The sequence below is a fragment of the Aythya ferina genome (genome assembly GCF_964211825.1).
Source record: "Aythya ferina genome assembly, chromosome: 1".
Classification (NCBI taxonomy): domain Eukaryota; kingdom Metazoa; phylum Chordata; class Aves; order Anseriformes; family Anatidae; genus Aythya; species Aythya ferina.
The window spans coordinates 35,426,500-35,498,588 of NC_140296.1; positions in this window are offsets into that span (position 1 = coordinate 35,426,500).

Consider the following 72,089-nt stretch of genomic DNA (forward strand, 5'->3'; position numbering starts at 1 on the left):
TATAAACATACAAGCATTCTTTCAGGGACATTGCTAACGAGAGTACAGTGTAAAATTGCAATTTCTCATCTATTTTTATGTTCATATTACAGATTAATTTTGATATATTAATATCAAATATGAATTTAAATGTATGTTTTACAGTTGATTTTTTTCCCACAATTTCTATACTGACTAAAGGATGGAATGCTAAGGTCCAGCAGGAATAATGATGTAACTATGTCCTATTTTTAATATGGAGGAAAAGGTTTGGGAGTGAATAGAAGAAATAAAAAATTTGTTTTCTATATTTTTTTATTAAATGGGAGACAGAAAACAAAAAATTGCATTTTTATCATTGTTGCAATAACAATGGGCTTTGTATTTTCCCAAATGGTCCAAATGGTCCAGCATGTAAACCAAAGCTCTCAAAAGCAGCTTTAATACTGCATGCCACAGACTATCCTGTGAGTGTTGAAGAACGTCTTACTAACATTTGGACTAACCTGTTCAAATGTAATACCTGTTTGCACTGTTTGCACTGACTGAACTGTCATTTTGTGAAAAATCAGAATTAAGAACAATATTCTAGGGGGCAGAAGTAGAAAAAGGTTTGATTTTAAAAGGACATTGTCTGGCAGACAATTGAGGGGAGGGAAGATGACAGAAAGAAACCTTTCCTTTGTCATGGGAAATTGATGAATATCTCAGAAATTTCAAGGCAATCAACAATAAGAACCAGAAGTGAAAAGCTATGCAAAGGCCAGCTTTGCATGCATCTCAGGTACAAGCAGGAATATTTACACCTAGTGATACTGCATGCACCCCAGAAACTGAACCAGCACTTCCAACAGAGACTATGTTCTGCATGCAAGACACAACGTTCCTTTGTACAAGGTCAGTTCTTCTTTCTAATTGTTATTATTGTCATAACAGCAGTCCAGCTTACTGATACAGTGAAAAAAGTAATGTCAGATGATTGTCAAATGTCTCACCTGCAGGAAGTTAGCTGATAAGCTTCTTAAGCAGTGAGCTCTGCTAAGCAGGAAGCACTGGAGCCAGCTCAGGGAAGTTAGCCTTAAAATTGTTTTGCTCAGATCTCAACCTCAGCAGCCTAATTAGAAGTTGTTGAAAGGACAAGTCTCTGGTGTGCATTTTCATAAAGACAAGATTTGGGAAACATATTGCTCGGGCAGCAGTAAACAGACAGGGAGATAAATGTTTAAAAGCTACCAAAAAAAAAAAAAAAAAAAAAAAAAAAAAATCTCAGACGGTTCACAAGTACAACAATGGAAAAAACAGACTAATATAAGTGGTCACTGAAAGGTTTTGAAGCAGTCTGGAACAGGTCCCAGTGGAAAAGCAGCAGGCAAATTGGCAAGCTATGCAAATGAATATTGGCAATTTGAGCATTTCCTATTTGTGGAACCTGATCAGGCCCAGAGAAAGGAATGCTGCATAATGAGGATTATCTTATATCTCCACATGATATGCTGGATAGAAAGAACACTAACAGACCTTTTCTTTATAGTGATCTAATCATTTAGACAGGCTTTCTCATTCTTTATGGAAAAGAAAAGGCATATTAAATTAGGAGTATTAGACTGATCTAATGATAGGGTGGCAGTGTGAACAGAGAAGGGCTTAGACATGTAAATGTATGATCTGTTAAGGCTATTAAAATAACATTCTCCTGAGTCTTCTTGCTCCTTATCATGAAGTGACTAGGGCTGCATCTTAATAAAAATATGAGACCTCTAAAATCATGAAGGAACTCAAACTATTCTGAAAGGTCTCTCTATATAAGTTATATGTATGTGTGTGTGTATATAAAACAAATTCTAATATAATTCAAAAAGGGTTTTATTACTTAGGATCACCCTTGCTCCCTCCATGGTACTGCAACAACACACCCCTTCCCAAAATTCTCATTTCTACATCCAAGAACAATTCCTTGGGGATACACACACCACCTATCTGGGGCTGTTTCCAGAGCTGTCTCCTGCCTATAGCAGATACAGCTCGCTTGCTAACACTGTCACTGATACAAAATCACCACATGCCTAGTTAAACACCCAAAGCACACACCATTAAACACTTTGCTTCACTGTGCAGACAGGCAGGTTGTAGCACCCACAGATGATACCAGACAGCCTGAATCATGCATTTTTCTCTCAAAGCTAATTATTTGTGTAGTCACCTATGTCGATCATAGATGCTACTAGCAGGATGTCTCTCTTAGGGTCCCTGCCACTCATTTCAGGTGCTTCTAGATTCTTAGATGGTACTGTTGCCATCTTCCTTTTTCATACAAGCAATGGGTCTTTGCAATGGAAAGCACAGCTACCACCAGGCACAAAATCCAGTAGCTCAGTGGCACACTGTGGCACTGATATTCACCATCCTTTGCAGAGAATCATCTGTCAAACACTTCAAGAAACTGCAGACTAGGGAATAGAGACTTACCATACTTAGTGGGAACACTAAGGATGGCAGGATGGCAGGAGGATGGCATGTAATGGATCACTGGGCATTTTTACCATATCAGTGGAGCTGGCAGATTTCAAGTTAAGTATTAGTCCTCCCATATACACCTCCCTTTTTACTCCCCTGCTGATGGTACAGACACATTCTACAGCCCTTCGAGGTTACTTAATTTCAATGCATAGGCACAGCAGGTGGAACTACAGACTGGAAGAAGGAATTATCTCTGAATTCCCATACTGTGTGGGTAGATATTTTAAATTTTTAGAAATACACACATATATATACATACATATGTATAATAAATGTAATGAAGTATATGGATTACAAACGGAATTTTATGAGACCGTCCTATACTGTAATTTGTGTTTTATATGTCACAGACACAACAGAATGTTAAAGCTCAGAGGTATTATGAACTGTCTTGTCAAATCATATTTAGAGAGCTTTAATATGTGGATTACAGATACATTAAACCATACTCTCTCCTGCCTATTATGTCATTGGGACTTTGCATATTTGAATAATACTACAGTGTATAATCCTAGTACTACACCATGCATGCACAATAGGTCTGTTTATACCAGAAATGAGTAGGAAAACTCCAGATTTTATGTCAAAACATTAGTTATTTTTCAAGCATAACCAAAAGGATAGGCATCATTGTTTTATAAACTCCCTATATACAAAAGTTAGCAAATATAAATGCACATTTGTGATAAAAGCCTGTGTTTCAATAAAATATCACAGCATTTGCACTCCATTCTCTGTTAATTTTCAGATCACTTCCTCAGTGCATTGGAGCTGAACTGAAGATCTGAAAACAACTATAGTATCTTAACTACTTCTTCTTTCCTTCCCTGCCTTCCAAATGGATCTTTGCTGTTCCCAATTACTGAACTGTCCTTTCATCTTCTCAAGAGAGATTCAATCTTTCCACATCCCTAACTACCAATACTCCCTCTCTCAATCATTTATTGAATTTCACCACCTCACTTCCACCATAAATTCCCACTCCCCACAGATTCACAAAGAGTATACATCTGTGCCTAACTTACCTCCCATATGCCTACTGATTCTTTTCTCCCATTGGGTTAAGAACAGGACATACAGTTGAGGAGTCCAAAAAGAAACAAGCAAACAAGCAAAACACACACACACAGACTAAAGTTTTCAGTACAAACTTAATTTCTGCAAAACTGATAACTGATTAAAGATGGTTATGTCTGCATTAGCAGTTTGTCTTAGGCAATAAGAGCATATCTATCAAGTGAAACAGCTGGTGCCGAGAATTTGATGTCCATATCATATGCATTTTTTTGTAGATTAACTTCAGACTAACTCCAGTCTTGACACTTTTACTGACGGCTATATAGCATTTGAAGCAATTTTGATTAATTTCATGCAGAAGTAATTCAGTTTATGCACTCTTAAATCATTCCATGTTGCAAACCAATGTGGGTACTACTGGAAAATTTGCTACAAAGTTCTTTCTGGTCTGAGTTGGAAACTAATGTAGACACATGCATATCAAAACCCATAATTCATTACCAGAATCACCATAGCTAACTTTGAGTATCAGCTGAAATATTGAAAGATTGAAAGTATAGTTGTCACAAATATGCCTCTTTTTAAAGCTGAGAGAAATTCCAGAGGACAAATCAAATGTCTCACAAAAGCATGCTACAATTTGATATTGTTTGAGGGAAAAAAAAAAAAAAAAAAAAGAAAAAAAAAAAAAGAGATTCAAACAAGGTTTATGTACTTTTAAGAACAGCATGAATATCTGCAATTTATGGATAAAATAAAGCAATATGACCTTCAGTCTTGAAATAGTCCCTCCCTTTTAGGAAATGTGTTGTACTTGTGGATGAGCAGTTTATGCAAGGGTTGGTTATGATAGGATTCTTGCAATTTTGAAACAATTGATATCCACAGTTAGAGCTGGTTCTGGACTATAGAGATCATAAATCTGATCTCATGCTGAAATGCTAATCTGCATGTGTTAATCTAGTCCATTCTTCACAACTAGAAACATTGTCTGCCTGAATTGTAACCAGCACCCTATGGCAAAAATTACTTTCAGGACAATATTTTGTATTACCCTGATGTTTCTTTCTATCCCTTTGCTCTGGTGTTTTATCTCCATACATTCCTTTGACTTTTACAATCTTCTATTTATTTATGTGGTCTCATATTTATATCAGCACCTGCTGAGGTCTACCATTTTAACATTTTTGTCCTTTAGTTTCCTTTCCTGCTAATTTTCACTTTCCTTTCTGCCTTTTTCTTCTCTTGAGAGATATTGTCAATCTATGCTGGCTCTGTGTTTTATGCTGTAATGTTTTTGTAAAAGAGAATCACATCCACAGAGTGCTTACTGATTTTTGAAGCCATGAGACAGCATCTACTTTTCTGTTGTTTTCGTCTTTTGCTATTTTAGAGGGACATTTTTTTCTGTCTAGCTTTTCATAAAAGCTCAATGACCTTATCTAAAAAAGACACAAGCACATTGCTTTTGGTAGCAGTACCCAAGTTCAGCCATTGGTTTGTTACAGAAAATAGCTAGAGGTAATTGTCTCCATGCTGTCTTGGTGAGGAACACAAATTTGCATTTTTTACCTTCATCATAATCATCAGCTTGCATGAGCTTTCCTGCCTAGAGAATCAGTCATATCACTTCTTGTTTGTATGTACATATATACACACATAGATATATATACATATATGTATATATATATATATAAGCTAAGTGGATGATAGCAGACTTCAGGTTCAAGTCTTAAATGTCAATGCAATATGGACTGAACATCAGCCATTCAGAAGAAGTATTCAAAGAAGAGTATTCAAAGAGGCATCAGTCAGCAAAAATGATCCACAAAATAACAGAGAATGGACTGATATCACCACCTCATGTAGAACCTCTTAAGGAGCAAATACATGGTTTAACATAAGAAGGAGTTGACAACAGGGAAACAGTTATTTTAGGTGGTATATTTCAGCTAAATTTCCACCACAAAATACTTATTACCATAAATTAATATGTACAAGTGATTAGCACATGCAAAATTCTTTTGTGGTTAAGAATTGTTTTAAATGCAGTGACTGTTTTATATTAATTTTAAGATATACCAGCCTATTTTTGATTGGTCTATTAATGGGTGCACCAGTTTACTGAATATATTTTAGTTTATAGAGTTATGCTTCACAACATACAGTCCTGGTTCAATAAAGTATAAACTCTTCTGTCCCGTTCCTCTATTTAATTAATTTGAAAGTTACTATTTATAATTATTAACCTGGATTCTTTTATTATTTTCCCTTTTTAATAGATGATTTAACACAGCTTTCATGCCTGATCCCACCACCTCCTACTCATGTGGAAATACAATCAGAAGAAAGGCTGAAATCTTAAGCCTTGATGCCTAAGTACCTATTTATTTTCCTACATTGGATTAATAGTTCATTTATTACAGTCACTTTGATAGCTATTTTCTCTGCATTCTCTAGCTTGGTGTATAAATTCAACATGGCTGAGTGTGTTTTCCCTTTCCTTTCCTTTCCTTTCCTTTCCTTTCCTTTCCTTTCCTTTCCTTTCCTTTCCTTTCCTTTCCTTTCCTTTCCTTTCCTTTCCTTTCCTTTCCTTTCCTTTCCTTTCCTTTCCTTTCCTTTCCTTTCCTTTCCTTTCCTTTCCTTTCCTTTCCTTTCCTTTCCTTTCCTTTCCTTTCCTTTCCTTTCCCTATAATTCTCTGTTCATAACTTACCCTCCTATATGTGATTTGCAGCTACTGAACAGTATATGCACTAAAGCCGGGCATTTTTTTATTTTTTTTTTTTAATTTGTCTTTGGTTTGGGCTATTTTCATAAAAAGTGTAATTTATTCCACCAAGCTTCCATAACCCTTTAAATTACAGTATAGCAATGAAACGTTCAGACTTCGGGAGAAAATTGCTCCTGGGGAAAAAGTCAAACCTTCTGCCCTGTTATATGATACCAGAGTTTAATGAGTATGTAAAGTATCAAATTAAAAAATGTTAGCAGTTTATTATAGCTGAGCAATCACTGAATGAGAAACAGGTTTCCCTTTCATTGAGCATTAAGGACATGACCTGAGGCTGATAAGCACACTGCTGCCTCAGATTCAACATCTGATTTAGGGCCGGAGTACTTGCCAGCCAAAAATCAACCTAGGTTTTGTTTGTTTGTTTAATCAATAATTTTCCAAGCTGCTTATAGGAAAGAAGTATTGTAATGAATTTAACTAAGTTTAAGTTACGCGTTTACATTCCTCATGCTCAGCTTTTCTTCAAGTCCACTGTGATACAAATTTTCCTTTGAAGACAGCTATAACCTGCAAAATTCCTTATGGTTGTGTTTATTTCACCACTGTTATGCACACTTTTGGTGCCCATTTATCTTTGACACCTATTACTCAGTGTTGAAATTACTGCTTAATTATGGAAATGCCCTTTTATTCCTATCAGATACCCAAAACCATCTTTTAGAATTTGTGAATTTCTTCCTATGTGTCAGGACTTCTAGCCATTCTCTTACTAAGATCATGTTAGCTCAATGTTTTGCAAACATATATTCCCCAACACCAGGATACGTCATTCCTTCTGTCAAAAGCCATGCCTTCCTCAGGACCACAGATAGCGTGAGCCACCATAAACGACCAATTCAGCTGCCATGTAACTGAGTGTCTAGGTTCTCTTGTGCACCAGAAATTATGAGTGGCATGAGTACTTTGTGCTTGAGCCCTGACTGAATGGAAGTTGAGATGTGGTGAGGAAGGACTGTCAAATGTGGACCTCAACAACACTCTCAAGTGCCCCAGCCTAGACAGAGTTTCTTCTGTCAAGCCCTACACTGCAGTTTTGTGGAGCCTGTGACCCTCAGCCACACCAAACAATCTCTTCAGTTCAATGCCTTGTCCAGCCCTTCTCATAGTATTCAATCATCAGGTCCATAACTCCCACCAGTCTCTATCATGTCAAGGCAATGTGTGAGCTGGTGGCTCCCTATGGAGGGACCAGAGGAGGCTTCCTATGGGGCTATCAAGTCACAGCCTGGCAGCCTGGGCCCAAGCCACCACCTCAGCAGAGCAGCCAGAGGCAGCCTCAGGCCTGGGGATGGGCTGAGGCCAGGACTGGAGCTCATCCTTTTGCATAGATAGTGTCATGATCAGGACTGGTAATGGGAACCTGTCTCAGACACAGCCCTGAGATGGCCAGGAGGGGCTGTGAGAACAAGGCTGACACCCACAGGGTGAGTGCCAGGTGCAGTCAGAGCCGTGAGGCAACAGGGTTAGATCAGGGCACAAACCAGGTGAGCCTCAGGTCAACAGCAGCTCCCAAGACCTGGAATGTCTGAGCTGCAGCCATCCCCTGCTGCTACATTGCCAGGGAACCTCTCTCCAGGGTGGGCAGCAGAAAAGGGAGGCACTCTCAGCTGTCCCTGACAAGCTGAGAGTGTTCCACTGCAGGGATCCTGTACCCATTACCCTTATGCAGTACCTTCTGGGCATCATGGCCATCTTGCTTCCATACACATTCCCTACCGAATGGTGTTGCACACTTTAGAGAAAGACCACCCTTCACATGCCAAAGTTAATCTTTTATACACAAGTAATTTCTGGGCTAGCAAAGTGTAACAAAGTATAAATAGTCCTATAACAAAATCAAATAAGCAAGCACACAGACAACCCTTCCACATAGGTAATTTTAATATTTTGTGAAAATTCAATTGGAATTTACAATAACTAGGACATAGCATTCCTAATACATTTTTCTTTCAATTAGTTCATTCTTAGTGCTGGGAATTGATGTTGTTTATAGTATGGTTTCTTTTTTTTGGTGTTGTTTGGGTTTCTTTTGGAGTTGTTTTTGTTGTTGTTGTTGTTTTGTTTGTTGTTTTTTTTTTTTTTTCAGACGTCTAATGAAAATGTACCACAGAATGAGCTAGAAAAGAATTAATATTAGATGCATTATCTTGAAAGGTAAATTTCTGAGAAGGACATCAGCAAGCAGGAAAGAGAGATTCTGAATAAAATGATCATCTCAGTTTTAATTACACTTATTGACACAATAGAAATATTTTTCCTATTTCTCAAATTTCATTCCTGACTTCTTCAATCACAACGAACTCACAGTGCATTTTTTTTACCACACTTCATTGCATTTTCCATGTCAGTAATCCCCATTTGTTGCATTGTCCTTCATAAGACACACTAATTGAGAAGTAAAAACGTTAATACAAAGTAATGCAGTAGAAGGGGGTGATACCTTGACTTCTTTCCTGTGATTTCTGATCAGCTCGGCCTTGCTATTTTCCAAAAAAAAAAAAAAAAAAAAAAGAATGTTCATTTTTGCTTCTAGTTAAAAAGTGTTTCTTTCTTGTTTTAATCTTAATTTTTGTCTGATCAATTGAACTGTATATGTTATCAATTATAATGCATCAGTATCCAGAAGTCCAGGTTAGATCACATAATCACAGTTACTGGAGTTGTAGAAACCCTGTAAGAAAATAGTATTTGCACCAAAAAAAAAGAAAAAAAAAAAAAAAAAAAGAGAGAGAGAGAGAGAAAGTCACTTGGTCTTGATGAAACAATAAGATTTTCAATTGACAAAATAAATTATATTTAGAAATTAAGGCATCTTGGTTGCTTTTCACTCTCTACTTTTCAAAAAGAGTTGGCCAAAGTGCATACCTGAAATAAAGGAATACAAATTTCCTTCAATTTCATTTGCAATGAGCAGAAGAAATTTACTATTGCAGAATGCTTGTTTCTAAATTCAGAATTGAATCCATCTTGGCATAACACTTGCATTCTTCCTTCTCCTCCTCTAATCCTCAAACTCCTCCCAGAACTCCCTTTTCACAATTTCTTTGAACCTCAGTTTTATTTATGCCATTTGTGGGATATTACACTCCACTTTAGCTTCAGACCTGGGATAGGAGTAATACTTTTGCCTGTTCCAAGATCACACACAACATCCTCAGACAGTACTAGAGCCCTTTGGTCCTTTTATGTGTACCATAGTACACTGCACACAGGAAACACTGCTCTGGGCTCTCCTTTTCTTCTTTCCCATTTGTGTCTGCCACAGCCCAACCCACTTATGTTTCTCAGAAATTACAGACTGTGTTTTGTCATGGTTAGGTCCTGTTCAGCACAGCATTTTTCTTTCTCTGATGCTAGTCAGTATCTTTCTCGTAATCAATGAATGTCATTCACATTGACAGGCTATTTTCATTCATCTTTACCAAGAATTCATTATCCATTTGTGGAGTTCTACACAGAACAACCAGATTAATAATGTATCTGCTTTCTGGCTAGTAGAAAATTTTTGTTGCTAAATTTCTCAGTCATTTGAAAACAAAATCTCAGAAATCATAGGGCTGAAGGCATCATCAAGTCATACCTGCTCACCGGTAGGTTAAAAAACACTTAGACAAACTTTAAAAGAACATTTGTGAATATATGTGATAGATAAAATAAAATAAAATAAAATAAAATAAAATAAAATAAAATAAAATAAAATAAAATAAAATAAAAAAGCAGGAAGGCAGAAAAACAGAGAGAAGGAAGGAAGGAAGGAAGGAAGGAAGGAAGGAAGGAAGGAAGGAAGGAAGGAAGGAAGGAAGGAAGGAAGGAAGGAAGGAAGGAAGGAAGGAAGGAAGGAAGAGGGAGAGAGTGGAGTGTGGAGAAAGAGATTATGGGTCAGGGAGCAAGGGAGGGAAGGAAGGAAGGGGAAAGAAAGGGGGAAGAGAGGGAAATATCTTATTGTGTTGCTTCACTAACCCTTGGCTTTCAAAAGCTTCAATATCTAAACTAAATATCTTGGCTGAAAATTCATGAAAATTCAGCTGGTGTCTCTTTGTCTTAGACTTTAGGGTCCCAGAGAGCAATCAGTCCCTGATCTCATTATAACAGTTTTTTACGTAATGGAAGACACATTTGCTACTTCCTAACACTTACTCTTCTCTCTTCCTAGATAGAATACATGCAATTATTTAAATCTTTTTTTTTTTTTTTTTCCTTTTTCTTCATAGGTCATTTTTTTCCTATACATCCTATTATTGCTAGTACTTTCCAATTTACCACTATTTGCCCTAAACCATAGTGTTGGACTTTGTTCCTGCCAAGGTTCCACTAAAGCCAGGTTGAGCTAGAAAATTGCCTCCTGTGTCTTACAACCAACAGTCATGTTAATTCATTCCAAATTTTCCTGTTTTGCAACAGGATCACACTGAAGTCTCATATTCATTTTAAGATAAGCCTTATATCTTTTTCAGTCCAACTACACAGCCAGCTCTATCCTATTTTAAATGTGTCTTATTTCTCCTTTCTAAATGCCATGCTTTGTACTCATCTAAAATCAATCACATGAAATTCAAAGGTCTTTTCACTAATCCTTATTTTGACCTTCCAACCATGCATGCCACCCTTCCCAAAGTGAGTTCTGCTATAAAGTTTGTATATATTGCATGAATTATACAAAGATTTATACAAAAATTATGCACTGACTTTAAAGAATCTAATTTAAGCAGGTTTATATGATTTACTGTGTCTTCTATGATCTTTGGTAAAAAATTGCTGCTGCTAGAGCAATTGTGTATTCACATAAGTTGTCTTCTCAATTGCCATTTCTACAGTCTCCTGCTCTGCAAAGCCAGTCGTTGTTTTCTTTCTTCAGAAGATTATTTTCTCAATTCATCAAACTCTATTCTGTGAATAGACATTTCTTCCTTGTTCATTTCTTGTTCCAAATGACACAGAAAGGGATATACAATGTTGTCCACGAAGGATATATCTTTTGTTTCCCCTTCGTCTGGTGTCCAATCTATCTCAAACATCTAATTCCATCCAGAGTCCCCTGGATTTCACTGCTACTGTACTTACCGCAATGTCTCCTGCAATCATCTCCCTGAGGGCATTGCACTTGTCAGTTCATTAAATCATCTCTCTCACATTTCAGTAGATATCTTGGTTACTTCACCAATATCTTGGTTGCTATTTCCTATGAGGAATCAACCTTTGCAAACATCATTGCTTTGGATCTGGAATTTAGACTTTCAGTGTGTCAAAGCTTAGAATCTTCATTTCATTGTTAATTTCTCTCATTCCAAACATTTCTAATTGAGTTTGTGATGCATTCTGCAGATTATTTTTTCTCTATTCTGCTTCCATTTTTGTGTTTGGCATAGGCAGATCTAGCAGGACTGACAGCATACAAAGGCCAGTTATATACTTCCATAACCTATTGCATCTCTTCACTCTGTCGAGGATACATACAACATGTCAAGTTCTAGAATAGCCTTAATAAATCATAAAAAAAAAAAAAAAAAAAAAAAAAAAAAAAAAAAAAAAGAGAGAGAGAGAGAGAGAGAAAGAACCTATATAAATGTAGAAGGGAACGTGACTTCCAGAAGGGGAAACAGAACTAGTTCTAAAAAGAGATCACATTGAATGAGTGAGCAAATTAAAAAATTGGAGAGATGTTAAGAGAAAGATTTAGAAAGTCTAACAATGCCTCGAAATCCTCTTAGTGGTACTGTCACTGTCACAACCAGCCTGCTGCTGCTCTGCTACTTTGTTAAATCAGCCCTTCTAAATGCAATACGTGTCAGTGACACTACTTGCAATTTGGCGCCAGTTCAATACTCATCAGAATAAGTAAGGATAGCAGAAAAGGCAATTGCAGCAGGAAATTTTCTTTTTAAATGTATGTACATACCAGACAAGAAAGTCCAAGGTTGTTCATGCTAAATCAATACATTGTTTAGCTGTCAATAAAAAAGGGCAAATAGTATAGTTCTTTACAAGGGCATAAATTTAAAGTCTTTAATATCCTCAGACTTTACATTCATTGGTAATCACCACATAACAGATAAAATTAAGGGTGTCCCAAGTATCTCTGTTTAGTCCCTATTTACTTTCAGCATTATCATTCATTTCAACATATAATGACAATGTACACCCACTTTGTTTTAATAAAATAAACTGGCATCAATGGAAAAAAACATTGCTCAAGTTTTGTGTTTGTTTTTTTTTTTTCTTAAACCACACAATCATATTTTGGCATGTTCCTGGTTTAAACAGCAGTATAAAAATAAACCATATTTTATTCTTCTGTACTTATATTGAGGATTCATTAAGAGTTTATTGAGTAGAATCAGGTCTGTATTATTAAAGATCTCCAAGCCAATAATGAATACTCATTAATCAATTATAAGCACATGCCTAAATCCTATCAATGTTACCTAAGTATATTCCTAAAATTTTTGCTAAATAAGAGAGGACTTTCTTACACGTTTAAAAACTACTTTGAAATCTAATATAAATTATGAATGAGAAAATCAATTCTTAGTTGAATTTTGTGCTCTAAAGTTTGTATATAAGCATAGGAATAATGTATGATAATGTCTTATGGAGCATCTGCTTTGTAATCTTGTTCTAGGATCATGATTACATATAGTACCGAAAACTATACATTTTGCAAAACTCTTCTATAATTTTCTGAAAAATAGATTATGTCTGCTTTATTGTAATTTTCAATAAAATCTTTTAAATTTCCTTTTGTTATTTAGAAAACTACATTTTCTCTATGGGACTGGATGATATGAAAAAAATAGAGGACCATCCAATAATAGACACAATATTTGAAAGTAATGATGATCAAATGACTGTAACAAAAGTACGTAAATAGCAACAAATTTTGACTGCTGTAGATTAAAAGCCATTGACATTAACAGTAGCTCCTGTTACCCACAGATGATCCCAAAGTGCTTTATATATTATGCATACTAAGAACAACCAACCTACTACTGGAATACAATTATCTCAGTGGGAGGAGTGTTACATTCTATGAAACCAACCACATACACTACCAAGGTAATTTGGTGCAATTGTAACCTTGAACATTTACATCCAGAAAACATTTTTTTGTTTGTTTTTCTACAGGAGTAAATACTTGTATGAATATGTCTAGAAGGAGAGGAAGGAAAAGAGTGTTTTAAAAATACAACTTTGCACTTAAATTTCCTTTTAAAATTAGTTATTATTTTAATTGGAACTGCATAAAAAGGTAAAAAGACAAAAGACAGTCATAGATTCATAGAATGGCCTGGACTGAAAAGGACTTCAAAGATCATCTATTTTCAACAACCCTCCCTCCACCCCCACCCCGGCCCCCTGCACTGGGCAGGTTTGCCAACCACTAGAGCAGGCTGCCCAGAGCTGCATCCAGCACAGACTTGAATGCCTCCAGGGATGAGGCATCCACAACCTCCCTAGGCAACCTGTTCCAGTGCCTCACCACCCTCTGAGTGAAAAACTTCCTTCTAATATCTAACATAAATCTCCCCTGTCTTAGTTTTAAACCATTCCCCTTTGTCCTATCACTATCAACACATGTAAACAGATATTCCCCCTCTTGTTTATATGCTCCCTTCAAGTACTGGAAGGCCGCAATAAGGTCTCCCTGGAGCCTTCTCTTCTCCAAGCTAAACAGGCCTAGTTCCCTTAAACTTTCTTTATAGGAGAGGTGTTCCAGCCCTCTGATCATCTTAGTGGCACTCCTCTAAACCCATTCCAAGAGCTCCACATCCTTCTTGTGCTGGCGGCCCCAGAACTGGACACAGTATTCCAAGTGGGGTCTCACAAGAGCAGAGTAGAGGGGGACAATCACCTCCCTTTCCCTGCTGGCCACCCTTTTATTTATGCGGCCCAGGACATAGTTGGCCTTCCAGGCTGCAAGCGTGAACTGCTGGCTCATGTCCAACTTCTCGTCCACCAAGTCCTTCTCCGCAGGGCTGCTCTCAAGTTCTTCTTCTCCCAGTCTATATAAATACCTGGGATTGCCCGAGCCCAAGTGCAACACCTTTCATTTGACCTTGTTGAACCTCTTTAGGTTCTCATGGGCCCACCCCTCCAGCCTGTCCAGGTCCCTTTGGATGGCATCCCTTCCCTCTGTTGTATTTACTGCACCACTCGGTTTGGTGTCATCTGCAAACTTGCTGTGTGCACTTGACTCCATCATCTATGTCATTGATAAAGATGTTAAAGAGCACCAGTCCCAAGACATCTGACTCATGACCAGCCTCTGCTCAGACATAGAATCGTTGACCACAACCCTTTGGCTGTGACCAGCCAACTAGTTCTTTATTCACCTAACAGTCCATCCTTCAAATCCATACCTCTCCAATTTAGAGAGAAGAATTTGGTGAGGGACCATATCAAAGGCTTTGCTCAAGTCCAGGTAGATGATATCCATCATCCTTCCTTTGTCCACTGATGCTGTCACTCCATCATAGAAGGCCACAAGATTGGTTAGGCAAGATCTGCCTTTGGTGAAGACATGCTGGCTGTCTCAGATCATCTCTTTATCTCATATGTGCCTTACTATGTCTTTCAGGAGGATCTGTTCCATAACCTTCCAAGGCACAGAGGTAAGGCTCACCTTAGTTCCCTGGGTCTTCCTTTCTCCCTTTCTTAAAAATAGGAGTAAAGTTTCTCTTTTTCCAGTCACCAAGGACTTCACTCAACAGCCAAGATTTTTCAGATATGATGGAGAATGGCTCGGCAACCAAATCAGCTATCTCTCTCAGCACCCTGGGATGTATACCATGTGGCCCACGGACTTATACACATCCAATTTCCTTAGGCAGTCCCAGACCTATTCCACTCTCACAGTGGAATGGAATCTGCTCCTCTCTCTCTCTCCTTGAGGTTCATTGTCCTGACAGACACAGGAAACTTGACCACCAGTGAAGACTGAGGCAAAGCACTTACTGAGTACCTCAGCTTTTTCTATGTCTTAGGAAGCCAGTTCTCTTGTCTCCTGGAAAACTCTCCTTGGCTTGTCTCCTCCTGCCTATGTGTCTGTAGAACCCCTTCTTGATATTCTTCACAAGTTCAGCTCCATCTGTGCCTTGGCTTTCCTGATCCCATCTCTACATATCCAGGCGACACCACTGTATTCCTCCCAGGTTACATAACCCTGCTTCCACTTACTATATATTTCCCTCTTTTCCTCAGTTTAAGCTGCAGGTCCTTGCTCAGCCATAACGGCCACCCGCTTCCTCTGCCCAATTTCTTCTGCTGGGGAGAGTGTGAGAGCTCTCACACTCTCAGAAGGATGTACTTAAAGAACTGACAGCTCAGTTCAGTTCCTATGCCCTTAAGGACAGTTTCCCAGGGGGTCCCAGCCAATAATTCCATGAGCAGCCGGAAGTTTGCTCTCCTGAAGTTCAGACTCTGCTTTTTGCCAGACCCATATTCCTCAAGATCACAAACTCCACCAGGGCATGTCTGCTACAGTCCAGGCAGCCTCCAATTTTAAATTCTCTATTGCTCTCTTACGCGTTGGTGCACACCAGGTTTAGTAAGGCTTCACCTTGGGTCAGTCCATCTATTACCTGGACCAGGAAGTTGTCCTCATCAGACTTCAGGGATCTCCTAGATTGTCCAGAACTTGCTGTTCTACTATTCCAGCAGATATCTGGGTGGTTGAAATCCCCCATCAGGACAAAAGCTTGTGAGCACAACTGTTCTTGCAGCTGAAGCAAGAAGAACTCATCAACAGACTTCTCCTGATCAGGTGGCCTGTAGCAGACCCCAACCCCAAAGGGGTTTGCATAATCAAAGGTAAGGAAGACAAAAAGAACTTTCATTCTCATTTCCACTGCTCACCTCTGTGTTACTGTGCTTTCACCTGACTGCCAAAAAGACAGCAATTACTAGAAATGGATATGTATGTTGCCCTCCTTTTTTAACTCCTTTCCCCATACTAATACAAAAGTATCAGTGAATGGTTAGCTACTGACCAGAATATTGTCTGTAGCTGATAAATTGTTGTCCCTGTGGTCTGAAATAATGAATTTGTTTGCAATATAAAAATTGTGACTTAATTTCTTGCATACTTGCCAGTACTTTGGTAGTAACAAGAAAAAATTTGAGATCTGATTGAAAAAATTCTTCTTCCTGTTTATTGCAATAGCCTCTGGCCCCAGAGGACTTTTGTGATGAGAAGCTATGTGGACACATGAGATAGCAAGAAAGACGGAGAAAAATTGTGTCGTATGCTATAGAAGTTTTGTGTCACTCACACCTACTCTTCTGCAGACCAAATCTACCATTTGCAGGTGAGAAAAATATATTAGATAAGAAGACAATAATTTTTTCAAGATAAACATATCAGACCATCAACAATCAAAAGAACTAGGGAATTGAATTAATCACTCTGAGATTTAATGTTATTCTCTCTCAAATTCTTTTATTCAGTCCATCATTTACACAGGAAGATATATAAGTGTTGCCTATACATATACTACACATATCAACAAAAATATGTTTAAAAGACTTATTAGGTTGAGTGCTCAATAGCTTGAAAATGTCAGGTTTGGGGTTACTTCTGCAATTTTACTTTGACCCCTCATACATATGTATTATGTCATAATCTTCATTACAACATTATATAACATCTTTTCCACATGACCTCAGCATCACTCCAGTCCGTGAATGTATAGTGATCACTTAGTGATTGATATAATGATCAATATTTTCTTATACCCTCATTATTCAGTGTGTTATCCAAGACTTTACTTACTTCATACAATTCAAACCTTATTTCTAAATATGAACTATGATTGACCTCATGGTCTGTTCTAAGAAGTTCATGACTAGGGTAACACAGTGCTTCATAGATATGTAAATAGTTATGTCTACAACTACCCCAGTTGGAAATATGGTGGTATTACTCCTATTGGACAGGTGTAATATGTAATATTATGTAATTATGGGAAGGAAACTGAGGTACAGCAGATAAATCCACGCACTACCTGATGATGAATTTCAGAATACAAAACATTATACTACCCTTCAAAACTCAGCTCTGGTGAAATGTTGCAACAATCCAGTCCTTTTGTAGACATGGTTTAAGTGCCTTGGCCACAGCTACATGAGAACCATAGTAAAGACAGGAAATGAAGTCACTGCCATAATAACCATCATTGCCTTAATACCATTATTTTATTCCTCCTTGAAAGCCTTAATCCCTGCATGTTTTTAATTAGGGATTTTTGACTTTATTTAGGTGGACTTTTGATGTTTTAAGGATCTTGCAAAATAGGAAAAACATTTCTCATTAACTTTATGTATAAGAACTATACCTGAAAATTACTGCCAGAAGTCAAACTTACACAAATGCAAAGATAAGTGAATAAACCTAAAAAAAAAGTGTTAGTTTATTTTTTTTTTTTATTTATTATTTTTTAATCTGATAAACAATTAAGAGTGCAGAAGTAATCTAAAATATTAGGAACATCATGATTACAAGTCTAGATGCATACTAATATGTTTTATACACATTCTTTGAAAGCCTGCAGCTCTATTTAAAGTTTGTAGATTAATTTCTATAATTTTCCAGAAGCACATTAGTAACTCAATGTCTGCCTTGCCAAATAGCATCTTTCTCTTATGCCCCTGATATGCATTAAATTTCAAATCATAAGGAAATAGTATTTACACTTCTTTAGGTTCGGGGCTGTATTTATATACCAGTATATTTTTCCCAGTTTGCTACATTAAGACACTGGTTTTTCTATGTATAGATCAACTCAGATTCAATACAAGCTAGCAGAAAACTTCCCAAATTCATCGAGGTTTTGATGAGTAACAAGAAGAATTTTATTATGGTACTGTGAATGCTCTGACTCACAGAGCTTCTGCACACTTACAAGGTAAATCTTTTGGAGATAAGCTGTATACCTTCTGATAAGTCTGTTACAGAGTTACCTTTCAGGCAAAAATTTCTAAATAATTACAAGCACATAAATACATGAATTCTAATAATAATAATAATTATAATAATAATTATAACAATAATAATAATACTACTGCTAAGAATAATAATAATAAATTATTATATATAATGTATAATGCTGAGGTGTGTGGTGTTACTGACAATAACATCCAGCTACATCTAGCCCAAGCATTAACCGTCCCCACATCAATTTGCCTGAATGAAGTATCACCACCGATAAACCTACTTCCCAGAAGAACAGCTCATAAAGTAACAGTTTGGCAGTCTTTACATTTATTTTGCATAATTCCTCCCCTTTTCTGTCTTCTAACTCAATCACTTACACATCATAGCCTCAGCATGCTACTGCAACAGAATTGCTTGACTGAATTCCCAATACTTGTGCACCACCGAAGAGTGATTTTAATCCATATATTTGAACAGTGGCCCAGAACAAAGAGACAATGAGCTAGATTTCACTTTGTGGCGTTCAATTCATCACTTCACAGATGAGGAGAAAATAGGTTTTGAAGATTATTATGGTCTTATAATTACTGCACTTGTGTTTTTAAACATCTTGGATTTTGCACCAGGCTTTTAGTCATGTCACTGCAATGTTAACAGCATAAGTGTTTTGCAGATACCTACACTTCTCCTAACATTATTTGTCTTGAAATTTGTTCATCAGAAACTACCTTCCTAACAGTGATCAAGACAAAAGAAGTCAAGTGTCGTGGTTCCGCTCAAGTGGGCAGCCGAGCTCCACCACAGCCGCTCTCTCACTCCCCCTCCTCAAAGAGGACTGGGGAGAAAATATGTGAAAAGGGCTCAAGGGTTGAGATAAGGACGAGAAACTCACGCAATAATTATTGTATCGGGCAAAACAGACTCAGCATAAGAAGATAGTAAGATTTATTGCTCATTACTAACAAGCTAGAGAAGTGAGAAACAAAGGAAAGAAACCAAAAGCACCTTCCCCCCCCCATCCACCCTCTTCCACCTCCTCCCCCCGAGCGGCGCAGGGGAACGGGGAATGGGAGTTATGATCAGTCTACAGCGCTTCTTCTCTGCCGCTCCTTCTCAGTTACTCTCGTCCCCTGTGCTGTGGGGTCCCACCCACGGGATGCAGTCCTTGATGAACTGATCCGGCATGGGCTTCCCACAGGCAGCAGCTCTTCCAGAACTGCTACAGATATGAGTCCATACCACAGGGTCCATCCCTTAGGAGAAAACTGCTCCAACCTGGCTCCCCCATGGGCAGCAGCTCCTGCCAGGTCACCTGCTCCTGCGTGGTCTCCTCTCCACAGGCTACAGGTCTGGCCCGGAATCTGCTCTGGCAGGGGTCTTCCACAGGCAGCAGCCTCCGTCAGTACAGGTCCACCTGCTCCACAGTGGTCTCCCCTATGGGCTGCAGCATGGAACCCTGCTCCACCGTGGTACTCCATGGGCTGCAGGGGGACATTCTGCTTCACCATGGTCCTCACCACAGGCCGCAGGGGACTTCTGCTCCAGCGCCTGGAGCACCTCTCCCCCTCCTTCTACACTGACCTTGGCGCCTGCAAGGCCGTTCCTCACTCCCTTCACTCTCCCAGCTGCTGTGTGGCGCAGTGTTTTTTTCCCTGTCTTAAATATGCTCTCACAGAGGCACAAAACAACATCGCTTATTGTCTCAGCTCTGGAAAACAATGGGGCCCTTCCCAAACTTCCCCAGCTTCTAGATCCTTCTCACAGAAACCACCCCTATGGCCCCCTGCTACCAAAACCTTGCCACGTAAACCCACTACATCAAGTAAGGCTCTGTGCAATCTTCAGGTTTTAGAATTCAAGAAATCTTTATCTATCTATCTATCTATTTATTGAGAAGGAGGTAAAAAAGCTTCACTAAGCAATCAATATACAACTGCCTGGGAATGCAGCTCAAAAAGGGCTGAAGAAGATACTGTATCATGTGAACTATTAAACTCCACTCCTGAGCCTACACACTCCTAAAAGTATTGAGTGATAGGCCTGTGCCTAACAGTTTGAGTGAAATTTAGAAAGAAGTCACATAAATAGGGGTACAGAAACCAAAGAAAGATCATATTTATTTATTTATTTATTTATTTATTTATTTATTTATTTTTAATCTGGATAACCACAGCCTAGAATTCTTATCCATGCACAGTCTTTCTAGCTTCAGTTTCCTTTAGAAAAAAAAAAAAAACAAAACAAAACAAAACAAAAAAAAAAAAAAAAAAACTCAGAACACGTAAAGCCCTCTACGTTGATTTTAAAGGAAATGAGGGATATACATTCTTTGAGAATTCAGACCTTCATTTCCTCATATTTCAAAATGGAATTATAGCACAGAAGTGCCCAGACCACATGTCTACCAATGTTACACAGAGATGATACATCCCCAGAGCACTGGACAGTGCAAGAAGAGCTACCAGCTTGCATCTTAGAGAACTTTGATAACTGTGGATCTGTAGTGTTATTCAGTTCTTAAAAAAAAAAAAAAAAAAAAAAAGAGCCTCAGAAACTGTGTCTTGCTCTTACAGATGTATCCGTTTCCACCATTTGAGCTAGTTTCAGGGTATCTTCACTAGTTCAATTTTAGAAAAGTGCTTGAAAGTTGCACAACTTAAATCCTGCAGTTTACAAACAGGAGCAGATTCCATGGCAGGATACTGGAGGATACACCTTATTTAAAATAATATTAATGGCTATGGAAAGCATAGATCATAATAAAACAATCTTGATAATCAGGTGTATTTTGATCTTCACACCAGTGTCTTTTTTTCTAAAATTGTGTTATAACTGGGAATATTTGAGTATACAATGGTATAAAAGCTAATTTTTCTTGCACTGAATTAACTTGTTCCTGGAAAAGCTTGTTCCATAGTACAGTACTTAATATGTATTGGAATAAAGATTTTCAAATTGGAATAAAGATTTTCAAAACATTGGTTCCATGAGCACAGTTTAATCATTCAAGCATTCTGCTACTTTAAACTAGAAATATATTTTCAGAACATGTATATAACTCAACAGTATACATTCCTCTGAACTAGCAAGGTTTTATTTATTCCCACTGATAACTGCCTGTTCACTATAACAATTCTTAGATAACTCAGAAATTTATAGATAATTTCACCACCTAATTTCTTTGTGATGAAAAAATAAAGTACACCTCTACTATAAACCCCTGTGCAGAGTGCACATATTAAACATAAATAAACAAACAAAAAATCACCTCACTACATATATGATTCTTTCTTTCGGGAAAAGACGAGTGTAATGATAGCCCATATTTAAATTCATCATCACAGTTCTTATTGCAAAAGCTTAAGATGAATGTGACATAAAAAAATGAATACATTACAGCAGGAACTATAACACTGTCCTGGTGGGAACATTTAATTGCAATCAGACACCAAGGAAGAGACTGATCCAGAAAATTCATATTTAAATTTACTTTTCAAATTAGCCCCAAACTTAGGGCTTACCAGTCAGCCTATGTCTAGTAAGGACACAGTTAGTTTTAGTTAACTTTATGTCTAATTTTCCTGTGATATCTATCAATACCTAGAATGGCCAAAATAGACAACAGTTTTATGAGAAAACATGTAACATCTCTATCTAATGTATGTGCTCTACCAAAGTTTTCTTGTTTTATTTGGGAGTATCTGTACAGTAGTCCATTTCAGCTCTGAACAGGAAAAAAAAAAAAAAAGAGAGATTTCTGTTTTTTATGAGAATGTCAATAAAATATTCTGCTGCATTAAAGCTAATTTTTTTTTTTAAATTTGTTTGCCTGTAGGTGGGTGTATAGTGGTAAAAATTACAAAGAAAGAAAATGAGTTAGAGAGAAAACCACTTAAACTGAAAGAGGCTTCTGTGTTCTGACCCAAGCAGTTAGCCCACTATTCAGCAGCCTATATAGCCTTTTACTTAGAAAGCAGACACAATGATAATAGCGATGAGTATTAATCATGTGAACTTGTTTATTTCCATAGAATGATTTAGGATCTTTTTTTATAAGCACAGAAGGCACTGATAAAATGTAAGGTTTTAATTTGCTCTTACAGACAGACTTCTGTCAAATGCTTGTCCCAAACACTGCCACTTGAGGTTTTTTAGATTCCTAAGATTTTACATTCTACTACATTCATGTTAATTCTTGATTTCCTCTCCCAATTTTAAGCCAATTTCTGTCTTCTCTCCCCATGTTGAATTAATGGGTACTGCTCCCTTATGCAAGGCTCTGCAAAGCCATCCAATAATGTAGTTTTAAGTCTTGGAAAATTTCACACACACTTCTGTTTGGGGCAATGTCATACACAGACATTTTCTTTTGAGTCTCCTATTGTTTCTTAACATAATGGAGAATAGATTTTAATGTCTCTAGTTGCAGTAAATTTTTCACAAGATCAGACCATGTACCGCATGACAAATTATAAAAGAAACACAGGACTTTCACTTACAGCCTTTGCTGTAAAGAGAGAGCATAGCACCTTGATATCGTGCTTTGAATTAAATGTGACTATTTGAATAAAAAGGCCCTATCACTGGCATCAGCATTACTGAGTTGGACAAACTGGACTACCTTTCACAGGTGCCTACTGTACTGAGTTGTCAGTAGCTGGCCAGTTCATTGTTCTCTAATGCTTAATCCCAGCAGGCAGCTGTTTCAGTTTCATTCATGTGAAGCTCTTCTCCAATAAACCATACAATTTGTATGGACTTTACTGTCACTACAGAAATGTTCTCTTATGCATTGTGGCTCCCTGATGTGTCTAATTGTGTTGCGTTTCCCGTTTTCTCAAATCTACTGCAAAAAGCACTTTATTCTTCTGTCTTTTCTGTGATGTTGTGCATTTCTTTCTTGTATTAAATGTTATCTAGCTTTCTATTAGATGTTTTCTACTTTAATTAGATGTTTGCAAGTCTTCTGGCTTTAAGCTATGTAGGCTATAATCAAGCTGCAATACTTGATTTTGACATTTTTTCCTGTCAGATATCTAGATTGTGCTCGAGTAGTTTTGGGAAAGAGTGTGCAACTAAAATGTAGAGATACAATATGGTAATAGCTTCCAAATAGAAAAGACATGCTCATAAGGTCATGAATTTAAAATACCTTTTCCAGAGTTTTCTTTTCTTTGAAAATAATTACTCAAGAACTGAAACTAATGTGGATTACATGAGTGGATACACAGGAGTCTACTTTACAAACATTTTTTTTGATAATGTCTGTGAATATAAATTTCAAAACCTTAGACAGGTATGTATTTATGCATTTTTTATCTTTGTTTACATACCTAAAATGTATGCATATGTCCAGTTAATATAGTTTTAGGCATGTTATTTTCCTATTCTTTAGATAATTTAGTCCTCTGTTCACACTGATATATATATATATATTTGTTAACTTTACTGGTTGTGTATTCGTTATATATTCTGATGTTTTTCCAGTGTAACATACACCACGAAATATAAGACATATAAGAGGATTCATGCATAATTTCAACTCTCCTCTAACTTTGCCGTTTTTTTACTTTTTTTTCTTTTTCTTTTTAATATACTTTTATACCAATGAGAAGATGCCACTTTAAATCAGAACATAAACACGGATATAAAAATTATGAGATGAAAAACCACTATATATGAAAATCAACATAAGAATACTGCTATATTTGGGAAAAAAAAAAAAAAAAAAAAAAAAAAAAAAAGTTTATTTCTACAGCAGTTCAGTATAAAAAATCAGAAGCTCAAATATTTTAAAGATACATGGAAGGAATACCTAGAAGAAAATTGCAAGGAAAAACTCAATAGAATTTAAAATATGAAATGTATTTTATTGTCAGTACAAAGATTCACTGTGACAGGGACATCTAAATACATCATGAAGAGCTGCATGTAAAGGGCTGTACATAGAGAATCATTAGAAATGCATGAAAACATCTTCTGTTGCTCCAACAAAACCTATGAAGAATACTTTAATATACTTCTTCCTGTAATATCTCAGGATTGTCAGTTCATGATTTTTGGAGATCTCACAATGTTCTTTGTTTTTCTTAAAGACAAAACTCATTTTCTCAGATAATTGTTTATAGAAGTATCTGAAATATCTTGTTTCCATTTTTTTTTCTTTATTTTCTTTCTTTTTTCTTTTAATAAAAGACTGTAAGTGAATAAATTCTGCTTTTAAAATCAAAATAGCAAAGAAATCATCAGCTTCATACTATTACTAATAAAAAATCATTTTAAAATGATGAATCTTTGGTGTTTGAGTCATATTTTTGAATATTCAGAAATTATATTTCATTTATTGGTATATAAATCTATTAACTTACAGTCTTTTGAAGAACATTCTCACAACAATAAATCTATGGAAATCTGACTCACTTCAAAGAACAAACATCCTTCCCATGTTATACAATTCAATTTGAGTTGCACTGGATAGCCTAGCAATAATTAAAACATCTTAAAAAATAAGAGATGTTATTTACACATTTTCAAGCTACACATTATCTTTAATATGATTGGTCTTTCAAAATAAAAGCATTAATCTAAAAGGTTTTGAAACAGCTTATCAAGGGATGTTCCACATTTCTGAAAAGTTTTGAAATTCAACATTTCACAAGGGTTTGGTTTCTTTTACCTCTCCCCTGAACTTTCTGTATGTATATGTTTTATAGATTCCAATTAAATGTGATGCTTTTTACAATTCTTTAGAGCAGCAAGGTGTGTTTCCACGGTATTTCTAAGGATATGAGATAGCTTTCTGCCTCCCCCAAAAAGATCACAGAGCATATGCTGTACATGCAGATTTAATTCCTCCTGTAGAGAGGGTAGGGATAGGCAGACATAATCTTCAACCAGTTAACATAAGCCAGGTATATGTTAACATAACATATACCTATTGGTACCCATTCTGAGCAAAGGAGTTGAAAAGGAAAGACTCTTTTCTGGCTGCCTGACTGAATTCAATGAAAAAGGCAATGCAGGTGTTATGCCTTCTTTCCTACAGGACTTCTCAGCTGCTTGCAGGAAACTAGGAGAACACAGCCTAGCAATACAGCTGTGACAGGATTATAATACCAGGCTGCAAAAGAACCATGGCATATCTGAAAGCAGGGAGAGATGTGTCTTGTGTATACTCTCTTTTCTGACAGAAATCACATTTCCTTAATAGATGTAGCTGAAACAGTAGTCCTAATGCTCTAGATGGCTGATGAGAGGATACCTAGAGGGCTTTCTTTTCTGGTCTGGTCCATACTATAGGGTTCAATTTCCATAAAAAGTGCAGAGTTACCCAGCACCTATCATTTAATTCATCCCAAATGCTATCTCAGAGAAGAAGGGATTTACAATCAATTTTCTCTGTGTTTTCAAGAAACTAATTATCTATTTTTAATGCCAGTCAGTCTGGCCTCTTCCAGTCAGATCCATTCTCTATGGCAGATCAACTTCTGTTGCAGAGAGATCAACTTTGGCTTTGGATGTCAGAGAATCAAATTCAAAGGGATAGGAAACACTGCATCTTACAGTCAGATTTCATAGTTATGATATGCGATATATATTAAACTAGAGCTCCTCTGCCTTTGGAAATGGTATGGACAAAAGTGCTGAGGTAGAGACATGGAGAAGACTGGTGTAGTGAGATAGCTAAACAAGAAGCATTAGAGAAAAGTTAGATGTCTATATAAGAAATAGAGGAGAGCAAATATAATTTATTTTTGTTGGTTGTTTGTTTCATGATGAGGTTTACAGAATTTTCACTCACTATACATGCAATTCTACATGGTGTTAAAAAAAAAAGTCAGTGGGAATACAGCCCAAAATGTTTACACTTAACTTAAAAGTGTGACCATTAAGAAAAGAACTTCTTCACTGAAAGGGTTGTGAGGCATTGGAACAGGCTGCCCAGGGAAGTGGTGGAGTCACCATCCCTGGAAGTCTTCAAAAGACGTTTAGATGTAGAGCTTAGGGATATGGTTTAGTGGGGACTGCTAGCGTTAGGTCAGAGGTTGGACTCAATGATCTTGAGGTCTCTTCCAACCTAGAAATTCTGTGATTCTGTGATTCTGTGTGTTATGTCTACCTATGAATTTAAGTTGGCTAGAGCATTGCAATCCTCAGCTACAGTAGCCCTAGCACATTGTTTGCTGTATATTCTCATGTTAGTGATTTCGTATTCTAAAATATCATTGAAATATATTTAACAGCTTTGAAGTATCAAGTAGGAACTCTGATTTCCTCAGCCATCACTGTCACCAAACTCCAAAAGAATCTGTCAGGATCATCTCACTGAGACTGTTCTCTTCACAAAAACCTCTCAGGATTTTGGGCAGATGGATGAAGTTTGAAAGAGGCATCAGAGTCTCAAAAAAAAAAAAAAAAAATTTGAAAAGAACTATACACATCAGTATTTTTCTCAAAGTATCATTAGAAGTATCATTAAAGTGTTTGCATAGGCACTACAGAGACAATCCAATTTTATGGAAAGACAAATTTTATCCCTGACAAATTAATTTGAATCTAAATATTTTTTACTCCTTGTCATACCCATTGTGCCAGAGTTTCCTAAATACTTAGCCATATGTGATTTAAAATTATGGCCATCATTGATTTCCCTTTTTCACGCACACAAAAAAAATAAAAATCAACAAAAATTAATGACTTTTTCAATCTTCATGAAGAAATGAGAGAGATCTACAGATGTTACTGACAGTTTCCATGGTTATAAAATCTGTTTTCTTTCATCAAGCTCATTGTACACTTTCTAGTGAAACACAAGAGAACTTCACTATATCTATAACGTCCACAGTGTGATAAAAGAAGAAAGACAGTACATAATTAATAGTTTATATTACACTCAGGACAGTAAAAAAAAAATCTGTTACATTCAAAAGATTTCATGACATAGTCCAAATATTTAATATTCAGTATGATCAAACATCAAAAGATCTACGTTGGATTAAAATAAAACACCTTTCAATATAGATAGCAGATGAAGTTCTAAAGATTAAGCACAGGAAGACAAGAAAACAACACAGTGAAAGCAATGCAGAAAGAAACAGTCATGCAAGTCATCTCTAGCAAAGAAAATGTCAGCCTCTTTATCAAACCTAGTCCGAGAAGACAAGGAATTAGCTTCTGGAATAGTTTTGTATCATAATCATTTATCAGATAAATATCATTGTTCCGGAGATTACAGTGCAAAATTGCTAAATGAGATTCAAGAAAAGTCAGAACTAAAAAAATATCAATGTAACCCACACTGTATTAAGAAACATGGGGTGGTGAGGACGGGACACCACAGTCCGGGGAGAGAGAGAGAGACAGAAAGATTTTCTCCTGGAACGTTCCAAAATTAATATAATCATTTTGAACAACTAATGATGAACTGTTGTGCCAGTTAGTGCTATATTACGGGACTGGTGTCAAAAATATTTTGTTTATCAAAAATACTTTTTCAGCTCTCATTAGTATGCAAAATATTATGTCAAAGAAAGTCACAAGAAGTGTATGTAGTGTTGCTTCTACTCAATCTATCCCTCCACATAGACTACAGATTTCCATTGAAATCTCAAGTGTCTGCTTTCAGCATTGTTTGTCAGGATCTTTGTTCTCCAGTAAAGTGTTTCCTTTCATTAAGTCACATTACAGACTCATCATTTCCACCTATTTCTGCTGAGCATCTATCAGTATCCACATTTTACATTTCCTCCAGTGCCTTCACTTGCCTTTCAACTTTCATTATCCTTGTTAGAAATACATCCACATTTTCACTTTCATCTTTTCCTTTAAGGAGCTGAAGGATGACAAAACAGTTTTCAAAGGGATCTGGGTCAGGGACATAAGACAGTTCTGATTTTTTATTTTTTATTTTTTTTTCTACTGTGAAAAGCAGAGCAAGACAGGAAACAAGGAAACAAACTAGACCTGTATGCAGTTTATATATTTTTTCCTTTCAAACTTTGTTCCCTGAGAATATACAACTTTTTGCACAGCCTCGTGAGCAATTTGGGAAATATTTTTAATAAAAATTCCACTGCTACTGTCTGGTTCCATTAATAATTACATTTATCATAAACTTTTAGAAGACCATATATTCCTGTATTCCTATTTTTATCTTATTTAACCCTTTGGATAGTTCTTATTTTCACAAAGTTGTCATGAGAAGGTCTAACTAAAACTGAAAAAAATCTGCTTTCTACCAATAAGGCTAATAATTTTGCTCTCACTTTACAACAGAAAAAATTGGTTGTCATAAGGCCTGCACATTTCATCAATTTCACAAATTCAGCTATAATGAAAAAAAAAAAATCCTATAAGCACTGAAAACACAAAGTAAATATCTTTTTTCATGAATCCTGTATAAACATGTTTTGTCAACTCTTTCACCAATTATAGCTGAGCTGTAAATCTAACAACATGTGCTAGCTTCAAGAATCCCTTCATTTTGTTCACAGCATCCACGTTTGGAGCCCAATATAATTCCTTTTTTGTTGTTTTTTTTTTTTTTTTTTTTTTTTTTTCTCTCCACATCATTCTTTATCTCTATAACATCTCTGCCACTCACAAAGTTAAGGAAATAATCCTTTTCAAAGAAAAATAATCTGTTTTCTTAACATTAAAATTAAAACATTGGAACCGTTTAAAACAAGAAATCAGTCAATTAAGGAAATAGGTCAATATAAAAATAGGTGAGGCACCAGGTGTTCCAGATCAGACTGGTCTTCTGCAAGATATATTCCAGAACATTTAAGACATCTGTAAAGTTAGGCCATTCTACAGTGGCCTAACTCTAAGTTGAGAAGCAAGTTTTAGGGCCTCAAATGTGGACTTCTAGACTTATGTTTTCTCTAAGTTCCATTTCAGATACATTTGAAAACAATGGCTCTGATTCCTCAGGTCACTTACAAACAAAGGACTCTGAATTTTAATTATGGAATAACTATTTATTGTAATTCTCCATTGCTCCTAGAATCAGTCTTGATTATTTACAAAAATTACTGTGCAACAGTGTCCTTGGTCATTTTTATGATAGTTATTGTGAAATATACAACAGCTATTACATAGATGGGAAATGAAAAATGGTGATATCACTGGAATAGATTCTCAAGAGGTTAAATAACAAGCAGACATAAAAAATATTAACTACATAAAAATATGGTAGATAAGAATAAAGGAACTGTCTTTCTAGTCTAATGTCCTGCCTGTGACTGTTGCCAGGAAAGATGCTTGTGGGAACAATATCAGAAAATGGGGAAAAATAAGGTTCAGCTTCCCTCCCATAAATCCTCAAAAATGTCAGCAGTTTCATGGTCAAAAGGTTCCTAAAGCAAAAGGTTGCATTTGTATCATGGATTTAATATTTCCTGCAGATTTCTCTCCAACAATTTTTAACTCACTGAGAAGAACTCTATTATATTTGTGGAAAGCAAAATATCCTATGAAAATGAATTCTATTGTTTAATTTGGAATTGTATGAAATCCTGTTACCTAATTATGTTATTCCTCATTTCATGTGTCTGCATTATATCAGACTTCAGTCAATCATTTTCAACTGTGAAGATTTAGGATCATCCTTTGTTGCCCTTTTCTGAAGTCATTGCTGAGAAGAAAGAGTGAGAATTGCATGGAACTCAAGGGTATGCTGTATAGAATGTAGAATGTGTAGAATACACAAATATACCTTTTGTATTAATGTATCTATGAACTGTATTATTTAACATAGTTTTTTCAAAATTTGCCTGAAATAACAGTCATACATAAAGATTTTTAGTTTCCCAGATACTTTTGGTGTCCTTTAGAAAACATTCACTATATTTGTTTGGTAATATGAACCGTAATATATATACCACAAACAAGATGAATAATCTTATATTTGATTTAAAAACAAACAAACAAACAAACAAAAACTTTGGAGCAAAAGTCATTTCATTCTGATAATATGTAGATATTATTATTAAAAAATAAAATAAATAAAATAAAATAAAATAAAATAAATACTTTTATACTAATACTTTTGGGACAGTTCCTTAGGCTGGACATAAATTAAGCAACAACAACAAAAAATCTACAATGGCCTTCATTTTTAATACCAGTGCAAATCATTTTTTTAACTTTTATGCCTTATCTTCTGATATTGTTCCTTTTACATATCTGTCAAATGTATATACATATTACTCATTTTTATGCTGTTAGCAAATTGCTCCACAAAAACATTTTTGGCCTGACTTATTGTGTACTCAAGTTTTTCTTGCCAGAGTCTAGACTATCTTCTTTCTGCATTTGGACACATTTTCAAATTTTCACTTTTAATAGTTTCCCCACCCTTCTTGTTGAAACTGGCTACTGGCAGCCAAGAATGAAAGAGTCATAGGATCAGAAAGCAAACAGATAATAATGGGCTTGAATCAAGCTCTGCTGAAACTAAAAACAAAACAAAACAAAACAAAATCTGATCTTTTCTTTTAGGACTGCTCTATCTCTATTTTTCTTTTATGATGATCTAATGTAAAATGTTTACGCTCTGCCAGAAGTAGAATCTAGAACCCCAGTTCATCTTTACCCAGATGAGGACCAGACTCTCTTCTAGTTCTATGATTCTTCATAATGGCTTAGAAAAGTATGGGTCCTTTTGTCACACCTACAAAATCCAGGGTACTTTATGAGCATTTTCTGACAGGTAAAAAGTATGAACTTAACCTCTCCCAAGACTCAAAATGAAGATCTCACATTACTGGAACAAGAATTCTATTAAACTATTAAGCACAGCTCAGGCCCCAGTTTTAATACAGATATAGAGATGACTCTTACATGGGAAGATTTACTTTATCGGAACTATTTAAGAGGGATGTAATAAATGGGACATACAATGATGATGAAAATATGTGTTCATGATCATGGAATTGGATAGACACAATGACTGTGTTTATGCCTATTAAAATACATCTGGTGCTTGAGCACTGGCACAGATAATCTACACAGTTTAATGTGTAGATTTTACCTTCTTTTGACCATTGTGTATATCTATACCCTATAATTTTTACAGGTCATTGTGGTTACATAGTGCTGTACTTTTATTTTTATTATGTTTATATATTTTTTGCTGTTATAACATCTAATTCTTTCATTTAAGGTTTGTAACACAGTACAACCAAAAGCTTTGTATACTAAATTATCTTTGAATGAAAGTGCATCACTTATTTTTTACTAGTAAAGGGGAAACAAAGAAAAAGAACACACTTCTGGAAAGAATGGAAGGTTTTTGTTTATGTGGATTTAAGAAGACAAATGGTTGGAGAAAATGATAAAAAAGAAAAAGAGTGAAAACCTCAATATAGTTCTTAGAAATTTCTTTAATGAAGTCACAGCATCAGGAAAAAAAAAAAAAGACAGTTAAGGTAAAAGACAGTTAAGGACTCTGGTCACTAGTGGCGTTCCTCAGGGCTCGGTACTGGGGCTAGTCCTCTTTAATATCTTTATCGATGATCTGGATGAGGGGATCAAATACACCCACAGTAAGTTTGCAGATGACACCAAGCTAGGTGCGTGTGTCGATCTGCTCGAGGGTAGGAAGGCTCTGCAGGAGGATCTGGATAGGCTGCACCGATGGGCTGAGGCCAACTGTATGAAGTTCAACAAGGCCAAGTGCCAGGTCCTGCACCTGGGGTGCAGTACCCCCAAGCACAGCTACAGGCTGGGGAGATGAGTGGTTGGAAAGCTGCCTGGTGGAGAAGGACCTGGGAGTGATGGTTGATAGTCGGCTGAATTGAGCCAGCAGTGTGCCCAGGTGACCAAGAAGGCCAACATCATCCTGTCTTATATAAGAAGCAGTGTGGCCAGCAGGGCTAGGGAGGTGATCGTCCCCCTGTACTCAGCTCTGGTGAGGCCGCACCTCGAGTACTGTGTTCAGTTTTGGGCTCCTCGCTACAAGAAGGACATCGAGGTTCTCGAGAGAATCCAGAGAAGGGCAACAAAGCTGGTGAAGGGTCTGGATGGCAAGTCTTACGAGGAGTGGCTGAGGGAGCTGGGCTTGTTCAGCCTGGAGAAAAGGAGGCTCCTTTTTTTAAGGGGCGACCTTATTGCTCTTTAAAGATACCTTAAAGGAGGCTGTAGAGAGGTGGGGGTTGGTCTGTTCTCCCACATGCCTGGTGACAGGATGAGGGGGAATGGGCTTAAGTTGCACCAGGGGAGTTTTAGGTTGGATATTAGGAAGAACTTCTTTACTGAGAGGGTTGTGAGGCATTGGAATGGGCTGCCCAGGGAAGTTGTGGAGTCACCATCCCTGGAGGTCTTTAAAAGACGTTTAGATGTTGAACTTAGTGATATGGTTTAGTGGAGGACTTGTTAGTGTTAGGTCAGAGGTTGGACTCGATGATCTTGAGGTCTCTTCCAACCTAGACAATTCTGTGATTCTGTGATTCTGTATGCAATTACAAATAAAGGCCTCAGGTTCTGTTTCCCGTTCACTAGTCCAACCAAGATGATATACCAACACTTCAATCTTTCATCTAAATCAGTGGACCAAGATGTTACTGTGTCTAGCTTTTTTTCCTTCTGCAGTAATTAATTTTGCATTTTTTACTGTGTTTTTCAAAGATATCACTAAGTGGGTCTACTCTGTATATACCTTGGTATATAAGGGTTTGAGAGTTCCGTGTTTTAACTAAAGAAAGAATGCTTCTCTACTTTTCTTTCTGAGCATGTTAGTAGTTGGGATGGTTTATTATAATTGAGACCCACTATTATGAACATATCTTGCAACCGTTTTGTGGTTGATGATGTTTTGTTCTCTATTTGTTGTGGTTGCTTTATTTTGTTTTTAAGCAAAAACTGTAATATTGCCATGAAGTGCACTTTGAGCATGTAATGAAGATTTTTTTAGTGAACTTGGATGTATCCTTACTAAGCTGCTATATTCCAAGAAACAGAAAATAAAGCTTATAAGGAAAAAATATAATATAATAATAATAATAATAATAGTAATAGGTCACATTCAGATCAGCTAGAGATCAGAAACATATATCTAGAAACATCAATGTCAAATTATAATTGAAAATTTCTAAATTCTTGTTTTAGAACTGACCAAAAAGAAAACAGACCCAATTTCAACTGAATTCTTTAACTGCAAAGCCAGTAAAAGCATAATTAGTGCTGTATAATCAAGACTCCTAATGAAAGCTCAATAACACCAAGGTTATAATCATTATCTAAGAGATTTAAAAGAGCTGCCACTTGCAGATACCAGCATGGATTACACCTGAGATATCCATGTTGAAGAACCAATCAATAACAACTAGTTTTCTTTCTCCTAAATTCAATAATTTTTAAGACATCCATGCCTAACTAACACAAGCAATTGCACAAATCATCAAACAGCTTCCCACTACTGCAAAGATTGGAATAAAAGTTCCGGTGTATCATTTGCACACATATTAAACATCAGGTCAAGAAATAAATAGACTTATTCTGTGAAAAGTGGCAAATATAAAGCAAAAAACAATCATGAGTAGCAACGTACAGAGGGGAAAAATAGGAACACTGAAAATAACATTTATTGCAGATTACTTAAAAAAAAAAAAAAATCCTGGAGAAAAACTGTCAGAAGGAAAATCTATCTCAGGCCAAATTAGTCAAAATAACAAGAAAAATATAGTCCATAGTACACTAAAGATTTTTTTTCAATACAAAACAAACAAACAAAAAAATAAAATGCCTATCTCAGATGAAAATATGTATTTTATTGCAGATTCAGGAAAATACTGTGATGATGAACTTTATTGAATAACACTTAATTTAAAAAGATCAACTGATTAAAATATTGTATATTCCCTGCTGCAAAACATTCTTTACTTTGTGAATTATGCTTCATTTAAAGATCTGTATAACAAGGAAATTTTTTCCTCTGGCTCTGTATTATGAGCTTTAATGCTGAAATTCTACGTCCTGCACCATGCAGGTAAACCTAGTTCATAATAATTACTCTGTTGCCTTTAAATCCTATAAATTAAATCTAACATGCACTAGGTAAAAAGTACACCTGATTCTGGACTTAGTTATATATAAAAAGTTTTATTTTTTTCCTTGATCTTAATATTCATGTGAGTGTAAAGTAATGTTTTGTATCTGGCTGTCATATTTTACAGTCTAGTCACAGAAATAAGAAGCAGAATGTTAGGAAGTACTCACAGATTTTTCATCTTATTCAGACTTTTCAATCAGAAGGGATTATTTCCAGACTTCCTAAAAAATATTTTCTTTCAGAAATTGGAGAAGAGTGGAAGCAGTTAGTAGAGCTGCTCAGGAAGTCTGGTATCTATAAAACTTATATATAAGGCTACTGTTAACATGACTCAGCTGCTTGGTACCCTGAAAACCAGATGTGATACTGACTGCATCACTTTATGTGTAATTTTGGACATAGTCAATGCTTCACTTTAACCAATTTACATAATGAGCATCTCAAATCCATAGGAACCTTACATTACATTCTGTGGTGACATTCTCTGAGTTTGTTCTTGCAATGATATCCTACTTGAAAACAGAGAAATCACAGAAATTACCAAAGTTTTCTCCCTCCCTACAGTCACACATATAAACAGAATAACCCAATTCTAATCTTGTGAAAGGTCTACTTAAATTTTTTTTCTTATTTTTTAGTGTCCAAATCTCACCTGCTTACTGTAGAGTGTTAACAAAAGCACATCCTATCTTTAGTGCTTTCTAAAATTCAAAACTGTTCAATAAACAACTAACATATACAATTAGGAAATGTTGTGCACTGTATTTCTAAGGATATGAAGCACAGTCTTTTGAGGTACATATGCATACAAAAGCTGTGAATGTTCTGAGACATAATTAAAATATCAACATATTAAAGCACTGGAAATATTATCTTCATGTGCACTGCCTCTAAAATAGGACAGAATTTTACATGACTGCTACAGCAATATCAAAGCTGAATAATTCTTAGATAGTGTTCACAGTCAAATATTAAAAATAACATTTTTTAAGAAGAGGGCTATCTTCTCCTTTTTGCATTCTGATTGGAAATCTAATGTCTTCATCAGTCACTGATATTCTGTTCTGTACTATTAGGAAATTCCAACATTAAAAATATGTATTTTGGAGTCAGTCCAGCAGCATCATGCAACAATAGCAATGCAAAACTGTTTCTTATATACTAAACAACCGCTGTGGGAATATTTATTTTTTTTATTTTTTTTAAATAAATGTTGCAGAAACAGGCAAAAAGAAACTCACTGCTCTGAATTTGTTCTAACTTTTTCCACTGATTTATTTTCAGTCAAATATTCATGTCTATATGCTCTGAAGAGTTTAACACAATTCACCTCAATTAACATATTTATCCTGCTATTTGATGATTCCCAAATTATAAATTTAAACAAGCTAACACAGAAAATCCTTTCATGGTAAACAAACACCTTTGCTGCTGGCAAGCTGAGGCCCTTGAAGCTTCCCCCTTGAAGCTATGTATGCCTTGAAGGTGCCCATCTGGTTGTTCAGTCACTTTTTAAGAAAAGAATTCATGTTTTCTCCCAAGGGAAGGCCTGTTCAGTTGTTAAAATCTTTAGAGCAATTTCCTCATTAAGTAAGAATGTAACCTGGTCAGGATTCTTTGTAAGTCAATAACTATTCAGTTAAAATTAAATAAGATGTTTAGTTAATATCTTGGTAAAATGGGGATTGAATGTCTGAGGTGTTCAGTAATGGGACGCTGCATATTTTGTTGCAAGGCCAAACAAAAGTGAGATTGTTGTGACCAAAAATTCACTAGCTGTTTATAAACATTACTACATATTTGCAGGGTGTCCAAAGTTGCAAAATACTGCAGAATGGAGTATTTATCAGTCCAGTAATTTGTCACATACCAGCAGACTTAATCATGCTCTACTGCTCAAGACTCAAAATGGATGGTAAACATAAACTGCAAGACTAGAGAGGGAAGGGAAGGGAAGGGAAGGGAAGGGAAGGGAAGGGAAGGGAAGGGAAGGGAAGGGAAGGGAAGGGAAGGGAAGGGAAGGGAAGGGAAGGGAAGGGAAGGGAAGGGAAGGGAAGGGAAGGGAAGGGAAGGGAAGGGAAGGGAAGGGAAGGGAAGGGAAGGGAAGGGAAGGGAAGGGAAGGGAAGGGAAGGGAAGGGAAGGGAAGGGAAGATCACAGTTTAAATCCCAAAACAACAATAAATGGAGAACTGTTAGAGGAGTCATATTAAATTAATTCTTCCATGAGGAAAGCACATATAAAGATTCACTTGTAATTCTCAGGCCAGTTCCAGCAGGACTGGTATACCCTGAACAATCCTATTTCGTGTTATTTGGGCAAATTAAACAGAAAGAAAGAAAAAAAAAAAAAAAAAAAAAAAAAAAAAAGGAAGGACAGAAAGAATACAGATACATAAATACCAACTTGTTAGAAGACCACACCTATGTGCAAGCATATAGACAAGTCTACATGGGGGAAGTTTGTTGGCTATTGCTCATTCAATACCTGTACTGCATCTATAATCTAAAAAAAAGGAGCTCCATATACAATATCATCCATCTGGTGTAGTAAAAAGGCATTAAATTCAGAATGAAACATTGAAAAAAAAAAAAAAAGTTAAGGAACACCTAAGCAAAACAGCAGAAGCATAGTCTTTATGTACTTATACACTACAACATTTGTTTGCTCTCAGAATTATTCAGAACAGACCTTTATTCCAAAGGCTAATGCATGACTTAGAGAAGAGATGTACAACATGAGAAAAGTGCTAATTGCTGCTAAGCACTGGTGTTGAACCCTGCTGCATTTCTGTTCCATGGGGAATGAATCCAGAAGCAGAAAAACTGATGACCTTAAGCTCTCTCTTTTTAGTTTGTTTGCTTGTTTTAATTTTCTTCCGTGACTTTTTAAATAAATATTTGAACATCTCATTTATTTCATCTTTGCACTTCTCCTAGACATAAAATACAGGTAGTATTTATTTATCTACCTTATACATGTGAAGTGATAGATATGTAAGTTAAAATTTCTGCAGCATCTAAATAATACACGTGTTATACTTTTCTCTGGTGCAGAATCTATGCCTGTGTATTTTTTTTGTCTTTTTGTTGTTGTTGTTGTTTGTTTGCTTGTTTATAAACCAGGGGAAAAATGTAAAACAACTGTTCAGAGGCAAGGTAAGATTTACAACTCTACCTGCCATTAACAATACAAAATAGAATCCATCTGTCCAAGTCTCTGAAGTGACATGTTGGAACTAATAGCACTTCAATGTTTTTGTTCATAATCCACACACTGCAAAATTGTTTTACTTTTTAAAATCCTTATCAGCACTGATTTAAAAGAAAAAAAATAAATGTTGCTAAAATCTGAAGCACACAGGAAAATATTTTTTCCTCATTTTGACTGCCTATGGATTGTATGGTTAACAGAGTCAACAATTATTTTGAAAAGCAGAAAATATATTATGGTAGTAATTTGAAAGAAATAAATTGGATATAAACACTAAAATAAATTGGATATAAACACTATACAAGGGAGCATAAGGTATCTGAGAAAAAAGAGTACAGATATTTCCTTTCTTTACGAAAGGTAGGTTAACAAGAATAACAGTAAGAAACCATTCATAGGGAAATTATTTATTGCCCATAACTTGATAATTTAAAAAACTTGATGTCCATATTAGTAATGGTTTTATTTACTTCCACAAATACAAAGCCGCATAAGTATTCTTTCTTTCAAGCATAACAGTTTGAAAGGGGTTGGAAAGGATTGAAAATGCAAAAATGACACTGACAGAAATAAGCAGGGGCCAGTGAAGGTTCTTCCCAAGGGCAATAATCACTGCACTTAAGGGGTCTAAAATTTTGGCATAATTGTCTGAGCTACTAACCACCCACACCTCCACCCTCCTTCCCCCCCTCCAAAAAAAAAAATAAAATAATAAAATAAAATGTCTACCAAAATACTAGAATAGACTAGACTAGACTAGTCTAGACTAGACTAGAATAGAATAGAATCAACCTCCAAAGTATGATATGTCTGACCTATGTCTGCTTAAAAATATTTTTTATCTCTATTGACCCTAAGGGAAGTGTAGGATTAATAAAAAGCCTAACTGATAAGTCTCTCCCTAAAATTACACCCCACGTGTCCATATCTCTACTTGGTCCTTCCTTTGCTGATTGTTCCTTTCCCAGTCCATCTCATCCTTATCAATAAAAGGGAAATAAATATGTCCAATCAGTATGTCTAATCAATAAATATTGATTAGATATGTTGACTCTTAAAGATAACAGAGTACCATATAAGTAAGATTCTTATTTAATACATGGAATAAATAATTTTTGGAACAGGATAGACACTATGTCTTTTTTTTTTTGCTTAATATTAGATGTATTTAACATCATTTACAACATTGTTCTCCATTAGTAGTTGGCATAAAGAAATACCAAATTTTTAGACCCCAGAATGTATAGTTTTCTAGCCCTCAAGATTAAACCTACTAGCTCTTTTTGGGGGAAAGTCTCTAGGCACCTGAGGAATGTTCGTAGTTAAAGTACCCTCAGATACCTATACATCACTTTAGCACCAGACAGAAGATAAGCTGAGATCTTATGTGAACTGTTTTGCTATCTGTATTTCCTAATAGATCTAAGTAATAAAAGGACTTCTAAAATACTCTAAGAACCTAAGTATATGTTTAAAAATCTGGCTTAAGTGACTTCTTCAATGTCTAAACCAAGTCTGAGGAAAAACAGGGAAAAATACCCTCTCTTCTACCATAGCCCTGTGCCAGCAAGCATGTCACCAAACCCTGATCGAACACACACTGCAACAATCTTCAGCAAGCCCCAAACACTTTTATATTTTTTTCTCAATTAATTTACGTTGTGCAACATTACTTTTTGAAAAACAATAGCTAACGTTGTTCTTCGATTAACAGATGCAGTCCAAAACTAAGTTTGCTCACCATACCCCTCAGGAAATCAACTTTCTCACCTCTGAGAAGTGGATGTCTGTCTTATCTTTCCTTAGATGGCTTTATTTTGTAGTGTAGTGAAAGTACAAAAAGAAAAACAACTTATGAATAGCAATTATATAGAGTACAACAGATTTTTTTATTGCCATCTGGCTTCTCTTATCCTTATAAGCTAGACGGTAGAAAGATAAGCAATAGAATTAAAATGAATAAATCTTTTGTTGATCTTCAGAAAAAATAATGATTGTATCATTATGAAAATGGTGCTTCTTTTCAAAATGTCACACATAATTGTGCATAGCCAGAGTTAAATGAACCAGTAAATGGATTGGCGTTAATAATTATATTGGATATGCATGCATTTTCAAGTATTAACTAATAAAAATGATTGATAATTTTTAGATAATTGCATTTAAGAATATGAAAGAAGTTTTAACAAAATGTGACTTGTAGCTTTTTAGAGAAGTTAATTAAATACTTGTTAAACATAAAAATAATTTATTATATCACTGGTGTTTTATGAATAAAATAAATTAAAAAGAGAATAATCTACAATTTTTATAGTGCTGGAGTGTCACAAGCTTGTAAACATAAATCTTAAGTCTTTGTGATTATTCCTGTCTTCTGTCCATCATCAATCTGATTCCTGAAATCCTTTATGCTTTGACATCCAGTAACTTATAGTGGCAGTTTTGCCTTTAGTTCTCATTACAGGTTTGTTGGTTAAAACATAATAAAAATAAAAATAAAATACACTAGAATTAGAAATCAGTTTCAAGGCTACTGTACTGACCCTGAAAGATTTACCTGAGATACTTTATTTTATTAAATAATGTCAGTGGAAGCTTATATATTGCACAGGAAAAGAAAGAAAAAAAAAAATAATCAAGCAAGTAAAATATCTCCAGTAAAATATCAATGACAGAGAAGCTTAAGCAAGTGGTGTCTCTGCTGAAGCCATTTTTGTCTTCCAGAGACAGTCAAGTAATCCAAATATCTGATTGTCCTTAGTGTCTTTAGTGAACTTTTTTCTTTTACCTTTTTTGGGCAGAGAAAATGGGAAATTGGGAAAAGAAGGAAGAGAACAGGGGAGATGCTACTGACTTAGAGATCTCATCATGTCAATAGCATTGGCATATTGCTTAGAAAATTTGGCTTAAGTAATCACAATAAATGAAAAAAGAGAGAAAAAAAAAAAAAAGGTTTAACATTAAAAGAGCACCTATTTCTATATATTTTTTTCAGTGTTTGACAATAGTTACTTACTATACTTTGCTTATTTATACTTTACTTACTAAAAGCAACAGCTTTTACATATATTTCCATCCAGAATATATTAATCTTGCTGGTCAAAAATTTTAAATACTCAAAGGCAGACAACAGCTTTCCTGAACTTACTGAATGCAGATAAAGAAAGAGCGAAAAGAAGTTTTTCACTTCTCACACTGAGGGACAGAATTTAATCCTTTATGCAAGAAACTATTAGATGATTAGATCTTGCTGTGTTTCTGGAAGACCATCAAATTCAGACTATTTCAAAGAAGAAATTCCAGATTCTGAAATGATACAGAGATTTATTTTCCACTAATTGGTTCTACACTGTGTATGACCTAGGTCAAACAACTTAAAAAGCTTCAAAACTTCTCAACATGGAAGCATATTTTCTCACCAAAGCAGGTCTAAGCAGGTCTTGGCACTCTGTGAATTGTAAACAGTGTTTTAAAATGCCATCTCCCAGGCTGCTGTAGAAACCCTGAGATAGGTACAAAACTGAAACAAGGATACAGAAATGTTTGTAGGTAATTCCTCAGTTTGAATAAAAATAAAAATAAAAATAAAAATAAAAATAAAAATAAAAATAAAAATAAAAATAAAAATAAAAATAAAAATAAAAATAAAAATAAAAATAAAAATAAATAAAAATAAAAATAAAAATAAAAATAAAAATAAAAATAAAAATAAAAATAACAATAACAATAACAATAAAAATAAAAATAAAAAAGATGTGGTGTGGGTGGGCAGAATTCAATAACTGAAAGAGCAAAACAGACTTATTAAAAGACAGTAGTAAGATTCAGCATAGAGGTTTGGCCATAAGATGCGAAATGTATCAAAAATATTTTCTCTGAACCTTAGATTATTTCTGCACTGAAGACACTAACAGAATGGAAAAAAATAAATGTGATGAAAACAGAAATAGTTAAATTCAAAAAAGTTTGGTGTCTTTTAGTCTTCCCCCCACCTGCCCCGAAGGAATGAATTTGTTCTTTAATTAATCCTGTAATTTACACTTTGTCAAAGAGATGACTATTCTTACTACTTTTATAATCAGATATATCTCTCATTTATAATAACTAAATATAGATATATGTTGTAAGACATCAACCAACAAAAAAAATATGCTATTGAGTTTAGAGTGATTATTTCAAATATATGAGCTCAGAGGAATTAAAACACCTCAAGAAATTTGTGCATTTGACAAGTTCTATCTAATTTATTGTATGACTTGAAAACATGAGGAAGCATTTAAAATAATCATATTTTTAATAAACTTACATATGCATAAGCTAAATTGATCTGATCCACTATTTTTGTATAAATTTATGCAAAGGTCAATTAAAGATTCAACTATCTGATAATATTATGTCTTTATTTATGATTTATCTTTGTAGTTTGCATTGTTATTATTTATTATTTACAGTACAAAACCACATATCCTTTATTTTATTATGTGTTGTGCAGAACAGAAATAAAAATAATCAAATAATTATTTTATGATAGTTTATATCCTAAACAAACACACTATCCTAAACAAACACACAGACATAGCTGTGCAGATTCTGTGAAGAGGTTGTACCATATGGACTGAAGAGAAATTTGTTACTATTGCAATAAACTCAGAAGAGTGACATGAAAACAGATTTATCGTTTTGAAATAAGATCAAGGACAGATCTATGGAGATTTTTTCCCCTTAGCAGTGCATAATGAAAAGTATTTGCATTGTGTGAGTGTATAAAATAAGCTTAACTGCAGAACTCTATACAAGTCACAAAAAAAATGTAAGTTAAGAATATACTGAAAAAAAAATAAGGCCAGTGCTTTGACCCACAAAAGGTATCTGACCTTAATATTTACCAGCCTTTAGAAATTAATTAGTACATAATCCAGTAGTTACTTTGCAAAATGATGTCATTCAGCAGTGTTGACACATATTTAACTTTCAACAGACTGATTATTATGCATTTTTTCCTTCTTATTATTTTTTTTCTCACTTACCTTGATATAGTATAAGAGTAAAATGTTAACATGAGTCTTAAAAATTCATTTTCCACCTTGTATAATGCATTTGGCTCAGTAATGACATACATTTGTCATTATTCTACTTCATCAGTGTTAATTATATTTTCTTTCAGCTTATCTTCAAAGATTTCATCTGTCTTATACATTCAGTTCTTCTGGTTTCAAAGTCATTTTTTATTTTATTTAATTTTAAATACTTCATTGTTGGTTATTTATATATTTATTTATTTAACTTTGTTGAATATGATTTTAGAAAGTATCTCCCAAAGGAAAGTTAATGCTTATAATATAAAGTTCACCTTTAAAGTAAATTAGATCACCCTGTACTTTCTGTGACTGAACATAAAAATGCAAGGTCAAAATGACTAAATTGTATTTCAATCAGAATTCCTGTTACAAAGATAGAAAAGTCCATCATAATTACCAGAAGTAGTTAGTAGAGCAACAGGGAATTCTTACAGGTAATTTTTAGAGGATGTCTTTTTGAAGTACTGTACAACAGCCAGTAGAGTGCAGAACAATTTTGGTCTCACACAGAGTTCTGTGGTAAATTAACTAACTGCCTTTAATTTTATGGTGTGATGTATGATAGTCTGAAATAAAGTGCACAGAAATTCTTAAATGTCAATGTATACAGCACTTTGTAAACAAGAAATATAGCCAGGAAGTCTAATCTGTTTCTGGAAACAATCCCCAGGCTCAAAAAACGAAAAGGGAGAGCTGCCATCTTCTGTTTGAATTGTAACCCCTAGGAAGAAGGCATATTTATTTGTAAGGAAGACCCCACTCAATCTCTAGAGATTTAAACATGTCTAGTCCTTACACAGTTCATGAAAATTAGCTATAGTGGCAAAGGAATGTTTTATTTGCATTGGAAAATAACGGGAATCACATGTAACCAACAGATATACACATACACATCACCAAAGTAATATTTCACTCATGGCATTCAAAATAGTAATTTGGTATCTGTATGCCAGAAATCCATGTTTCCTTTTATTTCCATTTGAAACACATACCTTTTAGTCTTGCCACCCCTGATGCTCTACTTTTCAGAAAAATACTGTTGAGTCAGGAACAAATCAGAGATTCTGTACTGAGGGTAGGGTTCAAATCAAGTAGATTTAAATGAAGATTTCAGCAGAATGGAGATTCACCCCAGCAAGAAGCTATGCTTTTACAAACATTTTGAATTGAACCAAAGAAGCATTGTTATTTCCATTTATGTTGAAGATGTCTTTTAATTACTTATTCATTAGCATGTAATTGTATAATAATAACCTATTAGCTATAGCTAACAGCTGCAGTGCAAAAGGTCTCCCCCTGTAGGCCTGATGTGCAATGTTTCTTGTTCATCCCCTTCTTGTTCATCCCTAGAAAACAAGACTTGGTACAGTGGCCTTTCAAGCCAATTTAGGGTTTTCAATACTTCTGACATGTGCATCCCATCTTTTTAGCAGTAGAAAATGTGAGGTGACATGGTAAACTTCGATGGTAACCTTCTTAAAAATATCAAAAATAAACAAATAAATGTATCATATCTAAGAAATTTAAAAGGCAATTTCTCAAGTGAGCAAGGTTTTCTGTGGTACTTCATCCCCACTCTATTCTTCTATAATGTAGACCAGTTCAGTAGCCATCATTTTGCTGTGAATGTATTGCAATCTACTACTTTGACAAACATTCTTGGTACAGATCCACTTTCTTTCCTGTAAAGAATGGGAAATAATTATAGTGGCCTGCAGGAGTTGTTATCAAAACTTATGTTATCCCAAAGTTTAAGGAAAATAATAACATTCAGGTCAGACCAAAAAAATAGATTTTGTCCAGCTTCCTGCCAGTGAGAGACAGTATGTTGACTATGTATATGCATGCCCGTAGCACGCCTGAGGAAGAATGTAAGAGCAGGGCTGACATACATGATCCAGAACATATACTTATCCCCAGTAAACTTAATCTTGGTCACTTCCAGAGACAGAAGTGGTTCCCAAGTAGTTTGTAGCCCTCAGAAGATTTTTTTTTTCCTTAAAAGTGTCCACGAAACACCCTGAGCCAATGCAATCTTAGAGCACTTACAACTTTATGCAGCTAGCTAGCAGTTCCATGTCTAAACCATGTTAACTGTTTGAAAGTTATGCTTTTTTTGTTTGAAAAGCTTGTCCACCAGTTTAGTTCTGTTGCTTTTAATGCTTTTCTGAAAAGATGCAATAAACAAAAAATCTTTAATAATCTTCTCTATGTTTTATATGTTATAAACTTTTATTGTTCTTTCCTCCCTCATTCCTTCCTTCCCTCCCTCCCTTCCTGACAAATTCTAGCCATTGTAGTAATGCTTATCATGGAAGCTATTCCATATTTTTGGTAATTCTTGTGAATAGTTTAATTCTTCACATTCTTGTGAAATGCAAACCCTTTTCCAACACTACAATAGCCTTGATAGGAAGGGGAAACAAACTGCATACCAAATGCCCAGGTGACACAAACTAATTAAAACTGTGACAGCATATTGTTCTTGTTTGCAGTGCCTTTCCTAACAATGAGATATTATTCACAATGTTCAGATTGCTTGTTGACTTTTTCCCAGTAAACTGTCTCTTTCATGGAACTACCAGGTTTGTCCTACATTGCATCCTGAATATTTTCTTGTATAAAATTTCTAAAGAAAATCATGGGAAGGACTATTCTTGTATATATTACTTTGCTAACAAAGATACATGAAATGAAACCTGGCAAAACAAACAAACAAAAATTAAAAAAAAAAAAAAAAGTAGTAAGAACATATAACAGTCTTGTTCACATCATTGTTAAATTATGAGCATAATAATGGTTTCAGAAGCATAAACAGACTGCAATTCTGAAAGTAAAGCAATAATATCTAGCTTTGTTTGATTTATTCTTCAAAGAAAAAAAATAATTTTATTTCAACATTTTATTTTATAAAATAGAATTAGCTAGATAGTACTAAAAATAAATTGCTCTCTACAACTTCTTCAGGAAGGGAAGTGAAAAGGGGGGTGCCAGTCTCTTCTGGTAACCATTGACGAGCAAAGCTTCACCAAAGGAGGTTCAGACTGAACATTAGGAGGTGTTTTTTGCTTGTTTGTTTGTTTGTTTTTACTGTGAGTGTGGTCAAACACCAGAACAGGCTTCCTAGAGAGACAGTTGATGCCTGTCAGTGTTCAAGAGACAATGTCCTGAATAATATGCTTTAGCATTTGGTTAGCTCTGAAGAGGTCAGACAATTGGACTAGATGATATTTGAAGGTGCCTTCCACTTGAAATATTCTGTTCTGTTCTAGTCTAAAAGCAAAAATCACATTGTCACATGAAATTTACATTTTCTATAACTACCACTAAAAGGAATGGAAAAGGTAGATCAGGGACAATAATGACAGAAAGTGATTTAAGGAAGAACCAAGTTTTGATGACTGTGATTTGTAGGATCTTAGTCATTATTCAGACAAATTATAGCTACCTCAAAAACATCTGTAAATCCCCATAGTTTCATCTATTTCATAAAGAAATGTTGTGTAGCCAACAGTTCCTAGTTCATTTTATATCTTTGATTAAAATCTTTTTGAAAGGAATCTGGCAGGGCAAGTAATGTTGTTTAGCTTGCATCAATATTCTATTTTTTCCTATTTTTCATTCTTTTAAAACTTCTCAATTTAAAAATTTATCAAGGATTTAATCATATCTCAGTCTTGGGTACATAAAGGCTGATGAAATCATGGTCACAGATGCTAATTTTGTATGAATTTAGAGGCATGGGAGCAAAATACCAATTATCAGATAATCAGGATATAAGACTAAATTTGAGGGAAGGAAACAGACTCCAGGAATACAATCATTATCTATTCATAATATATATACAAACAACAAAATTTTCCTTCCTGAAAGTAATAAGAAAACTCCACTGATATCAGAAGTACATGAAAAGGCAGCAAAGATAATGAATCTTCCCAATATTGCATTCTGTAATGTTGGTCGCCTTGGATAGAAGTACCTAACTGATAGGTCATTTTATTGACGAGACATGAAATGTTGTAACAATACTGTTCACAATGCTTTTATAATCTGGTTCTGAATGATGAACCCAGTTCAGGACCATGGTGTTTTCAGTAGAAAAAAAAAAAAATACATGTGTGTATTTTTTTTGTTATTTATGTTTGTATTTTTAAAAAATATATATATGTGTGTTCTCTCTATGCCATTACTTATGAGATGTGTTCAGAATTGTTCATTATCATTACTAACATTCTTACTGATTACATTTCCAGGAATGTGCTAAAATCATTATAAGCATTGGAAAGCTAAACAAGACATCCACTACACTTTTGTGTATATTATAACACTTACCTCTTCTGTCTGACCCATAGAGAGAGTTATAACTCTATTAACAGCACTGAAAATAAATAAATTCTTTTTTTTTCCCCCCCCCAACTATGCATTTTACTCATACAAACTTTTCCTGTTACAGAATCTCAGGGTTCAGAATTATAATCCAATCTGTCCAGATGTGCACCATTTATGTAGAAATCATATATCTGCTGCCTTTACCAGAGTGCCACATTATGCTTCTTTACCCACAGATCTGAAAATAATTTCATGACCAGCTAATTGATACCAGTCTTCGGTGGATAACTCAGAATTTAAAAGACAATTGAATTTTTTCTGTTATGTTCTATTCAGACAAGTCTTTACATCATGTGGTGTTTACCAAATATCATACAAAATCTAACCTTACACAGCCCAGAGAAATAGAAAAGTCATAACAAAAAAGGAGTTATTAATGAAGTATCATTTACATTAACAGCCCCATTTATATAACATACCAGGCTAAGTTTATCATGTAACTTCACTAATCCTCTGAACTCATTTGGCAAAGGATATGTATATTTGTCAATTTTGACATTTTTTTCATCAATTCTGCATACAGCAAAGAGACAGAGAAGTGTTTGAAAATAGCTGATGGGCCAAACAAGACTGGCTCATATGTATATATATATATGTGTGTGTCTGTATATACATAAGTGTGTGTCTGTGTGTGTGTCACACATACTCTAGACCTTTTTCTACTATCTTTTAATCCTTTGCTTAATCCTTATTTTGGAACAAGTTCATTCCAGGAGTGACAGTGCTGATTTCTACTGAGTCACACCTATGTTGAATATGGCCTTTTTTTCTCCCCCATACTTTTGTCACTTCAAATCTGAACCACTTTTTCAGGTTAAAATAGTTCTTTTCCTGATTTCATACCTCTTCTAATCCTGTCTATGACTCACTTTCTCAGTTATGTGTAATATCATATTCTATTCACCAATGTTCTTTGTGATGTGTGTTGTTATGTAGTAAGTTTATTAACCCTTTTGTAATTGTGCATATTACTTTAGTTCCCTTAGTCACATAATGTGTACTTCTTTCTTTGTAACAAATACGAAATGTAAATGGTGTATACGCGGATAATATTCAAGGAGTTCAGCTTTGTGTCTCTAATCTGTATTTGACCAAAAAAAAATTAACCTACAGTTTCTTTGAACACAACCAAGGAATTATTTCCTCAAAATCTTATCTACCTTAGTCAATGATAAAAAAATAGTACTTTTAGGAAGCAGTATATTGTAGCTAATTTAGAACTCTATATTATGAGATAAACTGGATCTTCCTTTACATACTCTACAGAAAGTCTATGTAGGGTATCTATAACAGGAGTAGAGTTTACAGATGAATCACACTTTCATAGTTAGCAGATTTCAAACTTAGTTACAAATCTACAAGCTACAATTCATAAAAGCAGTTGGCTTTTTCATCCAAATTCAGCTTCTTGGCTGTTGTTTCTGGGTCCCAAGAACTCTCTGCTGTTTTAAATGGACAGCTTAGACATTAAGTATATTGACTGCTCCAAAGACTCCAGTAAAAGACCCCAAAACACTATATAACTTTTAAATACAGATTTCATTTAACATAAGGTACACAACAGTGGTTTCACATATGGTGGGTAGTAAACATAACTCTTTACAGTAGTGACCAAGCAAAAGACATTAAGGTCACTCTGCAGCAGCTTAAATCAAAATGATAGCTTCCAATTACTTAACAATTCGTCTTAATACAGCTTTCAAGTGTTTTTACTTGGTTAATTATTTTATTCATGCACTCAACTTCACTGAAGTTATTATCACTATATGACCCACATTTCTATTCATGACCCATATCATCAGATGTTAGATGTGATTATTTCCATGTAATTCTTTTATAGTAACACAGACTGTGTTAACTTTGTTAACCCAATGGATAACTAAAATCTTGCTTATTAGTCTAGTGTTTATCTTATCAAATACCCAACACTTAGTGACAGAGCTAAAATAAATAGGTGTTTCGATATTTAGACCTACACAGTATTGTTTCATCCTGAAATAATATTAGCAGGTTCAACATAAGCCCTACAACAGGCAACAACAGGCAACTACTACAGCAGTGTACAAGTCTACAAGCCTGTGGTTAACATGTCAGATAACCTTTAACCAGTCTAAAAACAGTGCATCCCAGAGCCATCTAAAAAGAAAGGAAGGACTTTTCTAGTGGTCCAGATATAGCACCATGTATTAAGTGACTCTTTTTTAGGTAGAAACACTAGTCCCTATGCACAGCTGAGACATTTTCCCATCTCTTGTATCTCAAGAGCCCAATTCTGTAAGTGTCCTCCAAGACCAGCTTATTGATGGGATTCCCTGCACAGAAGCAATTAGAGGGTATGACCTTATTTTACAGTTGGACAGTGGCAAGGCAGTGTATGAAAAATGTAGACAACATATATTCAGTTATTTCTCTTTTCCCAGAAGAAAAACTATAGACACATTTGATGCTTTTCTTTATAAGTAATTTTTCTCTTCCACAAGAAAAAAATTCCTCATGGAAAGGAATCTCCATTTTCATTTTTCTTGCATATTGAGTTCCAGATGAAGAACACAGCCCAGACAGCAGATGCCAATGGCATTTTATGGATATTAATATGGAGATGGATCTGTAAGATTATCAACTTTTATTCTACTCTCTAGGCCAGGTATTCCAGATAAAATAGCCATACTCTGGATCAACTAAAAACCCATTACCTAAATCTGAAGCTTTCAAATTCCAAGCTAATTCAGGAAGCTAAACTTTGACAGTTATGTTTAATCATAGAACAGAATAGATATCTGCCACCAAAAGAGGAGTTTGACGAGTTGAGTTCCAGAACTCTTGAGGGTGCTGAATGTTGGAGTAATGGATAAATTTGGATAAATTTAAATGCTTAGGTAACATAAAATGGGGGAGGGGGAGAGGGAGGTGACTTTATTTTGTAGAAGACAACTTTGTAGCACAGAACATAAACTCAAGCCCGGAAAGATGACCTTCTCTACCTGCAGTTCACCGACAGTGGTTTTAAAATGGAAGGGGTGGGGGGGAAGGAGGATGACAAACACACTTGGGTCCAATAAGTTTATGCTTTATACTAGACAAGATTTATGACCAGAGAAATAAAAAGTCATTTAAAGGAGAAATACAAAATTGTCAAATAAAAGATAAAAGAATCTCATTATTCTAAGAAAGAAAGAACTCAAATGAAACAGGTATTTACCTCACCAGAAAACAAAAAAAAAAAAAAAAAACTTGCAATAGATAGTGTGTCTGCTGAAGGGCTTCAGCAGCTCAGCCTCATCCAGAGTAGTCAGCCAGGAAAGGATTCCCAAAAAGGACAGAAATAAATAAATAAATAAATAGATCCCATATAAAATGGAGGAAATAATACAAAATGTGGGGAGTGAATGGGAGTATAGCAACCACAGGTTTTCTGCATATATTGGGATTGTCATGCTTGTATTTCAATGCAGTATTTCTAATGTTCAGATTATGCTTGTGACATAATCAGAACCACCAGTAAGTGCCAGATGCTGTATTTCAGAGGATCAAATCACCACCTCAGGCACTGACAACTCCCAAAACAAATGGTGTGATACAATCCTGTCTGGACACTGCATTCAGCCATTGAAGCATCAATTCCTCTCTGCCTTATCCTAGCACATCTACTCATTTTCACTCAGAAGAAATTTGGGGTTACAGAAGAAAAGAGAACTGCACAGCAATTTCACAAAATTTCAGGTCTGTACTGTTAGTAGACAAGGACCCTCGAGATTCTAGTAATGAAAAGATCAAAAAATGATATGTACCATAAAGACAATAGATCTCTGTAAAAGGATTTGGTCTCTGATGGAGCATTTAAAATACCAGTTAAAATTGAAATTTCTGGAAAGATAAATGTAAATGGCTTTAAAAAGTAATGATTCATTTTGTTTCTGCAAGCCATGGTTACCATAGGAAAAGAAGACAGAGGAAAAACACTGATGGCAGCTGGTCCTGAAGCACTTAATGTTTGTAGTAGTTTGCAGTTTATTTAGGTAGTTGAGGCTCAGGTAGAGAAGACTAACCATAGAGATATGCTGCTCATTACATAAAAATGAAACATATCAGCAATGCAGAGAGAGAGAAAATAAAAAAATAAATAAAAAAAAAATACAGAAGTGCTCATATGTGAAGAGCTAATGGCTAATGTAGCAATTCGTTCACAAACTGAATCCTTGATAATATCAAATCATGATTGGAATCTGGAACAAAACAGACAAAAGGTGAAATTCATGTAAGACTCAGATTTAACTCTTGACCAGCAATTAGAATTTGTCTGGCATCGAGAATTACAGAGACCAGACAAACCCATAGACTGCAGACTGGGCCTCGAGACTTGCAGACATGACAGAGAATCCAAAATACTGCAACAAAGGACACCTGAGGCAGAAAAGCATCCAAAGGTCAAAGTCAGAATGTACTGAAACTGGAACATGATGCTCCACATGCTGTGGCAAACAGCTGGAGTCAGCTGAAACAACTGAGCCCCAGGATATGACAAAACCAGAACTAAGACTTACTGCCATCTGACAGCAGTTATCTTTATTTCTCAAAGGAACCACCACTCCCACATTGTCCCACGAATGCATGCAGGGCATCTCTAAGATTAAATCACACATTCCTATTTAGTTGTAATTGGCATCTGGTCATACAGATTTGAAACTGTGTATTATGCTAAGTTATATGTTGACTACTGCGCTGTTGTTAAGTTTAGTTAGAAATAGAAGAAAGAAAAAAAATGTGCCTTTAAGAAGCTCTTATATAGGATAGTTAAAACTAGCTGTTTCTTCAGATGGCTTAGAAGGGGCAGAACAGATGGTTTCATCTGAATATTACTTACTGGATATTACTTTCAGCATTCAACTGGAATGTGAAAATTTTGACTCATTAAAAAGAATGGGAAACTGAACTTCAATCTCCTATTTCACAAGCAAATACTGAAATCCTGAAACTATTTGGCTGTAGCACAAGACGTAGGAGAACAGTACAGTTTCAGCATACCTTTCTCACAAAGTATCAGCATCTGAAGGTACTTAGATCTGAAAAAGAGCTAGACCACATAAGCTGTGAAAGACCAGGCAAGATAGTCACTGACAAAGTTGTGAAAGACTAGGAAAGATAGGCACTGATGTCTTTGATGGCCAAAATGGCTGCATCTTTACTTCTTTCTTTCTTTCTTTCTTTTTTTCTTTTTTCTCCTCAGTTCTGCTTTTTCTCCCCTATAAGCTTTAAAATACTTTAAATACATTTAAAATTTCTTTGAAATGAAACAGGTGCCTGAGCAAACATAAATTTGGAAGTTTAAAGGCCTTCCTTCGAGCCTGTATGCTCTCTTGAAGCTTGAGGTCTGTTAACTTTTGTAGGGTATGATTATAAATATCATCACACACAGAATCACACACAGAATTTCTAGGATGGAAGAGACATCATGGAGAATAATGATGCATTCTCAAGTGAAAGGTTAAAAAATATCCAGTATGAAGTCCCACGTGTTATAAATGAATATACAATTCAATCTAAATTTAGTATTATTTATAAAAGGCAAGTAAACAGCGCTGTGTGTGGGGGGAGTCTATGCTCTTATCAACATGCACACGAGTATCAAACTTTCTAAATATACAGAACATTGCTTTTACATATTAAACACGAGTACGCCTATACATATGTACAAGCAGAAAAGGTATAAATTGAAACAAACATACCAAAGTTTTCCAAATTCTGGCAAGTGTTTAACAAACAATCCTTGAAGTCTATTACTATTAATATCCATGACTGGAGAACAAGAAACAAGGAGACTGCATGGAGTCTCCTGAATCACCCTTGTTTGTTCCCTCTAAACTCTTTTACGTTTCTGATGGCCTCATTGTTAAGAGTCTGATGTTATCATCAGCCACAGGGCTTTTTGACCCCAAGGCCCCACTCCCACATCTCCCCCTTCTTTATTCATAACAACCATCTTCTTTACACGAATCAGTACTCCATATATCACACATGCAAGACAGATAAATATTCTTGTGCAGTGTAAACTCATGTAGTCAATATTGTTATACATGGAGTTGCTTGTTCTCCAGCCATTAAGGCATGGAAGTTTCTGGGTGTTTGCTGTTGTTAGATGCGAAGTTGTTCGACCAATGAAAAGTTGTTTTGAAAAGGACTGCTACGGGGTATAAGAGGGGGGCCTGTCCTTAAAAAAAAAAAAAAAAAAAAAAAAAAGGCAAAAGCACAATGAAGTTATGGCATAAATAAAGAAGTAGAAAGAAGGAATGAAGAGGAGCAGGCTAGCAGAACGGAGACCAGGATGGGAACAGGCACGTTGATCGCCTCATGAAGACAGGTTCGGCCAAACTCAGTAAACTTCTCAGAGAAGCTCGTACAGAAAGTCACTGGGAATAGGCGCACGGGAGCTGGGAAGAAGCTCAAGCTGAGAGAAGCGGACCTGTGCACACAACTGCCTCTCGTTGGTAAGCAGCTGCACATTATGGGGAATCATATGTCCTTAGAAACAAAGACTGTCCTGGTAACCTTACAGCTCATTCTCCTTATTAACAATTGGACAGTTTATGATCCTGAAACATGGGACCAAATTGAGGTCAAGGTGTGGGACTCTGCAACTAAAAACGACAAGGTTGCAGTGGGATTGCTTGGCACCTGGCGAGCAGTCTCTGAGGCCTTAAAGAGACGTGTGGGACCACAGTCAGAAACGTGTGGTTTGCCAGACAGTGAGGGAGCTGCGGGCTCCTTTACTGATCCTTCTGCTACGCCATCGCCCCCCCCCCCCCGTCCCCGTTACTGCCATCGGAGGCCTTTGCTGTTACGCCCCCTGGTGACCTGGATGTGCCCTTTGACCCAGGCCTATTGGCCTTGAAAAGGAGATGGATATGCTTTTCTTCGATCTGGGAAGAACGGGATACATAAGGCCCGAAGGCTGAGTTGCTTGACAACTTAAAGCAAGACATATTGTTCAAAAGGAATGGAAAATGGAGACTGTTAAGTCATGGAACTTAAAGCATTGTTTGTTACGTTTTCTGATTGTACATATGTATAGGCATACCCAGGTTTAGTATGTAAAGCAATGTTCTGTATATTTAGAATGCTTGATGTTCGTGTGTGCATGTTGGTGGAATGTAGACTCCCTGCACACCCAGCTGTTTACTTGCCTTTTATACCTTTTATAAATGTTTCTTTTATAAATATTACTAAATTCAGATTGAGTTGAGACTTCATTTATAACAATATGCTTGTCTTCCATGTTACTGATTTGATAAACATTTGATATACATTTACTGTGCTGACCAACACTTTTTTTTGTTTATTGTTTCAGTGTATTTGTAGAATGAAGTAACATTTAACAAAATGACAACTCTACCTAGATACTAATTAATTTCTACAAAAATGAGAAGGCTGTTATAAGACAAGACCATATATGAAAAGTAAATATATCATAATGGTTATACACATCAAACATAAGATATATGAGGAAACTACATTCTTTATGCAAAACAGATACTCTGTTATATAGTTTCAAATGGAGTACATTTTTATCTTTCATTTTGGACAGCTTTTATCATATTCACACTTTTCTATTTTGCTCAGAAATAATGAACAACTTCAAAAGGTTATATTTTTAGTTGAAAAGACTTTCAATTGAATTTAAATGTGTTTTTTTTTTTTTAAAAAAAAAAAGATAAAGAAAAAGAGAGATCACAAGAGAGCATGAGAGAGCACAAGAAAGAGAGAACATGATAAAGAGAGAAAAGGAATGAAAGTGGAGAAAGGGGGAGAATGTATGGGAAAATTAAAACACAACTTTTCTTGCCTCCAGTTTGTTTTCTAATATGGTGTACATGGCACAAAGGTTTACAAAAGCAGTTTTGGTATCTGTGAAAACTGTATAGAAATACAGTAAATACCACATAATAGAAAAAGAACTGTAGCAGCTAGATTTGTCAGCTGACAAAAAGAAACAAAAATACCACTTACTAGCTGTCTCAGTAGAGCAAATGGCATGTATCAAATGTTAAGAAGCAGGCTTCCCCATAAGCAGTTTTTAGATAGTTGTATCCACAATCCTGAAGCCTGTTTATAGTTGCTTTTAGTTTCATTTTCATTATTGAAACAGACCATTTTTACACCATCTTGGTCTCTCTTATAAATTATTCCTAAAAACACTTACACATGAGTAACTTTATGTGAGTCATTCACATAGTAAAGCTCTATACATACATAATTATTTGCAAGATCAGGCCACTGAACTGAGTGTAGAACATAGCAAATATTACCCTCTGCTCACAGACAGAAACTTCACATACTACACAGAGCAGAAATAGCTTGTCATTTGTGAAGAATAATGCCTCAAAATCCATATACAATATAATGAAAATCCTTTTAATATTACTAAGCACAGTATGTCTGCTTACATACTTACATACATATCTGAAATACAATGTATACAAAGCTCCTAAATTCTTTCTAGCTCCTAAGTATCATAATCCTGATCACAAGATTGATTGTTTGCACAACACTGGCAATGGAAATCATTATGGCTTACAGTGAATCATTCATGGTCAATTCAAGATGTGAAATGACAGTGATTAAAAATTTAACAGTTACTAATCAACAACTGCCTGAAATACTATTTTGTAGTTAATATTTGTATGTCATTCGATCATTTTAAAGCACCTGGGACTAATAAAAGAATATTTCTTCACATAGTTGAACTATTGCCAATGTCTTGTTTCTCAAATATTTTGCTGATCAACAGATTCTTTTAACCCTTGGATTTTCTTTGAGTGGGCATATCATAATAGAAGACTATCTAAAGGTCTGCAGAAACCTTGATTCAAGTCTGTTTAAATGTAGGATATCATATAAAACAAACTAAATAGATTTTCAAATATTCTGAATTACATGCAAACAACCATAAGACAGAAGAGACAAATGTTAATGAGGGATGAGAAGTCAATGAAGAAAATGATGACCAGGGAGCTGACATATCATTAAACCACAGATGTCACTATAAATCATAACAAATAAAACCAAACTGAATGTAACTGCAGATTTGTGTATTACATCTCCTGTTGGGTTACTGAAAAAAAAGTTCTTGGGGTCAGACACGTAACCAGGACATGATGTGGTCCACCAAGTTCAAGTAGAAAAATATTGCAGACTTGTTGCTGTAAATTGTAACTGGCAATAAAAGCAGCAAACCTGTCCAGACTAGAGAAGAAATTACCTATAAAAGTATACTCAATTGTCTAGAAAACATAGAACCACATTTTTTGCAGCAAAGGAAATCCAATAAAATAAAATACAATAAAATATAATGTCTGACAAATATCTTCACAAATGTCATTTGAATGTCAAACCACTGCTCTTTTTAGCAATTAATTATTTAATAAACAACAACTAACAATAAGTAAATGCTGAATATGCAATACTGAAGTTGGTTGTGAACTGTAGCTCTTTGGTGGCATAACAATACTAAAACCATTTCCCATAACAGCAACCAGCTATATAATTTAGTGGTATTTCTAGACCGTAGCTCTCTAGATAAAATAGAATTTGGGATAAAATTCTTTTGTCCTGATGACCTGCACAAGCCAACACATACCCTATCCTTTGAGCACTTTATCAGTGTATTGGCTTCAGGCAGAGCCACTCTGTTCTGAACTTCACCCCTGAAGTACTGAATTAGAACAAGAGAGTCTTTGAAGTATGTTCCATAATAAATAAATAAATAAATAAAACAAAATAATAATAATAATAATAATAATAATAATAATAATAATAAAGGTGTTAATCTATTAGCCTTGGACATAAACTTTTGTCTTTATCTGACACATAATTATATACAACTATTTAATAACTGTTATAATTAGTGATGTTCTCTTTCATATACTGCACAGTTCAATTAACACTCATTGTAAAGACAACACTGAACCTTCTCTTGCAAGATGTCATTTTTATACTTGAAACTTTTGTGCAATGTGGAAAAAACATAATCTCTATTTTCTACTTCCTATGTTCAAGCCAGTTTTTCAGAAGTGAAGGTTGTTTGCTTTGTTGAAATATACCCATGACCAGAGATGTATGCCTTGTGTTTTCAGAAGAGAATCATCATGGACTAAGGCAATGAATATATAAAGAGAAAGTCAAATTCAAAAAACAAACTATGACGGCAGCACGCTGTTGGGCAGGCAGTTTCAGATACTCAGAAACATGTTGACTCGGCATCTAAAGATCGGTGGTTTTATTCATGATAAATGTATGCCTCATTCATCCCATATATTTACCCCAGTAAAAAGGGGCTAAATCCTCTTTAGAATTGCACCTTTGGTTTGCAGATTTTAGGATGTGATCCTGTTCAATTTACAATGGCTAAATCCATTCCTCTGTCCTAGCCTGAGATAACAGATATTTTCTCCTATACAATGTAAAACAGAATTACTTGAATCATTTCTAATCATATAAGGTCTATCTGCTGTTTATCGAGCTCATGATCTCCCAGCTGTGGCTGACATAAAATAAAAATAATAAAAATAAAAACAATAAAAATAAAAATAAAGATGTCAGTAATTTTAAGTTAACAAATGTAACTATTCCGAATTATTACTCATTTCACAAAATGTAGTGACAGATACTAGACATTAGAACCTAAAATAAATAAATAAACAAATAAATAAATAAATAAATCATTTTATTCTATTTTCTGTCAAGGATTCATAAGTGACATTCATTGGGGTTGTAATTCTTTGCAGTTCTAAGATTCACAATTCTTAGGTGATATGTGACAGAAGTCATTACTGTATGTTCTTATATATTGTATTATGACATATTGTGTTACATTTGTTGAGGTAAGTACACAAAATTTGAAAAGAACATTCAAAATGGAAGACGGTTATCTATTCTTGCCAGGAAAAATCAGCTTTGCTGCAGGTAATTTTTGTAATATTGGTATAGGCTAGAAGCATCTTGCTGTTTTAGAAGAAGTGTATCTTGCTATTTAACCAAGGACCCAGACAACCCTCTTAGTTACCCTGAAAAACTTCCAAAAACTTCAGTTATAATTTCTGACTATCATCTGTCCTGAAGACAAAAGTACTTAGAATAAGGAAGATTTGTGGGTTTTGCTGAATTTAAAACAAAGTTAAAATTTAGAAATAAGAGAGAGAAGCAGTCACTGTTACATCTGTTGTAAGGTATGTGTTCATTATTAAAATAATGAACACATATTTCTGTTTGATAATTACTGTACTTCCCTGAAAAGGCTATTGTGCAGAGGTAATTGTACTGGACTGTTTCAAAGGTGTGCTTTGATTTCCACAATTGCTGTGTTTTATTAAGTGTTGTGTTGATTATATGAGTTTAATTTATTAGAAGGAGATGAAGATATATTTTATAAAATATTATATAAATTCCAACATCTGATATATAATGTAATACATTTAGATCTTATAATAGAAAAGTGAAAAGAGAAGGTATACAAATCACATAAATTGTATTGTCTGAGTGAGTATACCGGCATAAATAAGCCTTGATCTTTGACTCAGACCTTATTAAGCCTTGATTATGCATATAATGGATAATCAGCAGCAAACTCAAGTAAGTTGCAGTTGACTCTGGACTTGCAACCTGAAGAGTTGCAACCTCACGGCTATGACCAGATAAATAGAGGCTTCTTTTTTACTATCTTCTAGCATAATATCAAATAAATAAGGAAATTATCTAAGTCAATCTATGCAACAGAGGCCTTGAAACCCTGGATAGAAAGATTTTTAATCTGGATTTATGATGTTTATTTTTTGGCCTGTGAGTGAAGTGGGACATAAAGCCAACATAGACTCAGGCTCACACTGAGGATGGCCATGAGTTGTAGACATATTCACAGTCCACGTATACTATACTATATTACACTACCTGGTAACTTTTCTTAATTCCCAGGTCTGGATGTGCATACAGGCTGTTCACACTCCCTGTTGGTATGGGACTCATACAGCTCCCCATCTCCCATCCACTACCCTGCACTACCACGATGAGAGAGAGCTTCAGGTTCTGATTCCCACAGAGAAAAAAAAAATAAAAATGTGTGGAGAAATAGGAACTTTGGTAAGATCTGAACAGGTGTGTGATGTGGAAACTAGGTATTCCTAGGTATTACTAGATATTTCTCTAGTAACAAAGTTCAGATTAACTTTGGTATCCTTTCATTGCAGTGAACTCTGTTCATTAAAACTCCATTGAGACTATGAGCAAATTTATTTCTAAAACAGCCATCAGTCTCCTTGGTCTTATCAAAAACTAACACCTTAGAAGCCCCAGGAATGGATAGAAATTAAGCATTTTTGAAGTTCACTTTTGGATACGTTCCTGAGCTATGTCAAATTCAGATTGCTTCAATCTGTATTTGCAAACATGGGGACCATACTTTTTTTCCCTCTAATATATTGAAAAGGGTTATCAAACTATAGCAAAAAGAGAAGATACTGTTCTTCTAGTTACAGCTTTAACCATCCTTCCAGTGGCTTGTCTCCTGTTAGATGAGGTTGCTTTCTAAGTTGCTCTTGGATATCAATATAGAAAAAATATAAATATAAAACAGATTTTGTGCTTGTAATTTCTCACTGATTTAGAAGTTAACTGTTATTTAGAAGTTTTAAAGTTTATATCAGAATTGTAGCATCATAGTCACCAGGCATATCTTGTAATATCAAATATATATTAGAAAAGGAGAATAGGGAGCAAGAAAAGTCTAATGAGCTTACTTTATTTTCACAAATCCCAATGATATTTTGAATTTGGAGTGCATGATTTTTTAACTTATTAGCTTTATTAGCTTTTTTTTTTTTTTTCCTTTTAATTAGAAAAGCTCACTTCACCCCTTCAAATGACACACATGGATATCAAGTGACCAGTCACTTACCAGTCACATGGCCAGTATATAGTAATTATAATTAGCAATCCAGAGAAATGTATGTACCTTGAATTAAAAGTTAACAGCTGTTTGGGTAAGTATGATAACACAGATTACAATTCAAACATGCTATGGTGTAGGTACCTTCCCTTTATAGCAAATGAGAGAAAAATACTTATATAGGGTGCAATACAACTGACCTGTTTTAAACTTTTAGCTTGGAATAGTGCTTTGAAATGCTCCTTAAAAATGCTAATTTCTGCTAGATGATTCCCTCTATCTTGAACATTCCCATATTTAATCAGATATATTTCTTAGGTGTTCCCCATCCAGTATCTCCAGAGAAAAGCAACCATAAACTCTAAATCAGACATCCCCGGGACAATCACCCTTTTTTCAAGAGTACAGAAACATAAAAATTCTTCATAATTTTCTTTGCATCATGGGAATGGCTAGGTGAAACAGGTATGACAAGTTAATGACTAGGCCATTAGTATTTTGTTCACTGGGGATTGTAGCCCTTTGTAACAATTTTTTTTTTTTTTGGCTTTTTGGCAGTGCCAAAATTAATCTCTATATATTTACATGATAAAGCTGGTAAACTTTTTAACCTACCAGACAATTTCCTCAAATATATGGTCTACAGGATGGGACTGGTCCTCATAATTTTCTATTTCTGTCTCCACAGATCTTTAAACTTTAATTTAGGGAGATTCAGCATGAAAGGGAGAGTGTCTTGTTAAACTTACTCAATATAAAAGCAAGAAGAAAGGAAAGAGAGGTGTGAGTTTGGTTCTTCCAGGTTGATAAATAATAATAATAAGTCTTCTGAACCTGTAATATTCACAATTCATAAATGTCTGTTCAACAATCCTACAAAAATGGAAAACTATGGCATTCATCTCGTTATCACAGTGGTGATTCCTGTCTCATTCTTTAACAGATGAGTTGTAAGTAAGCCTTGTAGGAAAGGTACTGTGTCATAAGGGTCCAGAGGCATCTTCCATTCAGTCAGCAAGAGAAGGTTAGGTTGTTAGATATACACCTTTCTTCAGTGATTTCCATGCTTACATCAAGATAGCTCCTGGGGGGTGGATGGCAGAAGATTTAATTACAAATGTCTTAGCTATCTTCAGGTCCTATGTGGGAAGGTAAATCTCACTCTGAGCACTGAATCCCACTATATGATCAAGAACAGAAATTAAAGTGGAAATTTATCAAATCCTTATTTTTGATTTAGCTCATTCTCTCTTTCTGTGGCTTGATACACTGTAAATTATTCCCTGCAACAGTCTCAGCAGAAGATAATCATCACTGATGTTGACTGAGTCACGTAAACTCTTATTCCCATCATGTGAGATTATTCTGATGATTAGGGAATCCAGACAAAATTGGCTTCTACTCCTGCATAGTCAGATCTTCTTAAAATTGGATTATACAGTGGATGTCCTTAACAGAAGAGGCCTTCAAATGAAGAAATTATGCAGAAATATTTCAAAAATCAATAAATAAATTCAGCATAGCTTTTCTCTTAGGAAGGACTGAATGCAAAAGAAGGTAAGAAGACTGCCTTCAGTCTGGAATTCTACATCTCACTTTCCTATAGGTAAAAAGGCTAAATATACATGTTCTTCACTTATTAAGGAACAATAAGGAAAAGGCTTTCTGTTTTATATGGGGGGTGGGGTGGGACAAGGATATCATAAATACTCATCCTAGACATGCCCAGAAGCGGGAAACAGATAAGGACTGAAACTGAGGACATCTGTACTAAAAACATCTGTAACAGGTGAAATGGACCTTAAGAAATAGGATGAGATCCTAATGACTACAGTGATTTCTTTAGTGGATTGCATTCAAGATGATTTAAAGGGAACAATACTGATAAATAAAGAAAGCAAGTGACAGAATTTGACAAAGACAATTCTGTAGATAAAGGCCTTTAAAAAAAAAAAAAAAAAAAAAAAAAAGTCATGATTTTTTTTGTTTTTGTTTAACTATTTTTTTTTCTTAGAGGAAAGTTATAACTGTGGGAAAATAGAATCAAAAATGCGTGTGGAACTGAGGCAAAAGCATGTAGCAGTCCAAAAAGTTAAAAGGTCAGCCAGAGTCTAGAAGGAAAAGAGAAAAGTACGAGGATGTTGTTAGCTAGATGAAGGAAAGCAATTTCTGTACTATCACCAGGACTGTGCTCAAATTAAAATCAGTTGAGATATTGATGTGAGCAATGATTAGAGAGACAAGAACAGCTATTGGTTGCTGATTGGAGAGGTGGCAGAAGTGATGAAAGGAATTGCGCTGATTGGTAACTGAAGAAATAAGAAGCTCTTTTTTGAGGCCTCTGATGAGAAATGAAGGTAAAATATTTCATAGCACAGTTGCTCCTGAAGACATTGTAAGCATGGATATGCAGTGTGTGATTTTACGGTTGGTAGGTGCTATGATACCTATGCATGGAGAAAAGGTATCGCTGTTCCAAATTTCACCATGAATTTCAACATGAATACATGTATCTATAGAGCTTGCTTTTATTTGTAACATATGTCATAGGTATTTTGTAAGAGAAGAACAAAAGAGTCTTTTCAAAAATATTTGAAATGTCAAATAAAATATTCCTTACAGACTGTGTAGAGGTTCTTCCCTGGTATCTTTCCTGTGTCCTCATTTGGATTTAAAGACAGAATATATGGTTTATATAGAGGAATGGCTACAAAAACAAAAAGAATATATAAATAAATTAATAAACAAATTAGTCATTTTGTAGTAACTTCCTCCAAATATTTAATAGGATTTAAAAAAATCATCATTACTAGCAGTGTTGAAAACCAAAGAAAACCCTTTAAAACTGACTTTTTGTTAGAATCTGAGATTTTGGATTGAAAAAGTTGAAAGACAAAGGGAACAGAAATGCAAATAAATGTTACACTTCAGGTAGAGAAATTTCATTGTCAGGTCAACCAAAAATAATGCAAGTTTCATCTGCCTTCATACAGTGACACCTTGTGTTTCTTTTCCCTTTATTGTCCCATGTTTGTGATCAATGGTGAACAACAGTCACACTCCTTAATGCATTTTAGGAACCAAACTATGAAGTCTTCTGCAGACTTCTCAATTTTAGAGAGGAAAAAAAAAAAAAATCCTGATTTGTGTACAAATCACATGACACAATGTTTTTGGACAACCTTCTATCACTATAAAATAGTGATGGAACATCAAACTAGCTATTCATACTCTACTTAGTCCAATCTCCTAACCAACAACACAAAAGGTCTGCCTAACATAAGAAAGCTTTCATACTCTAAGTAGACAGTCATTTTGTAGAAAGCATTGAGCTATCTCCTAATTTTACAATTTATCTACTATTTTGATTTGACATCTTGAGGTTATTTTAAGTTTCATAAAAGGAAGGAAATTGTAAGCATTAGTAACTCTAATGCTTTGCAAATGTATGAAAGGGTACAGAATGACACAATTTAGGTGCTTTCAATATTTCCTACCTATACAAACTGTCTATGTAGTATGCTGACCTATTCATATTCTTCCCAATCCTAACATAATAATTCTAAGCAGACTTGCAGAAGAATGGAAAAGAGCCAATTTAAACCATTTTTATTCCTGGATCACACCATTTTTCTTAGTTGTTGTAGTGTACCATCCAGGCTGAGGTCACACATCCTAGAGAATTATTGCAGCATGATAACAGGTTACGTCAGCTAATTTCTATCTTAATACATAAGTCATAATGTTATGGATTTTACTAGGGTAACCCTAAAGAACTCTGCTGAAATGAAGGCTGGTGAAAGAGAAGAATCTTTAGCTTTGTTTTCTTATATGACGTTTTCCAAAGGTATGCAGTGGAATTTGTTCATTTGGCATGTAAGGCAATATGTAGAAATTTGTTTGTCATCTTTGATTGGTTCAAGTTTTGATATGGTCCAAATTGAATATCAAATAGCCTGTTGGCATCATTGATCAGTGAAAAAAGTATCTTTTCTCCTCCGTTTGGAGTCTTAATTTCTTCTGAATAATAAAAGAAAAGCACTCTTTAACATCCTCTCCTACAAATTCTGTCTTTAAGTTCATAAATCTACATAGACTAAGCAGAGTGGATTTTGTTACATCAGGAAAAAGGTGAATTCTTTGGCCTTGAAACATTACTTTTACATTTTTTTTTCCTTTCATTCTTTCTTCCTTGTTTGCCTGTAAAGAGAATATTGTCACTTTATGAAGACAATACAAAAGAAATAATTTCAGGAGGAACCTTGTCATTTACAAGTAGAAGGACACACACTCATTGTAGCTGCAGGTCACAGTGTCTCTGTTGAAATCCCTAACACATTAAATACAAAAGCACCTCTCCATAAATTACCTACCAGAATATTACATGCATTTCTTCAATGTCAGCAGCAGGTAATCTTAAAAGTTTCCTGCTTTTAAAATAATTTCCCAGTTATTCAGTTTAAAAGGAAAGCGACATATATGGCAACACTTATTTTTACATTAGTGCAATTTTCCTTGAAGGCAATGGAAGTTATGCCCACCTACACCAAAGCTGAATTTGACCCATAAGCTTTTGTAACATTATTTCTTAAATTTTTCTCTTTAGCAAACAGAGATCTTCAAATCACTATTCTAGATTTCTTAGATTTCTACATTTGCTCTTTTCAAAACAACCACAGGAATGGTGTTAAGCTGAGGCAGGGGAACTTTATGCTGGACATCAGGAAGAGGTTCTTCATCAAGAGGGTGGCTGCACACTGGAACAGGCTCCCCAGGGATGTAGTCACTGCACCAAGCCTGTCTGAATTTAAATAGTGATAGAACTGTGCACTTAGTCACATGGCCTAAACTTTTGGGCAGACCTGTGTGGTGCCAGGAGTTTGATTTGATCATCCTTATGGGTCCCTTCTAGCTCAGGCTATTCTATGATTCTGTGATTCTATGACACATGCAATGTAATTCAAATTTACTGATTCAAGCCAACACATTCATTTTTTTATTGTTTTTCAACATTTCATTTGTGTTTCCACACAAACTTTGTCAAAAACAAACTTTTTGTTTGTTTGTTTGTTTTGTTTCTCCTTTCTTTCTTTCTTGTATTTGTCTTAAACCAGGTGGAAAGGGGATTAGCTTATTTAGGAGTAAAAAGATCTCCTATCAGGACTCAACAACCCTAGTTAATAAACAAGGCTTGTACAAGACTGCTGAGCAGTCAGGGATTTCTTGGTCAAGACAATCTTTGAAGCTATAAAATTGATCAATTTCTCCTAAATATGAATAAACACTCTTTTAGCTTTTACAATGCTCTTTGTTATCTCTTCCTGTGAAGCACAAGATGGACAAAAAGAGAAGTTTAACTAGCTTAATGATGCTACTTTCCCATACTTCCTGATGCTGCATTAGGATCTGTATTGTATTTTCATTGTGTTGTCCAGAATCATGTCAATTGAAAACCACCCTACTTTAAAATTAAAAATATAAGCACTTGCTTGGAAGCTTCTCTTTACCCAATTTGAAAAGCAAGAAAGACAGCAATCCTTAACTTTCCTTTAGGGATCAACTGAAGAGCCTCCTGCTCCAGCAATACTAATCATGACAGACAAGTTGACAATGTCATCCTGTTTTTTTATTATACCCCAGATTTACTGTTTTAATTCCCTTTAGTGCAAATGGCCAGAAAAGCATTTTTGACACTTGCACTTCTTGCAAAGCATCAGTTTTGTTCACTGTCATAGGAATTCACAAACATATTTCAGGTGTTTTGTACCCTTTGCACTCCCTGTCACTGTCAGTAGAACAAATAGAAATAAGGTATAGAAACAAGATGAAGACTTCCAGGATACAGACAATAAGGGTGGGATAAAACCAGAAAAAATCACTTCTAAAACAAGATTGAAGTGTACTGAAGTGACTAAAGTCAGTTCTCAGAAGGATTAAGACAAGAAAACAGTAAGTCTGTATCTCTCATAAATTTCAGTGTTACAGCAGGAGAGGAATCACATGATGTCTTCATAAAGGAGTTCACAGACTATGGCAACCTGTGCTGTTTGTTTATTCTCTGTGCTGTAAGACACCATTCTCCATGGTCAAGCTAGGAGTCAGGCCAGGTCATGGAAATGACCTGAATGAAAAAATAACCCTTCTAAAAGAACAAGCAGGGAAGACTGAAGGAAGGACTAGGAGCAACTTCCATCATCATTACTACTGAACACCATTATATTCCAATTGAAAACAAAACAGGAGATCATTTTCTAATCAAGTCCAGAAAGAAAAATACACATGTATATATATATATGTCTACCAGCAGAACATGAGGAATGCTAAGCTGAAGCAACTCTATTGTTCTGCAGCTGCTACCTACTGTCATTGGGAATATGGCCAGATGGAGAATCTTTACTCATACAGAAAAAACTTGTAGTTGATAAAGAGGGCAAAATCATTTCAAAAAATACAAATGTGATTTGAAAATACAGAAAGTAGAGAAGAAATTTCCCAGCTTTCCTAAGATATAGATTCTTTTCATTATGAATTTCTCTTAGTTAATGCTGTCATCATTTGGGCATTTTACTTTTTAGACCTTTGTCTTGCTGGTTAAACAGTTCAAAGCAAGAGACCTTTCTCAATTTTGACTCTTTACTTAAGTAGGCACATATCCTCTGATTTTGTCTTAAGCAGGGAATGAAATTAAATATGTAGTAACTTGGTTTAAGTCCAAATGAATAGAGTTTTTCTTTTTATTTCCCTCATTTTTGTTTGTTTGTTTGTTTTGTTGTTGTTGTTGTTGTTGTTGTTTTTTAATCTATTTTCTTCTCCTCATTTCCCTCACTGCTGATATTGCTAAAGCCCAGTGTAGGTACTATCCATTGGGATGTGTAAAAGACCCCTACACTCCTTAAGCAGATGATTAAAAATGTAATGGGATTTCTCCAAAACTGTTGAGTTTTTCCATGTTATGCACCTCACTGACATATTAATGGGGAACAACTTTTTTCTGCTTTGGTACACAACTAATTGCATTATCACTTCGTTATCAGGCAAAGGAGAAGCTAACAGTTTAAAGTTTGGGGTCAAGTGAAATCTATCTGAGGCTTTATGGGTAATTAGGTTAGGTTACAAGAGTCAAGTGAATATTCATTAGCTTCAGGATGAATACTCAGCATGTAGCAGAAATTTGCATTTCTACATGCTTCCAAACCTAATTCATGACTGGTATTGACATAGCAATCACATTACAGGTACTACTTTCTTCCAGGCAAAGGAACAATTGATTTGTAATGATCTTTAAAGTATACCATCAACAATTTCTAAAAAAGTAACTCTTCTATAAATTTAATAGAATTAGCTTACTTTCTACCTCTGTTATATCTGACCTTTACCTACAATTTCTAAAAAATTATTTACATGAAATATTTAAAGTTATAATCATTTAAACAATCTTATTATATAACATCATTCAATTTTGTACAGTGCATGATTGACATATACATCTCTACAACCTTTATATCTTACCAGTAAAACATAAGACTTTTATAAATCTGGAAAGGATTGTCCAGAACATAATACCTAATTGTAAGTTCTATTGAAAATTGTATTACATTTACTTAACATCAGACATTTGTCATCTCTCTCAGTCATCAACATTTTAACCAATGATATACGGCAAAATTTCTCTTATACGTAGTGTTTTATGTAAAGAATTCAGAACAACCAATGAAACAACCGTTCAGAAATGGCTGAGTAAAACTGTATTGAAATGACTGCATAGATAAGATAAGTTGTCTTTTCTGGGGAGGAAAAAATAGATTAATCAGCATCCATAGTTTTTGCTGATAGTCTCTCATCTATATGAATTCAGTCATATCTATGGGCTACCTAGCCACGTCTTCAATTCTTCTTCACATTCTATAAAAATGAATGAAAATGTAAACCCTCACAACAAAACCAGACCTTACTCCATTGTTTTGGACAAGATCAAAATAGAAGCAGAAGGCTTTTTTTTCTTTTTTTTTTCTTTCTTTCTTTTTTTTTTTTTCTGCATTCCTTATTATTAATTACAATTTAAATGTTCAGAAATATTCTAAGTATGTAGAAAACTATTTCTGAATTTGAATGAACATGTAATCAACATACACACAATGCAGTTTGAAATTTTAAACACACTGAGGTCAGTTAAGGGTTAGTCTCTGAATTCTATGAGAACAGAGTTTTGCCCCATATGCCTTCAGTTTAACAGTGGAGGATTAATACAATTCCATCAAATATACAGGTTATATTTCTTCAAAGATTTTATCAAAGTCTGATTTAAAATACATATATATAGAGAGAGAGCGTTATTCTCACATAATATTATCCTGCATATATTTTATTCCAGGACTCTTTCATTTGTCCTTTTAGATTTCTATTACTAAGAGCATTAATGCCAGCACAAAAAGGGAAATGTTTTTGTATCTAGAAAGAAGATAATAGTCAGAAATGTTCACCTGGACAGTTTAGTTTGCGTTTACACAGAAGGGCCAGATGGAAAAAGTTGTTTCAGGTAAAATGAACAAAGAAGAATGAGAAGGTAAGTTGTTTTCAAATTCAATTCCATTAAGTGAGCACATTGCTTCAGCAATAGTAAGTGAAGGAGGCTGAAGGTCATTTTGGAACACACACACACAGACAGGTTCTTTCACTAAGCACATGGTAAAATGATTCACATACTCTGGAGCAAGATGTTAACCATACATCCCACTATCATACTGGAAGTGTTCATGTTTGGGAATATCTACATTTTTTACAGCATGTGGTTATGTATGTCATCCCATGTACATGTGGTGTGTGACCCATGACCAGACAGAAATAAAGCACCTTGGCAACAAACGTAACAATTTTTCAGTAAGTGTATGTCAAACAACTGCAAAATATGCTAAGACAATAAACATTACGTTTTTATTGTCTATACATTTACATTTTTTCTTTCATACATTTTTTATTTCATACAATCAGAAAAGAACCTATTTCCTTTCCAAAACTGACTCAATTTAAGTTTTCTAATGCAGAGATAGTGAAGAAGTATCTAAGATACTTTTAAAATTCCTTAATTGTCTTATTTATCACTCCAAATCTTTATTGTTGCCTCCTAAGACAATTTATCACACTAAAGTTTTCAACATACCCAACTTCAGCTACTGAAAATCAGGTCATTCACTCAGGGAACAGTAAGTATACCCTGCATAATTTGCTGCCCACATATACAGTTCAATTAGGAAATTTTAAATATTGAACATGTATATCAATTCATGTAAATGCATGTCATTTTACTATCTGAGTACCCCAAATGTAATTATTTACTCTCAGAAAGTGTCAACATGACCTACATGCAGTACTGCCACCATTATTCTGACAGATGAATACAGAGAGAAAAGTCATACACATTTCACCCTGGATCACAGAGACAACCTACTGCACAACAGTTTACTCTCCAGCCAATCTTCTTCTCATTATTATTATTTTCTTAAGAATTAATACCCACAAATACGAATGCAACCAAAGTACAAAGTGTGACATCTTTTTTCTGGAGCTCATTTTTATTTCCTTTGTGTTCCCCAAGCACTATGAGCCCATATCAGGGTGAGAAAAATTTTTGGTATCTGAATATTCCAAAGAGTTCTTATTAAAAGAGAGGCTTCTTCTATACTAGCCACTTCCCATGTGGGATCCCAAAAAAGCCAGTGTAGAAACTCTGTTAGAGGAGAAGCTACACAGCAGCTCTTCAGGTTTCCTACTGGAGTTAATAATTCGAGACAGCATGTGCAGCTGTCACGAGAGAACTATACAACTTGGATACATAGTGAGACATGAGAAACCTTGTATTCTCAAAGCAGCTGAAAGACTGCTTTGCTAGAGTGTGTTATCCCCCTTATGGCCAATTATAACATTTTTAGGGGAGAAAGCAGAGATTTAAAGCTCATTTTAGATTATTTATTAAAAACAATATTTGAACTTGCACAAACACTTCTTTATATCTTGCCTGTTCTTGAAAAGCATTTTGTCAAATCTTACTTTAATTTTACACTGGTGAAATCCAGTGGAACTTCATTCATTGTACACTGGTGTAACTGATACCAGGATCAGGCCCATTGTCTTTATTGTAAGCAAGTCATAAATGACCATTCTTCATGGTCATATAAAATGATACATAGATATCGCTAGAAAAAGAGGTCTCTTGGTACAATCATTACTTTTTCTATTTTCTGTAGATAAACAAAATCATAAAACAGAACTGACAGATGTTATAACCCAAGAAAATGAAAGAAAACCCCACAGTATAGAAGAACTAAAGAAATTCCAAATAAAATCATACTGTGACAAGTTCTTGGAATATACAGGTTTGTATCCTGAAATTTTGAAAATATAAATACCAAAAAAAAAAAAAAAAATACTTCAGCTATTGTCTTTACTAGATCAGGATACTGGTAGGTGGAACACCCAGAACACTTCTTTAGGTTGTGCAGCAAAGTTTTCCTTCTATTTGAAAAAATATTAATGTGTCTTAGGTTGTTTGTTGTTGTTGTTGTTGTTTTAATATTTTTCTGCAGTTGCTTACCATGTGTTTTAATCACATTCACCACTCTAGAACAACAGCAACAACAACAAAAAAAATTACACTTTTCCACATGCTGTATCAGAGCATGCAATTTAATATTAATTTTAAAATAACTGAAAGTCTCAGGAACTCAAAGTTTTACTCTTTGTTGAAAATAGGACCTCAAATTCAGCCTCAGCCACAGCTGACTGTTTTAAACTTCTGAAGTATCAGCACTCAGTCTGAAGCCACTCTCAACCCAGAGGAAAAAATGTATTTCTTTGAAAATAAGCCTTTTCACAGACACATTCACAGGCTAGGGAGATTTACCAGATTGTCTGATTTGAGAGCGGTTTCAAATGTAGAGATTTCAAAGGCCTCACTTAATAGATACTATGGCTCAGGCTGAAGTTGAAAGCGCTGGTTTCAACATTGCTGGAAGTTTTAGGAATGTAGGAATTAATAATGGATTGCAGTGAATAAAACACAAATAGCACATAGAAATCCTCACATTGACAAAACTTTTCTCCTACTTTTCCCCTATCCTGAGGCACGTGCAACTAAGGGAGAAATATAACTCATATTCCCACCAATGAATTAATGTCTCATAACTTAACAATATGAAACCTTGCCAGTAAAGCTGAGAGCTGGCTTCCAGTAGTTTAAGATGGATTCTGCTTCAAGCTCTGCAGTTCTGTAATTTTCCGATTCCAGACATCTTCATATTCCACCACTGCATCTGTTATTTTGAAAAAGAAATAAATGTACATACTTTTTGCCTGTGTTTGTTCACATCTCCCTTCTCCCATACTTCTGCCTACTCTTTATTCAAGGAGTAACAATAGCTGTAAATTGACAACATAGAAATTTAATTGCAAATATGGAATTCACTAAGCAAGCTGTCTCATCCTTGTGCAACTGCTTACTGAAGCATGAAACAGATATAAAGCCCTTCCCTTTAAAGTACATGCAGAGCTATTGTAACGTTCAATTAATGTTTTTAAGTGGCTTACGATACTGAATAAATTGAACATAAGCACAGAAGAAATGGCGCATACATGTTTATATGTGTTTAAAAATCTGTCTCTATAGCTTTTAAACTTGGTATGTTCTGGATGCTTTACAATGCTTGAGCAACACAAAGGAGCCATAAACCTGACTTAACCAACCAGTTAAGCTATATTAACGGGTATTTTGTATCCTTGTGGTGGATGCATTGGGTCATCAGATTAATTCAAAGCAGTTGGAGTAAACGAGGAAAGGCAGCCTATGAAGTCGGTGAGATCCCTTAGAGCCTGATCTGCAGCCAATTGACATCAGTAATAAGATTCCCACTTGTCTTAAACTGCTGATCATAATTAGTCTAATTTAATGGCATGCCTCAGTCATTTCCCTTTGTACTTTAGTCTACACTGCTGACCTGATTTTTTTTTTTGCTAGCTTTTTTGCTAGTTAACATCTAGGAACTTCTGTGTGATTGTTCCATGTCACAAGTTCTAGTGAATGTTTATTTTTGCCTTAAAAGACCAAGACAGGTGGTGTTAGCTACTGTGATTTTTAAAGATAAATATAAAACTATATTTTTGCTGTTGATAGCATTTCTGCAATAAAATTCTCAGCC